At 34.3% G+C, this 72,089-nt stretch overlaps 1 protein-coding gene across 1 annotated transcript; it reads right to left on the bottom strand.

The window, feature by feature from the left end:
* Window positions 1-27,878: 27,878 nt before the first annotated feature.
* On the bottom strand, window positions 27,879-55,974 carry LOC114163448 (ATP-dependent DNA helicase pif1-like). The gene is made up of 6 exons (XM_028047758.1): window positions 55,890-55,974; window positions 38,537-38,620; window positions 37,657-37,805; window positions 37,282-37,549; window positions 37,088-37,184; window positions 27,879-28,983 (listed from the first exon to the last, which is right to left on the bottom strand). The coding sequence occupies exons 1-6, from the start codon at window positions 55,972-55,974 to the stop codon at window positions 27,879-27,881; spliced, it is 1,788 nt and encodes a 595-aa protein (XP_027903559.1).
* Window positions 55,975-72,089: the final 16,115 nt, after the last annotated feature.

Raw genomic sequence — 72,089 nt, 5'->3', positions numbered from 1 at the left:
AGATCAACCTCCTCGTCCCCTTCCTTGACCACGGTCACACCAATTCTACAACCTGGTCTGATCTGTTTTGTCTTCAATATCACCTCAGTCACATCCACCTCGTTCGTGGTCACCTCATCCTCTACCTCTAGGACTTTGACCCTAAGTGTTCAGAGTTCCATCTAAATCAAGTTGCACTTGTAGCTATAGTGCATGGTCAAGTGGTTCCTTCTTCTTCCTTCTCCTTTGTTTTTGGGCCTCATGTGGCTTGACAAGTTCTTCCATTAAGATAATTGAAAGGTCCTTCGACTCCTCAATGGCGAATATGATGCTCTCAAATTCATCTGTCAATGACCAAAAGATTTTCTCCATAACCCGACTTGCTAGCATTGGCTCTCCATTCCTGTCGAGTTGGTTGGCCACCTACTCTACTCGAGTTATGTACTCGGTTACTTGCTCTCTGTCCTCCATCTTAAGGCATTCAAACTCTCATTTGAGGGTTTGTAGCCAGACTTGTTTGATGTGGTCGCTCCCTTTGTATGCAACCTCTAGAATCTCACATGCTTCTTCTTAAGATGCAAATTTGCAATCTTCTCAAAGCTTGACTCATCCACCGCATTGTACAAGAAGTACAAGGTCGATTTATCTTTCACTCACATCTTTCTCAATGCGGCAATTTGTACCACCATCCGGTCTTCGTTTTCCATGGGTTCTTGGTACCCGCTCTCCACTATATCCCATAGGTCTTGGTATCCTTGAAGGGTTTTCGTTTGTAAACACCAATTATCATAATTGATTTCTTTGAAAATTGTGGCGCGTTCATACCATTAACAACTTTTGCAATTATTCCCATTTTTTCAAAGCACTCAAGCTCACACTGCTTTCCTCACACTATTTCACTCGCTCTCTTTTTCTCTCTCTCAATACTTAGAGCATAAGAGTTGTGGTACCACTTTTTTGAATAAAGGAAAAAACTTACCGATACTAGAAGAATAAAAAATGGGATGCACACCACACAAAATGAGAGGTAATTCACTGCATTAATTTTATTGAAATGTGATAGGCTATTTAAAAGTTGTGTACAATGCACCATACTAACATTCATCTATCTTAACCTGGTATAATCACTAGTGCAGTAAGGGATTTTGGCCTCGGTTGTTTTTTATATTCTGCCTCGATTCCAGAACCGAGGCATATTGAGGCGAGGCAAAAAAGGGTGGGTTTTGGCCTCGAGTGTTAACCGAAGCCACAAAGGTACTTTTCTGCCTCAATTCTCTGAGGACCCGAAACCATAGGAGTATTTCGCACGCGCCACCATTAGCATTGTTGTGCTCGTCCTCACCACCGAGATCGTTGGCAAATGTTGTCGCAGCCAGATCTTCACCAGCATTGACCGAGCAACCCACCGTGACGCTTAAACCCATGGTGTGCTACCACTACACGATTTGGATGCGACAACGACAAACCACCATGAACCAGTAGAGCCAAGAGATCCAACACCTCCACTGTCATTCGAAGCAAAAGTGCAAGCCACCGTGGTGGGCAACCCTACCACTATGACGCAGACAACACCACAACTCTCACAAACCCAATCGAATCGGGAGTTGAGCCCGAATTCCGCCATCACCACCGTAGACAAAGGAAGAGGGTTTAACCCAATATTTTGGCAATATACCCAATATTTTAGCAACTTGATAACTATCCACTATTTCAGCAAAACAAACTACTAGATCTATTATTTAAAAAATACTACAACTTTGTTAAAAAAAATAAAAAAAAAACACACTACGCACGAGATCAACAAAACCACAACCTTACTAGTCACTCCACAAACTACATAAACGTAACAATAAAAAAGTAAAAGGGTTTGTGACCCTTCCTTCACAAACCACTGACCTAGTGTGGAGACAGAGGAAAAAAATGCATGCACAACTGCATGAAACATTATATAACCCAATGTATAAATAGACCGTGGTAGTCCGCAAATATGAGAGAGAAAGTTCCATAACAAATTATAGTATAAAGAACTTACATTTCGAAAACCCGCAAACAAGTATCAAAGACCGAAACAATACTCATTCATAAACCTATGCATCACACAACAGAAAAATAAAGAAATTATGTTGCTGGAAAAGGAAGAAGGAACAACAACCTTTCACAGCTTCACAACATACATGCATGACCTCTTCCAAAACGCAAACAATGATCACACATAAGCAAGCAAAAGAAAGCACAAAGGTTTAGATTCCCATACCTCGTGTAGAAGTTCCTCCAAGGTTTCTGTTTCTCCCGCAATTTCTCCCTGTAGGCTCACCTTCGCAATTCTTCGCAAATTAATTGAATGAGTATAGAAATTTTGATTCTAGTGTCCTTTTTATGTTTGCTGGAAAACATATTAAATAGGTTAGGCGCACATGTGCAGAGTAGTGCTGAAATAAGTGCAAACCCACTTGATATCATTTGAACCTCGTCAACCTACATTCCTTTTTTAATTTTTTTTAAACTTTGTTTTCTCAATAGATTACCATTGAGCCAGAACCAAAAATTCTTTGCCCGCGGAATCTACTTGCACTCATCCCTAGACTACGATTACGGGGACAAGGCAAATGGGATGTAACAAAACTCAAAGCGATAAAGAATGAAATTGGGTGCTTAAAGCCTTTAACACTGAACATGGTTCCATTGATTATGCACTTGGAAGCTTCATTTGGTTAAGTATAAATGTACCTTTTAATTATGGAAGACATGTGAATCAACTCTGGAAGAAATCTACAAATCAATGGATTAATAAGTGCAAACCCACTTCATGCCATTTGCACCTTATAAACATACATTCATTTCTCAATGTTTTTTAATACTTGCACATGGTTCTTTAATTATGTACATCGAAGGTTCATTTTCTGAATTTTGAATTATACAATCTAAAATACAATTTTGAAGACCGAGTTAATTCTCTAAATTGTATAAATAATACCATTTTCAAGTTTTAAATTCCACGATATGAATACATGTGACACATTATGTCTGGTGCTTGATGAACAAGGTATGGTCACTTTTACTACAATTTCTTCTGGGTTAATTTAAATATTAAGATGATATTCACATCAAGACAATTTTCAATACCTAATTTAGGTTGATTATAAGCTATCATTTCTTCGAGGCCTATTTGTTATCAATATCAGAGTAAACAATATTCTAACAACGTACGAGTCTACAAGCTCCTCCTCCAAAGCATAACCATCTTTCACTACCTTTGTTCATGTTCCATCTCATTTTGTGCAATGCTTCAATTTCACATAATTTGACATAATCTACAACGGATAGGGTACGAGGATTCCCCGCTAAAATGGGGATAGGTTCAGGTGATACCTACGGGTACGGGTTTATTTGTCATCTCTAGTGAAGAAAAAATTGTTATTCTTCTTTTGGATAAGAAAAATTAATTATTTGGTGGTGGGTTAAAATTATAATTTTATTCCACGGTGGAATTTTGGGATAACTAACCTTCGTCTTTTGACCGTGTGATTTGGTTGTTAGATCAATGGGTGTAAGTGGATTTTTGGAATGATAATTACTATTTGAGGATGAGAACGATTTGATAACATGCTCTTGGATATAACTATGGTGGCTTTTGTTTTGTTTTTTTTTTGGAGTGCATGCATTTTGAGGTAAGTTGGTTGAAATTACTTTATTTAGTTTAGTGGATTGAATTTATCGTTTTAGGAAAAAAAAAGGTGAAAAGATAATATGAGATATAATTATGGACTTACCTTTGGTGTGGTGGAAATTCTGTTGTCGTTTGGTTTTTGTTTTATGCTATGGGTTCATAGGAATTTTCGGTGCATGATGATGTTAAGGGTTTATGATGCAAGAGCAAAATTAATGCTTTTACCTTGAAGAATGATATTGGGCTTTGTGTTGTCATGGTGGGTTTAATATTGATCAAATGGGTGAATTTTAGGAAGTGATTAGGATTGAGTGAGTGCATAATTATTTGACAACAGGTGTATAATTTGTTGTATAATGTAATTGGCTAGTCACATGAATGAATTGTGTGCAGGGATATGTAATGTCTTTTAATTGTGCAGTGAACAAGTAAGAAATGGAATTTTTGTAGCGAGTTAAGTGTAGTTTTGTTATGGAAAAGGTTCCAGGTGTTAGGTTCAAGTTTGTATGCTTTAGAGTTCTTAACATCTATTTGTTGTTTTTCGTATTTCTAGAATTATCGGGTCATTGGGGGAAAGGGTTGGTCGCTGAACGAGTGGCATGATAGATGGGTGATATAAATTTGTGAGACGAAGTGGTCTTTGGGTAACTGGTGGTCGTTGGGCGGCTGGTGTGTTGTGTGTTGATACCCAATTTGGGTGTTTTGAGCATCAGGTTGCCTTTTTTGCATGTTTTGCTCTTTTCGACTATGGTTGCAGGTGCTAGGTCATGATACATGTATGATATGATTTGCTAAGTCTTTTTATGATGCATTCACATGATGATTTGATGTATGGTTGATCATATGATGATGTTATATGCATGTGTGTGTGTGTGTAATGACAGTGTATGTATTCTCTCATAACATCAAACCTAGGTTGGTTCTTTTACCCAGAAGGCTTTTGTGAGTCGACTAAAAGGGTTTCTTTCGGCCATAAGGCTTTAGCATGAGCTTAGCAAGAGTTGATCTTACCTAATGCTTTAGTGAACAGGTAGAGTTATTGGTTGTAAGTCTTACGGAAAGCATGAGAAAGGCCTTTTCCAAGAGGTTTTCATGCGCAAGAAAGGTAAATGGTTGGTTATGAGAGAATGTCATACCGTGTGATATTACTTGGTGGTAAAATGAATTAGTTGACTTATGAACTAAGTGAGTTGTATGTTGGCATTATATTGTTATGTGATAAGTGTCAATTATTAGTTAAATTGTATATCATGTAGACACTTATGTTGCACTAAATCAATGTAAAAATCATTGCAATTGCCCTAATTTTTCATAATTACAGAATGAGGTAGTGAGAAAATATAAAAAGTGGAATTTAATACATTTTGTGTTGTTTTGTAGGTAAAATGAAGTAAATTATAAAGTTGGTGTTGAACCCCAAAAGATGAACCAAGAAAGTTAAATTTTAAGCCTATGACTAAGCAACAAAATTTGGCACTTAAGCCACATTTTAAGAAAAAATCACTACAAAGAAACATGAAGCTCCAGATTTGAAGCTGAGCACGAATAAGAAACCTCCATGGCAAGGAAACCTCCATGGCAAGGAAACCTCCATGGCAAGGAAACCTCCATTGTTGAACTTGCAAAAAAATGAACGCCCAAGCTTGGGAAGAAACCCATTTTGGAAGGAATCCTCCATGGCTAAACTTCAAGATTTAGAAGCTAGAGCAGCACTTGAAATCTTAGAAATACAGGGCATGACCCCTGGTATATTCATGTTGACTTTGTATACTATCCTAGAGAGAGAAACTCTTAGATTAATGTAGTTCTTACATTATATTAGTATATAACTATTGAAGGAAGGATGCTAGTCCAAGTTCATCTTGTATTCATCATCATGAGCACCAAATTCCTCTATAGTTGGTGTAACATCTCGTCAGGATATTATGGATTTTAATAAAACAAAGGAATATAAAATTTTAAATATATCGCATTTATGAATAAATCCTCATTTCCCAAAACACGGGAAATTTCAAACTTTATTATTTTACTAAAGCATTCATAATCCATAATTACAAAACTGAAAGTCTAGTCAAAATAGGCCATGAGCCTTTACAACATATTTCAAATCAAAAATAGAAAACATAAACATAAAAATTCCAGGATATCCCCACTCCGCGGCTAAGCCTCACCAGCACCACCTGCATCAACAACATCTGCTCACGTGTACCGCCTACACGATCATCGCCAAACACAAGAAGATAGGGTGAGCTTAACAATTAAAACATATAAAATTCGTATACACATATACAACAGATATATATAAACAACACAATCATCCCAGAGAGTTTCCCTTCTTTTAATTCTCATCACCTAGCCATAACCAGTCAAACCCCCAACCTGACCTTTAACACCTCTGGCTCACCAGCAGATGCTGTAACATCCCTGGCTACCCCTCCTCGGGTCCTAGAGGCTGTCAAGTTACTACAGCCCAATGCACCCCAACCCATCACCCTTCTTCGTCCATTCATACTGGGTGGGTTGTTGCCAGTGGGAATCGAACCCCCAACCTGACCTTTAACACCTTTGGCTCACCAGCAGATGCTACCAGTTGTGTTGCAGCACAACTGGTACCATCTGCTGGTGAGTCAAAGGTGTTAAAGCTCAGGTCTGGGGTTCGATCCTCCCTGGGAACAACCCACCTGCTAGTTGGTGCTAGAGGTGATGGGTTGGGGTGTATTGGGCTACGGACCTAACACAACCGGTTTGAGGGTGGCAGGTGGGATGCCTGGTAAGCCCAAGAGGATTCGAGGGTGTTACAGAGGGCAATCCATCTGGACCCATCCGTACTGGCCACAACCAGCACACTCACACTGGCAACACTCACCAACCAGAGCTCAACTCAAGGGTTCCTCGTGTTCATCCTCCATCTCGAGCCAAACTCGAGGGATGCCATTCCGAGCTCAACTCGAGGAATGCTACGTGCTTAACCCTATCTTGAGCTCAACTCAAGGGATACGTTCCGAGCTCAACTCAAGGAACCCAGCAATCTTACCTTTGAAGCATCACCAAAAGTCTCGTAGATCACGCCTACAAAGTCCAACGACTAGGACTTACAACAGCCAAATCGCCTAGCAGGGGATACGTACCGCTAGGCGCTACCAGCTTCCAGACCGCCAAGCACCAAGTGCCTCAAAACCATCAATAATTGAAGACACCGCCTGGCGGGACAGTTCACACCGCTAGACACATCCACTCTCAAACCTCACTGAATCCACCGCAACCACCTAGCGGATCCACCTTCACCGCCAGGCGGAGTTCATACCAGACCCCACTAACGCTGTTGTTATCGCCTAGCGGTCTAACACCACCGCCAGGCGCTATATCAGTACAGGCACAGTTCTGATCTCTTTGCAACCCTACACAGATTAAACTACTCACCCAAGCATCACGACTTACGCTATCTTCTCCAGTTTATGGAATTGCCTTTTCAGTGGCTAACTTACTATCCAATTCCCTACTTTATTCAAAATTTAACCTTAGTCAACACTACCACACCACAATGCACTCCCAATGCTTATTCCGTAACTTAATTTTAGTCATTACAGCCATTACCAACTCATTCCCTTTTCTAGTGTTAGCTTTGAGTTAAACTCCCAATCACAATAGTAGGTCAAGTCTCTAAACCTCTTGCACCTAACTTACCCAAGTCTAGAATTCCTACTATGCCATAATTGATATAAGCAAGACCTATAATAGCTAATATCATTACATCCTAAGGTAATCCCAACCTCTTAAATTCGTGCCCAAGAACTCCCTCATCAAATTTCCCCAGATATCACAGAATCCAATCAACTAATCCCAACTAAAATGGTAACAGAACCCAACCCAGCGCTTGTCATCATAACCATGCAGCAGCACTGCCACTGCGTTGGCGCCTGGCGGCAAGCCACGTGCCGCTAGGCGGTATATATACTTCTGGCAATTTTCCAAAATTTTTGCACCTGCAAACTCCACCCTTTTCCAGTTTTTCATTCCAGATTAATCTCCCTTACCTCTCGCACAAACTCACTTATAATCATAATATTTCTCAATCTACACACACATCAATTAATAATATTACAAAGCATTTCATTCGCTAGCAATACTCGCGACATCAAAACCCCAATTGTTCAACCCTAAAACACTTCGTCACTGTTCCATTTGATTATGACATTGATTACGAGGTTATACCAACAATTTGACATCAATATTATCCCTGAATAACTCCAGTTAACCTGTCCTCTGATCAGAAGTAACCCAGAACCCATAAAACACTAAAAACGAATCGTTTCGCTCGTGTCGCCTGGCGGTTTAGTCAAATACTGCCAGGCCCATCATCCAGAAACTCAGAAATGGTAAAACCCCCATGCTTTAGGGATGTACCGCCAGGCGGTTCCTTCCTTAGGAACCCAGAATCTCCAAACCAAGATGAGTCGCCTGGCGATTTCTGGAAATATTCCAAAAACGTCACAATTCAAGCATAAACAGACTATAATCATACATTCCATACTACATATCATGCAATTATTCACTCACATAATCAATAACGAGTAAAACTCCCCTAACCTGGATTCCTTAGCTTAAATTTGTAACTTGAAAGTTCTCCCTTGATTCCAATGACCTTCTTTGACTCTCCTCTATGCAGTCCAATGATCCACCCCACCTTACAACTCTCAAATTTCGTTCTCTCCTCTGCTAGCACAATGACAAACTACCAAAACCCTCTCTTCTACCACTAATTGGCCTTTTAAATTGGGTCTTAATTGTGGTTTAATGGAATAAAACGAAAATGATTTAAAACTAGTGTTTATTGTCATTCATGAGTGCATTATGGACTGTTTTTCAGCCACTCCCAGGCTTCCCATTCATCTAGGTTCTTTCAACTCTTCACATTCACACCAAAATTCAAAATGGCAAAATTAAAGTTCAATTTGGGTTTTCTAAGACTTGAACCCATAACCATGCAATGCCAAACCAATGCCAAACCATCATGCCAAATTCCTATTTCATGCTAACTAATATAATTCAAATATCATATTATTCCACAGCATGACTAACATATATTTAAAAATAATAAAAAATAATAACACAAAATTGGCATACATAGGACTCAAACCCAAGTCCTCTCACACAATCAAAGTACTCTCAACCACATGAGCTAGCACTTTTTCACGTCATACCAATCAAAATTTAATGTCATAAAGGCTTCTACTACCCATATTTATTAATTATTTATTTATTTAATTAATTAAATTTCCGCGGGTCTTACAGTTGGGATTAAATGTAACCTTTAAACTCTCTCTGTATTGCACTTGATTATATATATATTGTGTTATTGTTTTACGTGTTGGTTACTTGGTTTGCACTACTAAAAATTATAACATTACATGGAATTTTTCTTACAAATTTGTTAAGAAAATTTGCAAGACTTTTTCCTGCTATTTTTTCTAAGAATCTTAATTGGCAGGTAATTCCTTCATGGGTAATTATTTCCTACAAAATTATAAAATTCGTAAGTATTTCCGACAAAATTTGTTGTGAAATGTGTTTTATACAAAATATTGTGCAAAACAATTGGCAGCAATTTCCTAGAATTTTTTTTTCATGACAAAATTTATATGTTGTAGTAGTGTTGTATTTCACTTCGTGGTGATTTGGCCAATCATTGCACCTCATCAGCACTACAACTGACATAGTATACTTGTGGGAAAAGTTGGACCCTCATTAGGCCATCAACACATGTTGGCCTTTATTTACGGTAGAGCTACTCTCTTCACTCCCAATTTATGGTTTTGTTCTATAGGAACTTTAGTGGTCTTTAATCAATCATACATGTTTCTTTGAGAAGATAAAAAATGATACTTTCTTTGGGAGATAAAGATGTCTTTCTTCGAGTAAGCTATTTCTATCCCAAGTAAGTACTTCAATTTTTGTAGATCCTTCATTTTAAATTGGGTGGCAAGCTTTTGTTTCTCGTGTTCATCATGTACTGCAACAATCATATCATCAACATAGACCAAAAGTAGTATAAGTTGACCTTCTAGGAATGCTTGATAAATAGTGTATGGTCACCATGACTTTGTTGATAGCTTATGGAAATCATAACCTGAGTGAGTATACCAAACCAAGCACGAGGTGACTGCTTGAGCCTATACAAAGCTTTCTTCACCTTGCACACTTTATTGCCTCCTTCAATAGACCTAAAACCTGGAGGAATTTCATGTATACTTCTTGCTCTAAATGTCCATGCAGGAAATAATTTTTCACATCAAATTGTTGCAATTCCCAACCAAAATAAGCTACCAATGAGATAATGATTCTAACTGTATTCATCTTTGTCATTAAAGCAAATATTTCCTTATAATCAAGACCATAAGTTTGAGTATATTCTTTGGCAACTAACCTTCCTTTGTAATGATCTAATGTGCCATCAAATTTATACTTTAGATTATAAACCCATCTGTATCCTACTAGATTTTTATCTAATGGCCTGTCAATAATAGTAGAGAAAAAACTCTGATGCTATATAGAAAGGTGTTTAGTGGTCACAAAATGAGAAACAAGATACTTGGTACAAGACCTAGTTCCTTTTCTCAAGGCAATGGCCAGGTTATGAAGGTCAGGTTCACAATTACTATTGAAAGAATTTTCCAAAGGTTTAAAGGTACTAGTAGAAGTATTTACATTTAGCTCAGACGATTGAAGCTGTTATTGGATCAAGTAGGATGTTTTTGTCACCTTTGGTATTGTACATGGGAAAACTCTCTAGACGACTAGATTTTGTAGTTGACCCTAACTTAGGATTATTAGGAGCAATTGATATGATCCCAAGAAGGCTTATAACTTGGGCCATTGGCTAGGCCTATTTAGTTTACCCTTGTTATTAAATAAATACATATTTTTGAATGTTTTATTTTCAACCTAATAATTGGGCTTTATTTTACAGCCCATTTATTCATAATTCAGCAACTGTTGTGTGGAATGTTTTGAGCCCAACACGCATGGATTAGGTTGCCTTCATACAAGCCACGTTCTTCAAGCACTTCCTAAGTGAATCCTCTTTACGCGTGCAAAGTACAACCCAACAATGCACCTAAATGCCTCCTTTCCTTTCTCCACGCATTCAATAGTTTCCAACGTTTTCTTAATTGAGCCGAGAAGCCCAAAGTCTTCTCCTAATGTTGCAACGTTGTACTAGGGATTCCAGAAGCCAATGTTCAGTCCTTACTTCACGTGTAGCCAACCTAGTTTCTCCCAAAGCCAAAGGCCTGCTAGGGTTTACTATCTCCTTCACATGTCTCACCCAGCGGCTAAGGTTCACAATTGTTTCACTGTTAGGGTTCTGCTTTGTTTCCCATCTTTGCCACTAGGATCCTAGACGACATCCTCTTCCATTTCTTTTTATCGGTTGCCCTTCATCTATAAAGGGCGCACGCCATTTGTTTGTAAAGCATCTTTGATTAATAGAGAGAGGTTTATACCCCATTTTAGAGCTCACCTTCCTAGTAGAGGTTCTACCTCCTAGGGTTTCTGAAACCATTGAGAAACAAGAGTTCCCAACTGGAACGAGAGAGATTCGAGTTCTTTAGAGTCTTCCGCTACGTTACGATGGTGTTTTGCGTAGATTGATTAGTGGAACACCGATTAGAGTGGATGTCTGGCGAGATCCGCGACGGAGCGTCTCCATCAACAACTTTAGAGATATCCATACCACATGTTTTTGGAAAAGTATTTGGAGTACCAAGAGCATTAGAATGAGATGGTTCCTCTATGAAAGGTATGAAAGATGACTCAAAGATTCAAAAGACTCAACTTCAAAAGAACTCCCCCTCTAAGCTGATGTCGAGTGTAAAAAGATTTAGTTTCATCAAAAGTAACATTCATAGAGGTAACAAACTTTCAACTTGGAGATGGTAACAATGATATCCCTTTTTATTAGATGCATAACCAATGAATATGCATTTAACATCTCTAGGGTCTAACTTCCCACAAAATTGACTATGAATATGGATAAACACAACACATCAAAATAACTGACTATGAAGACAAAAAAGAAAAGGACCAATTGGATAGAAGAAAGACATGGATTCAGTAGGACTCATGAGATAAAGAACTCTCAATTACAATGAATAATAATTATCTCTCACGCAAGATAGTTCAATTAAACTTATAGGGTAAACATCACAATGTGAAGGATATTACAATGGTTTTTACTCAACCAAATATCACTACAAAATATTAATTTGACTTTATGTTCTCAGAGTATTCTGACCATGAATTCTTCTATAGATTTGAAAATTCTTCTATTGTGGCTATCATCTGGGTAGTCTTTGATCTATAGAGTTTTTTCCTTACTCTTGATTGGTTGATAATCATATGACAATTTTTCCAATATTTAATCAGAGATGATTTCATATATTATTCTTTTATCAGGTGTAACACCTGGGAAAAAATAAATAAATAAATAAATAAATATTTATTTAATAAATGTGAGTGGGGGAATCTCTAAATTAATTAATACAGCAAATTATGACAAGGAATAATATTAGCTCAAGTGATTAGGAGTAGAGATGGCAAATAAACCCGTCCCCGTGGGTATTGCTTGAACCCGTCCCCGTTTTGACGGGGAATCCCCGCATTGACTGGGTATGGGGAATCCCTGACTTTTTCAATTGGGTATAGGGATGGTTATGGGGATGTACATATCCCCGCCATAATACTCGTCCCCATCATATCTCAGTCATCATTGAAATTATTAAAATATTCACAATTAATTAAGTAACTCGATATATATATATATATATATATATATATATATATACACATTTTTTTTTCAATTTTTTATTTTTTCTAATTATTTGGTTTGTCATGAAACTCATTCGTATCTCCAATATATTTTTCATCTTATCATAACATTTATGTAATTATGTTAAAATAATGTATGTCAATTTAAAAAAAATTATGTCATATTTGAATATTTCTATTATTTTTTAATATATTTATTTATTGTATATTTTCCTTTCACATGAGTATGTTTAATACTCTCAATTTAAGTGTTTAATAACATAAACATTTTACTAGGTAATATAAAAAAATTCTTTACTTATTTTTATTAATTTTTGTTTCATTTGAAGAATTCTTTTATTTTGCTAAAACAATTATTTCTCAACCATTGAGTATATATGTTGATATTTGAAAAGTGTTCTTAGATGTCTAAGGTATTTTTCATCTTATCATACCCTTAATTATACATTCATTTTCCTTTGTGTGATTTCTTTCAATAGTTTCCAAGACATACATTTGTTAATTTTTTAATATTTTTATTTGTTGTTTATTTTCATCATGTAGAATACTACACCAGTACAGTAAGGGCTTTCTGCCCTCGTTGTTTTCCACATTTTGCCTCGGGTCTGGAACCGAGGCATATTGGGGCGAGGTCAAAAGGTACACCTTTTGGCCTCGGTCATCACCCGGTGCCATATACATAGCTTTCTGCCTCGGGTCAGTTAGGACCGAGGCCATAGCTGATATGCATACTCATCATCTCCATCATCCACTGCAGTCACACGAACACACATCTGCACCCAGTGACTCACTTCATTCCTGAAAATTTTTTCAGGATCCACTTTGGTCTTAATGTTCACCAACCTCTCCAAAGTGGTAGGTCTTCTACCAATCCCTCAGTGCGAGCCTCCGGCGGCGGAGTTTGACTTTCCTTCCCCTTGACCACATCCTTCTTCTTGGTCCCGTCCTTCACCTGCGTCTGACGACACGCAGCAAGAGCTCCCCCACCGCCGCCTCCCGCTGCTAAAGTTGGATGAGCGGCAGATTTAGCCTTCTTCTTGTCGGATCTGAAAGGAGAATTGGAGGAGAAAGAGCGAGGACTGTTGGATGACGCATCGGGACTAGAGGAATCAGATTTTTTGGAAGAGAAGAACCTTCCCTTGAAGACCATGTTTGAATGAACCAAACGAACCCTAGCACCAGGTTTTGGTCTCACCGGAGAATACCAATGAGGTTATTGTTGTTGTGCCGGATGATGTTTTGGAGGGTGGCAATAAGGGGAAGAGTGAGGAGAGTGTTCATTTTGAACAGGGTGAGGGGTTAGTGTTGTCGCAGAGAGAGATGAAGGAGATGCAGCGGCGCGAGGAAGAAGTAGAGGGTTTGTGTTTTTTTTGCCCTAATTAAACTATATGGCCTCGGTTCAATTAATAACCGAGGCATATAGCCCTATTTGGTCCCAGTTTAGTGCCACCCGAGGCCAAAGACGTAACAGCTAGTGGCATTTTTGAAATTTCTAACCACCTTTTTGGCTTCGGGTCCGTTCAACCGAAGCATATAAGGACCTTTTGGCACCGGTTTTTTTTGAACCGAAGCCTATAACTCCTTTTGGCTTTGGCCTTTTCTTGAACCGAGGCATAAAAGTTGTCTGGAATTGCAAAAATGCCACCGCGTCGTTATATGCTTCGGTTCCTTACCAACCAAGACCTATAAGGCGAGGTAAAAATGCAATTTTGTACTAGTGCTATTTCAGTACATTTTATCTAATTATTTTTTTATTTTCTAACTCATTATATCAATCATACTGTAATTTTTCACTATAATTGTATAAATAACTTTTATTTACTACAATATCAAAATTTAATGTAATTGCCATGAATATTTTTTTATCATCATCCAACATATATTGGAGATCAAAAGATACAATATTCATGTTAAATTTTTTTATTATATTTATTATTTGTTATTTGCGTCATTTTGATTAAATGATTTATTATCATTTTTATTAGTGTATAAAAAAGAGATTCATTAGAATTTAAAAAAATTGAAGTAAACAAACATTTAAAATATATTTTAATTTGAATATTTGTTTTCCTTTAAATTTTTTTAAAAATATTTTTGAATTTTATCAACTAGGTTTTGTTCCTGCAGAGGGACAAATAAGATAAGTTAGGCACGAGCGTCACCTTACTATGTAGTCCGCTATCTCCTTAGTTAGCCTCTTCCCATTCGATACATGCCGGCTTGAACCCAGGAGGGGTTACCTGCAGAAGAATCTCCGAAGCTCAAGTAAGTCAAAGCTCTCAAGAGTCAAATCAGCAATTAATGAATGCGTACCTTTAAATGATGGGGTCCACGTGTATTTATAGACATTAATGACGTTCGACCATTTCATGGGCTGGGCCTTGACTTGGGCTCTAGCTTGGGCCCCAGCTTGGGCCATGAGTGGGCCTGGTCCTAAAGCAGTTTCCAGAGGTGTATTGAAATGGGTTAGCCTTCTAGGCAAGTAGTCGGTTTTGGCCGGCTACCTGTCTAGATGGCTAGTGCTGGTTGTGTCCGGATGCTGGATGGTATGTGGTTTTAACGTGTGTACTTATTTACTTGATTGGGCTTGGCTAGGTACAGTACAGGTTTCATTAATGTTTGCACTTTGCAAATTTAATAAATGTTTTAGTTCTCGTAAAATTTTATTTGGTATTTCAATCTAAAATATAAACAATTATAATTTATTTCAAAGTATTTGATATCGAAGAAACAACCATCCTCCTAATATTTAATATTTGATAATATTATGTTTTCTTTACCGTAATATTTTATTATTTTATAACAATTAATTAAAATTTATATTGAAGAAGTAAGGAAACAGGTACGGGTATGGGTACGAGAATATACCCGTTACCCGGTGGGGATGGGGATGAGATAAAACTTTGATACCCATTGGGTTTGGGTATGGGGATGGGGATGCATTTTTTATACGGGGATGGGTATGGGATAGTGGAACCCGTCCCCGCCCCGCCCCGTTGTCATCCCTAATTAGGAGTACTTGGTTGTGTTTGGAGGACTTGAGTTCGAGTCTAGAATTGAATTTTGAAGTGGAATTTAATTGGATATAAACATTTGAATTGAATTAAGAGTAGGTGATAGAGAGGGTTGGAATATATTTTATGCACAACAATAACAGTTTCTTAAGCAAGCAAGTATAATGGTCCAAAACAAGAGGAGAAATATTGTGCTTTTTTATTGGAAGTTACGTGCAACATTGGATAAAAGAACAAGGGAGTAGCAATCAAAAATTGAAAGAGTTGAATTACAAACTCAGGTAAGGGGAGCTTATTGTGTTTTCTTTAAAATGATTTTCTTTTATTACTAATGTATGTCAGTAGCAGATTGTAATTATGAGATTGGTGTTTTGTTTTTTTTATGCTTTGATAAGTTTAGGAATTTAGTGGTTTCATGTTCATGTACTGTGTATGGGTAAGATGTTATTTCGGATTGTAAGATTTTACTTTTAATTGTCAACTGCAAAGATGAAGTATCTTTGTTTAATAGTTTCATGCTAGTGGCACTACAATACATACCATACGAGAATGGTGTGTATAGAAAAATTAGGGGCTTGGTTTATATTAGATTATTGGTTTATATTAGATTATTATATATGGCTGGATATTATTTTACAAGCATGCAAACTATAATGTATAATATGGTGTGAAAGTGGAAAGTTTGTAAAATATTACATTATATAATATATATAGTATATATTTGAATGACATATGAATCATACGGTGTTTTCTTAATACAAATACTTTTTAAAGCACATGGCAACTTTGGGGTTTGGGGTTTGGGGTTTTGATATTTTATAGCGAGAAGATTTGTATCAAATAAAATATATATTACATATTATGTATCTTACATATGTGTTATGGACGACAATTGAGTTTTTTTATGTTATAGCATTTTATAATAATAATAATAATAATAATAATAATAATAATATATTAATTAAATAGTTTTTTTTTAAGTTAAAGTTAATATGGTGGTACTTAAACGAAATGAAATATATATGTATAATTTTTATAAGAATATAATGTTTTTAGTGAAGTGATTATGTAATTGCATGTTTTACATGGAATAATCTATATATCTTATATTTTTGTGGTTAAAGTGCAAGTTGTCCTTTTTAATTAATATAAAGGTATTGACGGTTGAAGGTATATATTATGTAAACTTGTATACATATTAACATTATGAGATGTATTATTTTTTAAATTCTTTACGTATAGGTATGAAAGTTAAGCCTTTTACTCGTATCAAAAATATCAGCAGGATGTGGACATATGGACCATTACATAAGAGAGTAGTATAATATATAAATATTATTAGTTATTTAATAAGAAAACAAAATTGTGGTGGTTTTGATATTATATGCATATAAAAGCTAAAAGGTTTTGATTTCATATTATTGTTATGAAAATTATTTTACGGCTATACGGAAATATTTGATACACTATGGTGTTGTGATATTAGGTGGGATGAAAAGTTATTATTATTTTTTTATTATTATTGTTGTGTAGCAGTGGCAATACATATATATATATATATATATATATATATATATATATATATATATTTATTTATTTATTTATACGTGATTTAAGCTTTCGGGGGGTTTTGCATTTATTTATTGTGAATCGTTTTGGGTGTAAGTAACTATGACATTTTTATTTAATTGAATAATATATTGGTTCATTAGTAGTTTATCTTTTATAAAATTACTCTCGGCTGCTGTTTAATAATTCCTATAAGCATGGCTTATCTCTGGTCCAATTTAAATGTTGGATGGTTTCCATTTGGAAAGGTATGTGTACTTATATGTGGTTCATGAATATGAGATGTGAGGATGCAATTTTTTAGGCCTATTAAATTGACAAAATATTTAATTTGGTATTTTGAATATGTGCTTATGATAATTGGTGTGAAAAATGGGTTCTGCGTTGCCTAAACTAGTAAAATTCACTTTACTGGTGTAGTGCCTAGCGATGTGGATTGAACTGTCCAGTGATAGCTACAAAAAAGAAGTCATAAACCAGAGGGTCTTGGAACGTGTGGCACCTGGTGGTGAGTTTGGACCACCAGACGATCTACATCACATTTTCACCTGGCGGCGCTTAGGCAGCGCCAAGTGATAGCGTAGGGAAAATGTGTTGTTTTGTTGCATGTTCCATGTTTGAAATGTCGAACCTAGGTCAAGTTATGCTTGAAAGTATCACGAGCGGGAAGGTTTGTCATTGGTGATGAAATGCGTGATTAATATGAACAGGGAGGTTCATATTAATGATACTCTCGTGTGAGAATACGAGTGTGGAGGTTCGTATGTTTCGTGCTCACACTTGAGAGTTGCTACAAGCGGGGAGGTTCGTAGCTAGATGGATCATGCGTGTTGGACTACGGGCGGGGAGATCTTAGGGTTGGATTACAAGCGGGGAGGTTCGTAGAGTTGGACCACGAGCGGGCAGGTTCGTGGAAGCATATGGAATCCCTAAGACCCAGGTTAAGTGTGTACTGATCTTGTATAGGTCAAGTTAATGAGATTGAGAGTTTTTACACAACTTGTGGTGATTGACTTTGAGTATGAAACTTATTGAGGTCGTTCATGAGTTATGGCTTAGAATGGATGGTAAACATGTGGCGATCCTGGTTAGTGGCCTGGTGATAATGGAAATCTGGTGTGAGCATACGAGTTGTGGCTCATATTGGTTGACTCCACTTGATTGTCAATCACGGGTAGTGGCATTTGATGTTGGGAATCTTGTGTTGAGAATACGAAATGTGGATCGTATTGGGGAGGTCCACTTGGCGTTACGGATGGTAGTTCGTAACATGATATTTCCGCACATGTGATCTACGAGTGGTGGCTTGTAGAGGTGGAACCACTAGTGGTGGCTTGTGACAACAAGTGTTATCTTAAGGTCATTGTCAAAGTGTGTAGAAGTTGGATGAACATGGTGGAAGGCCATTATATCTAGTGCATAATGAAAGGTTCTCAGAAGAGGGTTTGAGATAAATTATTATGCATTGGGTGAGGGTTTTATATTGTTTATGCATGTTTAGTTATTTTGAGCTCACCCTTTCTGTGTGTGCTTGGTGATGATCGTGTAACTTGTTACACGGGAGCATATGATGTTTCAGGTGGAGCTGGAGATGCATAGAGCCAGAGTGAGGGCTAACGTGGGGATTATTTTAATTAAGCATGGTTTTCTTGTATTTCCTTTACAAAGGATGTTTACACTTAGGAACTTGTAATATTTTAGTTTTAAATTTAGAATTTTGGAGCTACGCAATTTAATAAAGTTTTAAATTTTCAACGTTTTTGGGAAAGAGATTTTATTAATTGTCGATTTATTATTATTTATTACTCTATTTTATTTAAACTAGTAATATCTGGCTAGGATGTTACATTAAGTATTCAATAAATCTTAATATTCTTCAGATATATCTTCAATTAGATCATCAATCATAATATCTTTACTTTACGTTGAGCCTTTGAATACTTGCTCCGCAATCTTCATAATTTGATATTCTCTTGATTGATTTGATCTTTAATTTCAACGTTCATACTTATTTGATCAAATTAGACTTGATCTTTGAATCACGTGGTGTAAGACTTGGGAAAATTAAATAAAAGAATAAATATTTAATTATCAATAATTGTGGATTGGGGGTACATCTAAAAGAATTGGTTTGTTAAGTCATAATAAGGAGCAATGGTAACTTATATGGTTGAGTGTGTTTGGTGGTGTGGAGAGGTCTTGGGTTAGAATTTTGTGTATGTCATTAGTGTGATATTTTAATTATTGTATGTGTGTGTGTGTGTGTCTCTCTCTCTCTCTCTCTCTCTCTCTCTCTCTATATATATATATATATATATATATATATATATATATATATATATATATATATGCATGAAATGTCATGAAACATGTAATGGCTTGTTAGTTGTGCAAATGCTTGGGAATCGGGTGCATCTCCAATTTATTCAATTATTTTTAGGGCTGAAAAAAAATGTGAAAGGAAGGAGTTAGTGAGGGAAAAGTGGAGGGTTTTCGTACAACTGTTAAGGTGAGTTGTGAGAGAGCCAAAAACCTAACCTAAGAAGAGTATAGAGGGCTAGTAAGAGTTTTTGTTGGTAAAGGCAATGGTAGATCAAGTTTTGTGCAAGGAGGAACTCTGAGAGTTCATTTGGAGCATGTATTCCAAGTAAGGGGAGCTGTATTACATGCTTTACTTTCAAATTATCTATTTTCTATGTGTGCCTGAGCTTGGGGTGCCCCTTTCCATTCAAATTCTAGGTTGGATTCATGTTTCTGGGTATTTGCCTAAAAGTCGTCCGATAGTGTTCATAGCCCGCTAGGCAATGCAAAGCAGAAATGCTTATTTTCTGGGTTTTACACAAAAACCGCTAGGCGGTGTTCATGGGCCGCCAAGCGGCATGCAGGATGCTGGATGTTTTCTGCTCTTTGTTGGGTATTGTGGCAACGTTGATCTTTTGAATATGTTTTCTTTCGCCCTTGTTGAGTGATCTTGGATATAAATGTTGAAAGGCTACTATGTGGTGATATTTTGTGTGAATCATTGCATGAACGAGTATGAGGGTTATCATTGAGCTTGAGGGTGAGTTGAAAACATGATGTCCAAATTAAAATTATTGGGATGATGTGTTTGTTTGAGTTTAATTGAACTTGTATGAAACTGGAAGCATGTTTGATTTTTTTTTTCGTGCATTGGATGAATGGGTTATACTTTTGGGTGGTTTCAGAATTTTCTTACAGGTGAAGGAATCTGGATTCTGCCATGAATCCTAATGCACCGCCTAACAACAAGTATGCACTGCCAAGCAACAGCCAGTGCGTAGCAACACTTTGTGTTTTGGCCATGGTGGTTGCGAGATGGGTTCTGCTTGAGGTTACTTATTTTGATGCATGTGGCATTGATGTATAATGGACAATTTGGTATTGTTATGAGTCTAATGTATGAAGGTATGATCATGTGACAATGCTAAATTTGATTTGGTATAAGGTATAGGAATAAATGAAATGTTGTAGGTGTTGTTTGAGGTAAGTTCGATGTGGCATGAGTAGGAGACATGGTTTGGGTTTGTTTTGAGTTCTCCATGAACATGAGTGCTTCTTTGTTAAATTCAAGTGTTGACACAATCTTAATTGGTGAATGCATATATATATATGATTGTATATATATATATATATATATATATATATATATATATGTATATGTATATGTATATATATATATATATGTATATGTATATGTATCTATATATATATATATGTATATATAAATATACATATACATATATATATATATATATATATATATATATATATATATATATATAATTGATGTATGTGATGTGTGGTGGTGCAATTGAGTGATATTGAGTTATATGAATGTGTACTGAGGTATTCTAGATGTATGCGTTGTATGTTTTGGTGCTTGGACACTGGTGTAACACTTGGCGATGTTGTTGGACCACCAGGCAATAGGTGAAACAGGGAGGCCTTGGGAGGTGTGGCACTAGGTGGCGTTATTGAACCACTTAGCAATCTGTAACGCGACATCGACCAAAGACACTTAGGCTTCACTAGGTGATGGTCCACGGGCAGGTTACAAGTTTTGTATATTTCGCATGCGTAGATGTGATGGCCTAATGATCTATTCTCGATGAGAACTTGGGTCTAGGATATGCTTGAATGTATTACGAGCGGGGAGGTTTGTAATTGAGTTTGGACGTGTGATTAATATAGACGAGGAGGTTCGTATTGGTGGTACTCTTATGTGAGAAATACAAGTAGGGAGGTTCATAGGTTTTGTGCTCACACTTGATGGTTTTACAAGCGGGAAGGCTTGTAATTTATGTGTTCACGTGTGTTGGACTACGAGCGGACAAGTTTGTAGAAGAGTATGATATCCTTAAGGCCACGGTTGAATAAGATCACATCATGTTTGGATGTGCTAGTCGCATATAGGTTATGAGACTATGGTTGCATATTTACCCTGTGATAAGGTCTCTAAGTATGTGAGTCTTGCCAAGTGAAGTTATTTCTTTTGGGTGAGGTGTTCATGTTATTTATTATGTTTTATTTTGTTTAAGCTTACCATTTCTGTTTGTGTTTCCGCGATGATTGTGTGACCTGTCATACGAGAGCAAATGTGGTTTCAGGTGATGAGGGTGAGGCATAGAGACAGAGTTTGGGCTAGCTTAGGATTTTACTAAAGAACCATGTTTTGGAATATTTTATTATTTTACTTTAAGTTGGTTTTGGATTTCAAACTTGTATTAAGGTATTTGAGATTTATTGGTTTTTTACTTTAAACGAATCGATAAAGTTTTGAATTTTCTCGCATTTGGGAATGGTATCAAATGAATGTTTTTTAATTATGTTTATTGTACCAAGTAATATCCACCTAGGTTACACTTGATGATTTGTTAACTCTTTTTTGCAAACTAATGATCTAATCATGACTCATGTAATTGTCATAAAAGTCATGTAATGATTATTTTGACTTTACTTGTCTAATCGAAGTACTCGTCTACTATTGTAAGTGCATATTTTTTTTAAGTAATTTATGTCATGCTATAAATAAGGGTGTCAAAACGGGCTAGCTCCACCTATTTTGGCATGCCAAAAACTGGTCAGGTCGAACTAGACCACCACAACAAAATGGGTTGAATTCTATAACACGTCTCGTCTTAGGGCAGGCTAGTGAGCCAAGTTGGCTCGTCACTTTTTTAAATTTTTTTTAATTTTCTTTTAACTTTTTTAAATTTTTTGTTTATAATTATATATATATATATATATATTTGTTTATATAATATAAAAAAATATTTATTTTAAATTATTTTTAATCTTTAAATATAAACAAATTAAAAAAAAATAAAGATAGGTTTGCGGGGCAAGGGGGACCAGCCCGCCACTTTGGCGGGTTAGGCGGGGTAAGCCACGACAAGTTGGTGGATTAGAAATTTTAACCCAGACTGCCTTTTGTCATTTTGTAGTTCCAACTCTGAATTTTATACTGTCATGCATTGTATTTAGTCATACCGCATTGTCCATTCATCCTTTGCAATGTATATTTGTTCATATCTATACATCTTAATGTGAATTTTTGTTCTCAGGTGGATTGTGCATAACAGTTTTCAAAAATTTGCACTTTAAATTTGGTAAGAACAACCCATGCATTGCCTCATTCTACTTGGATTAGTTAACTGCCCTTTTAACCTTTTTCATTAGTAGTTGCATTGTTTTAGACATTTACATTGCATGTATGTAATATTCTACCATATTTTAGTTTAGGTTCCTAATCATACTTTTTTGTTTCGTCTTCATTTTCCATGATTCTTAGTCTATTCATACTAGGCATTTTAGAATTATATAAGCATTCATTTAGATAATTAAACACTTTCATGTTCATTTCATATGCATTTCTCCCATTGCATTTGTTTAATTTTCTTTAACAAGGATTAAGCATACAATTTAAAACTTAACATGTATCGTTTCCCTAGATTGATCGCGAGACAATTCCCTACTATATTAGGGGGTAAAAACTTGGATTTTGTTGGCCTTAATGCGACTAAAAAGGCTGTCAACAATGGACACTCATTTTCACATGAATGGCGATCCCATAGAATGAAGTTCAATGGGTAATATCGAAATAATTGTAGACTAAAATACACCAACTGACTTAAATAAAGATTATGTATCATTCCTTTGTCGAGATGTACTACAAAAGTGGCAATAATTAGGTTGAGGTATATGCATTATTATGTTTATTTTTGAAGTATTTCTTAATAAACTCAATGACAATTATTGTAGGGGTGTTAGTCATAAACCACCCTTTGATGGTTTGCTAGTGAGTGTGATGGTGAGGCTGCCATTGTGAGACATGGGTAAGTCTCTGAGTGACACTCATGAAACAAGATACATGCACAAGACCATTACGTGCCACCGCTGATTAAAACCTAAAATAAGCATCGATATTGTATGTGTTATTTACTAAAATGCGTTTAGAAAGGTTGTAGCATTCTTTGCATTTTCTTAATTGGAAGTTTATAAGCACTAGGTGTAAGACTTAAACCGAGAAGGTTCCTTATGTTGAAATATAATATTTTGTTTTAAAAGATAATATATTTTTTTATTTTATTCTTTAAATTATGTAGGGGATTGTTGGAAATGTTTAATTTAAAAAATAAATAAATAAATTCTCCTATTTTTACTCATATTTTTATGGACTATTAATTTTATAGGTAAATATTATTTTTGGGTGAACAATTTTTAATGGAGTTAAATATGTTTTTGGTATCTTAACTTTCAGTGAAAATTGGAATTAATTCCTCTTTGAAACTTTGGATCAATTTAGTCACCATCTTTGGAAATGCATGAATTTAGTCATTTTAACCAAATTTTGTTAAGTTTATTTGATGTTTCAAATGTGTTTCTCAGCTAATATTTAAGTGAAAATGTGTCAAATGGTATAAACAATTCAAATGCTATCATGAAACACATTTGAAACATGAAATCGACTTAACAAAATTTGATTAAAAGAACTAAATTCATACCTTTCTAAAGTTAAGGGAATAAATTGGGGCAAACTTTGAAAGATGGACTAATTCAATTTTTCATTAAAAGTTAAAGGACTAAAAACATATTTAACCCATTTTAATTTCTTTGCATAGTCATGTGATATGAAAGTGTGTTGAACTAGATGTTATATTTTATACAATTTTATTATATAAAATTATTATTCTCTATTTTATTTTTATTGTGGATTAACATTAATCAATAAATTATATTTTTTGTTAGTATCAATTATATTGTACAATTGCTATTAGTTTATGAATAATACATTAATCAATAAATTATATTTATTTTTGATTAACATTAATCAATAAATTATATTTTTTGTTAGTATCAATTATATTGCACAATTGTTATTAGTTTATGGATAATACATATTGAATTTTCTGATGTACGATCCATGATGAGTTAGATTGTTTAATGAACAGTTTGTGATAGACTTGAATATTCAATTACTTGTTGAGAGGTCTCTCATCTCTACCGATAAGGATAAAATTGATACCCATTAGTTAATTTTAATAGATTATGTATAAAACATATTTGGGAAATACGTTCTTTATTTTGAGCATTCAAACATTTGGCATACCTTACAAAAAAGAGAGTCATATGGTCTTACACACACTTTCTTTTAAAAAGATTGATCCTTCATTGATTTAAAGGTGTTCTCCATGTATCAATCTTTCATCTACTTTTCCAATAACCAGATATGCTTCCATATCCTATTATTTTAAATACTAAAAACTATTCTTAATATTAGTGAGAATAATTTATTGAATGATAAAATTTAATCTGTTCTCTCTAAACGGTCTGTTTCAATTATAATCGAACACTAGAATCATACAATACATCTAAAAGTCCATCTTTTATGATGCACTTACCTTGGTGACATTCCAATTACATCGGGTTTTGGCCCGAACCAATAATTCATGGTGAGATGCCCCACCTTGCCATAGTGTTGACAAGGCATAAAGGGTCCTTTGCAATAAAACATTTAATGCAATTTTGTTGGGTCTCACATTGCTAGGTCCCGCAAAATATTTATTAACTATTTTCTTTTTTACATTTACTATAAACGAAAGAAATATTATATTATCCAGAATTTAATGTCAAGATAATATTTTTTTATAATTGTATAAATTTTAAAATAGAATATTAAATAAAATAAGTGTGTTTTAATGATTTAAAATGGAAACAAGTATGAAAATGAAGATAAGATAAATTATGTACAAAGTTATTATCATTTTTGTACCCAAGTTAAAAGGTTAAATTTTGTTGTATTTATACCCCTGTTTGATAAATCTGAATATTTCTCTTTAATATTGGGACTGGATTCAAATAATACATATAAGATAAGTTTATTTATCATCTCCAATTTTATCACTAATTGATAAAATTTACAAATAATATTTATAGATATAAATAATAGCAAATCAAATCAAAACAATTATAAAATAATTGATTATAAATAAGTAACTGAATTTATATTCATCTAATAATAATCCTTCAATTCTCTTTATAGTTTTATTGCTAGAGAATTTATTTTTTCCATAATCTTCCACTGATTGACCCAACTCATCCCCACATAATCTTATCCAAATATCCGAATGCATACAATAGTCATCATTTTTCAAATTATCAAATGATATTAAAATAACAATTATCATTTAATAACCATCAATTATTAATTTAATTTTTTTTTTAGGATTTAATTGGCAACTTCCAACACTGATATGTCTAGTCAGACAAATGTGTTCAATTCTACAACACGTCTTCATATATGTATTCCCTTATTAATGACCAAATCTACCTCCAACTTACCTATTCAAAAATACAACATTAGTTAACTTACAATATAAGAACAACTTAAAACTCAATTTAAAAGCTAAAAACTGCATAAAAGAACAAATCTTATGAACTAAAATGTGAAGAATAGAACTTTTACGTATGCATTACATTGGATACATATTTAGATTCTATTTAAGTTTAACTTAGAAAATTGATTATTTAAGTTTAACTTAGAAAGTTGATTTGTAAGGTGATAACTGTTTTACTTAAATATTAATTTAGTTTTATTTTCATCAATGGATTTTTAACTGTAAGCCCCATTTTCAGCTTATAAGTGTTGGGCCTGGCATTTTCGTAGGCCTAAGGCCAACCCATTAGGGGACCCCTAATACTCTGTCCAATCCCTCACACTCTCACTTTACTCTTTTTCAGAATCAGACCCCTCTCTCTCTCACTCTTTGCTGGAACTTGAGAGCTCTGCTAGCGCATAGTGAACCTCCCACTTCGAGCTAGCTAAGTTCGTTCTGCTTCCAAGTAAGTTAAACCTAAGGGTTTCCTAATCTTTTCCTCTCTTACACTATTTGTGTACGTGGGTGTGATTAGGGTTTAACCTTATACCCTCGTTTTGTCCTTGGTATTCCTGTTTTAGCTCACCACTTTAGTTCTTGGAGCTATGGTGCCCTTTAGTTGCGGACCTATTGCATTTGCTAGCGTCTAAAACGGTAAGGAAAGCTAGGGTTTTGAGTTTTAAATTATTTTTGGCCTGTTTTCGAATCTACTTGGTGTTTGTATGGGTTGAGTGTTGTTGTGAATGCTTGAGAATCGTTGGAATGTTGTTTGATCTCGCTGGTTTGGTTGTTGCATGTGTGAACAATGGTGAGAACTGTCATTCTCGCCCAAGCGAGCTCGTCTCGCCTAGGCGAGAGTAGCAGAAGCTCGCCCTGGTTCTGCTTGAGCATCTCGCTCAAGCGGAGGGTACTTGTTTTGAGTGATGCATCATCTCGCTCAGGCGAGAGCGACTCGCCCAAGCGAGTCCTTGAGGAAACCTAGTGTTCTTTGCTCGCGTCCTCGTCCAGGAGAGGGACTTTAGTTTTGGGCGAAGAGCGGTCTCACCCAAACGAGAAGGGCTCGCTTATGCGAGAACTCGTAGAGTGCTCACTGTGCCATTGTTTCAAGTCTCGCTCAAGAGAAAATGCATAGCTTAGGCGAGACAGTTGTTGTTGCCTAGGCAAAGGTTTTTAGCCTAAGCGAGAACAATGCGAATTGCATTTTGATTTCCCTTTTTTGTTATGGCTGGGTATTGTTATGAACATGCATGTGTTATTTGATTTGTATGAACTGAAAGTGGCATGCTTGGATTAAATTTATGGCATGGAATTGTTGGATGGTGGTATTGTGACATGAGAAATGGATGTATGAGATAAAAGTGGTGGTTATAGTATGAGAAGCATGAATTTGGTGTGAGATAGGCGTAATTTCATGAGTCTTGTGGGGAGATCTCATGGTGGTGTGTAATGTATATAACTAGTCCTTCTACCCGTGCAACGCACGGGTTTTTTTTATATGTAATAATTGTGGTCATAGCAATGGGTTTTTGGAGATTTAATAATCTATATGATGATAATCTAATGTTTTAAAAAGATGTTGACGTTTATCAATGGAATAGATCAATTTAGAATGTAATTAAAGTTGTATGTCTCGTTAAGATATGATTTCATTGAATATTGTCGTCAAGCACCAACAACAAAAATATGACTAATACACTACTTTGTTAATATAAGAATTAAAAAAGAATAAATTACATACCTAGAATGTATCCTTTGGTATTGAAGTTCATAACTTCCTTTTGTACACAATGACTTCTTTATTCAACTTTTTCAGTACAATGATTTTCCTACATGGCAGAAAATAACATAAATCAATTGATATATATTTATAACAGTTTTGAAATGAAAAATAAAATTCTAAATGACATACCTATAATTGATTTCTTTTCAAAGAGTTTCAAAAATTTCTTTGTACACAACGTTTTTAGTTGTGTTTGTTACCTTTCCATCTTCATCCAATATAAGTATTTTCAATCCTCTTTTGGTTTTGACTCTAGAAATAGCAACATATAGTTGGCCATGTGTGAATACAAGTTGTGGAAGATAAAGGCCAACTCTAGAAAGCGTTTGTCCTTGACTTTTGTTAATCGTCATTGCAAAGCATAAAGATATCGGAAATTGTCTTCTTTGAAATTTGAAAGGCAACCCTGAATCAGATGGCACTAAATCCATTCTTGGTATAAAAATGCTGTCACCAATGTTTTTTCCAGTAATTACAGTTGCACATATTACATTCTTGCCTAAATGTTTGACTTGCAATCTTGTGCCATTGCATAAACCTTTTGCTTGATCAATGTTTCTCAAGAGCATAATTGGAACACCTGTTTTCAACTTCAGTTTATGATTTGGTATCCCTGAACATTTGATATCATTTAAAAATTCAGATGTAAACCATTCAGATTGCACTTCATCTTGTTCATCAGATTGGCAAGGTGTATCTGAACTTAAATAAGTCACCTCATCACCACCAATTAAGGACAACATGAAATCATTTACTTGCTCTACAGAATCATTTGTTGGGCACAAAATTGCTCCATCATCAAAATAATTAGGATTCAACATGTTAACCACAAATTCAGGATAGACAAATTCAACCAATGACAATAAAGGTAAATCTGTGTTTGTAATTAGGATCTGTTCGGGAATTTCAACAATGCACTCACCATTCTCATTTAGATCCATTTTTGCGTCTCCAATCTTCAAAATCCAATCAGCAAATTCTTGAATATCATTGGCTGTTTCAGTATTTGATGTAGTACTTAATCTCATGTTCTTGGATAACTTTAGCACTTTACAACAATTCCATAACTCTGAATAGTTGAGTGATGATTTTATGATATCAAACTTAGATCCTTTTTTGATAACTGGTAGAATTTGTCTAAAGTCACCTCCTAACACAACTGCTTTGCCACCAAATGGTTTGTCTTTATTGGCATCATCAACATTTCGCATAATATCTCTTAGTGTTCTATCAAATGCCTCAAAACACATTCTATTCATCATTGGTGCTTCATCCCAGATAATCAAACTGGTAGCCATAAGAAGTTTTGCCCTAAGACTACCTTGTGCTATGTTGCAAGTTGATTCTTCATTAATTAACAGTTGGATGCAAAAGGTAGAGTGTGCTGTTTTTCCACCAGGAAGTAATAAAGAAGCAATTCCACTTGATGCTACGTTCAAAACAATCATGCCTTTGCTTCTTAGACCAGCCGACAATGTCTTCCACATAAATGTCTTACCTGTACCACCATAGCCATATAAGAAAAAGAATCCTCCCTTCTTTGAAAGAACTGCTGTCATGATATGCTGATATACATCAATTTGTTCATCATTGAGTGCTTTAAACAAACTGTCATGTTCTCTCGCCATGTCTTGTTTATTATATTGCAGCTCATCAACAATAAATCTATTATTGAATGTATGTACATCTGAAAGATCAAGTTGAGGTAATGAAGGATAATCTTTCAAACTTCTACCATTTGACATTAGCATTTCCTCTATTTCCAGAAGACATAGTTTTTGTAATTCAGCAGTCTCAATTTGAAGACCTGCAAATACAGATATATAATAATCATATACATATATATATATAATATAATAATAAACAACTAAACTTGAGAAGATCTGTAAATAAGTAAAGAACAAAAAATACAGATTATGAATCTGTAAATTAATATTGTCTATAGTTTGAGAAGACATGCAATAAGTAAATAAAACAATTAAAATATATATGTATACGAAATTAAAAGAAAAAATATGAAGTACCTGGTAAGTTCATCTCCTTCCTTTTTTGGTACAAAATTCCATCACATAAGATACTCCAAGTAGAATTCCAAACTATATCTGGTTTAGAAATTGTATTCATGGACAACAAAGTAACAAATAATCTTCTAAGTTGATACCCACAAGCAAATTCACTTGCTTCTTTGATTGCATCAATATATTCTTTGTCATCAGCCAACAATCCCAAAACATAGCAAGCTTCTTGGTATGTTTCATAATACTTTCCATCAATTGTCTTAATGCTTTCATAATCAATACAACCTTTTTGAATGGTCAGTAATATCCTCAAATAATAAAGTTCTCCAGACCCAGGAGGAATATAAGTAAGTCTACCAATGTTGTAGCCTTTCTTCCTTGGTTTCCATTCTTTTTCTTTGGCAAACCACACAAATTTACTTGGAAATTCTGAATAAGTCAATTGTTTTCCTTCCTCATAGACTTTGTTAGCCTCAAACCAAGCTAGAAACATTGTGTTAGCATTTTCGTATCTGTTGAAGACCACATTAATATCATCATCATCTTTAAACAAAGCTGATTGTTGGCCAGGAAGATGAAAGGTCAATCTCTGAACAGGAGGCCATCTGTGATGGATGTCAAAAGCAAATATTCTCCAAGCAGCTTCACATGGTGATAGATACCTACAGTCGTAATACCTTTTGATCTCATCAATAATGGTTGATTTTTCAGACTGTGCAGAGTTGTTGCTAATTTTAAGAGTAGCTCTGTCCGGACCTTTGTTCACATATTTGAACAAATATTTGATTGAATTGGTCTTGTTGCAATACTCTGTATTGACGTGTGCTTGATACCTCATTAGAAGTGGTGGATTGTAGGGAACAACACTTCTATTGTCCAGCTTAATTCCATTCTTCTCAACAAATCTACCATTATCAAGTCTTCTATAGCATGGATATCCGTCTTCATCAATTGAAGTCGAAGATGTGAATTTTTTTGGATAAAATTTAGAACATCTTCCTTCCTTCATGCAAGGTGAATTACGTCTTGCAGGTCCGCATGGTCCATGAATCATGTAACTTGAGACAACTTTTTCCAATTTGGGGTACAGATCAGAATTTGGCAATTCAGCTGATATTACTTTATCAATATCAGTTGAATTCTTCAACTTGCTTTCTCCATCCAACCATAAAAGTATATGCGCATGAGGTAGACCTCTTTTTTGGAATTCTACTGTGTACATTCCTGCATATATAAATAAAAAGTAAATATAGTTGTTAGAATTAAATTTAAGAGAAAATTATATAATGTATAAAACTTCATATATAACATACCTGCAGTGCTTTTTCCAAAGAAGTCATTTTTCTTAAAATCTGTCATCATTTCATCCAGCTTCATTTTGAACACTCTACATACAATATCAGGTCTATCCGAAGCTGATAAGCCTTTTGCTAAGACAAATTCTTTTATTTCACTCCAATTGACATTGCATGTTATAGTAATGAACAAATCAGGATATCCAAATTTTTTACAAATTGCCATAGCATCTTGACAATTGTTGAACATGTATCTGGTACCACCAGTGAAAGAAGCAGGCAAGACAATACGTCTTCCAATTAAAGAAGGATCTGTCTCTCCTCTATTAACAGCTTCTTGTAATCCATTAAGAATATCACAGCGAATTAACTTCTGATTCGCTCTGATGAATGACAACCTTTGCGCTTCAACCATTGTATAGCAATCCACCAGAAACTGTTGGAACAATCTGCATGCATTCACAATATTTCCTGCTTCTACAGCTCTTTGTTGTATTCTAAAGGCAATAAATTCTCGCAAAGAAATTCTAATTCTTACCCTGGATTTTGTTTTTGAATGACATTCTCTTATTGGTATATCCTCTTGATAACCATCTTCTCCATATGGAAACATGAGAGGATATTGCAGTGGAATGAAAGCGGTGTGAGTTTCGTGCAGTCTGGTTAATTCACCAGAACATTTTTTGACCACTATATCTCTGCCTACATCCATATTGCCAAAATCACCAACTATAAGTGCAGCTATTTCATCACATGAAGGTGTATTGTAGACTCTAGGGTCTTTGTTTCTGCCTCTAAATAGTCTTAGCGTGAAATCTGATTCCATATGTTCCAGTGACAAATCTCTTACTCTTCTAAAAGTTTTCGCAAGAACATTGTGATTGTCAATCATTTGAATCAAATCAGCAACCAATGATTCATCTATAACAGATTCCTTTGTGTTTGAACTAAAAAATAATAAAGAGAAAGCATGTCAACACATATATTTAAATATTTTATATAATGAAATTATTAATATATTGACTGACCTGAAATGCTTGACTCTGTTAGTCATTTCATTTTCGGTATCATATATGTAGAGCTGTGCAAACTTTGGCTTTGATCCATGCTCTGGCAATAAACTGCCAATACGGTGATAGTTCTGTCCATTCAGAATAAATTGTGGAGGAGCAGAACCATTGTTCATTGAATTATCAATCTTACCACCAATTGAAGTAAATGCAAACATGCTATTGTATACTCTTATGTTTTGTAAAAATGATTTGCTTCTCTGATCTTCACCATTTAACATGAATGTTGAGGATTTTTTGCATTCAACCTCTGTTGTAGCAGCAGTTTCCTTCTCAGCCTTGCATTTTTACAATCGTTATGCTCCATTACAGTATAGAAATGTTATGGAATAGTTTCAAAGGTTACAATGGAAGAAGCAAAAATAAAGGTAAGTTGACTCAATGGATGAAAAAGTGTTTACTGTTTTATTCCTATATTGGTGAATGTTTTTGTTAAACTTTTTGGTGTAGCTTGTACCTCTAATCACAATTGTGGAAACAGAAATATATGTAATTATAGTACGAAGCAGTTTTTTGAGAAGAGAAAAAGATAAAAATAGAAGACAAACATAAAAAACAGAAAGAGCATGCAGTACTGAGTGTTACTATATCAGAAACATTCATATATATAGCACTTATTTCAGAGTTGATTTATTCTTGCAACTAAGAAAACATTTCCTTTTTATGTAGGTACAATCAGACGTTTTTTTGAGTCAGTACTATATATAGTAAAACAAAGAGAACTTTTTCAAAGGAATTATGTACAATCTTAACATCATTATGTATAAAAATGATAACATACAGTCAGTGTACGCACATACTAAAGCAACATACATCCATACATATGATTATAGACATGATAACTTTTCATTATTCCTCCAACTATATATGTTTCAATTTCATCATATATATCTCATTTGAATTATAGAACAAAATAATTTTATTTCTGAATATGATACCATAACAGAGAAGCTTCAAAGAGATTTCATTGATAAGAAGGTAGAACTATACATATGCATTGCTGCAAATAAAAGAACTTCTAGGTTGAAAACTACATAAGTGGCAGAAATAAAAAAATAACTATTTATTAAAACTGTAAATTAAAAATTACAATATGTTAGCACTTTGACATTCTGATTGCTTTTCATGTGGTCCACCTCAAACACCAAGTCAATAGTTTGATGAAATCCATGAGCAGTACAAAATTCCTTCCAGCCACTTCCAATTTTGCTAGACTTCTTAGGATGATTTCTCAACAACAGTTTGCACTTCACTGTTTTACGCGGTCCATAAAGATAAATGTATTTAAAACTTCCTTGACGAAGATAATTGCCAAAATCAGCTGGCAAATCCTAAAAAAGACATAAAGTATTAATGAAATTAGTATATGGATTAAATTTTAAAAATAATTTCGAAATAGGAATGAAAATATGATACAAACATCCATTTAGTAAAAAATTTGAAATTTATCTCACCAGATGGCTAGCATTGCATTGATTTGGATTCAGAAATATTTTGAAATGCAACTTCGGTCCATTGAAAAGGGGTTGATCTGCCTGAATTCTATTAAGAAAACGTGCAATAGACAAAGGTTTGCATTTACTGGGAAAAATAGTGATGTGGAAGCAAGAATCACCAACATATCCAAAATAAATAGTGTGAAAATCGTGAAGATCATATATGTGCCTTAAGTCAGTCCATCCTCCAATTAGCATTGGTTTTTGTAAATTCTTGTTATAAGCAACCACATGTCTATTGCCTTCTTCATCTCTTAAAGTCCATTGACGCTGAAGATCGTCATCATAAAGAATGGCGAATGCACGATCAACAAAACCAACAACCTCGAAAGACAGAATTTGTTTAAGAAAAAATTGGATTAGTTAACGTTAAAAACAGGATATTGTAAAAGAGAAGAAGAAATCCTTCTATGCAATAGAAGGAGTAGAAGAAATCTTGTAAAAGAAGATATGTCTGAAAAGTTTGACAATGAACTTACCTCGTCCTGAAGGTGAATAATAGAGAACTGGTACCTACTCATTCTATTAATAACATCATCTTCATTGAAGTTGTTTTCCATTTGGTTTGACTTTGAGAGAGATAGTACAAAAAAAGTTTGAAGAATGTATAATATCCTTGAACTGATCTTGCCGTCTAATGTTCATGGTAGAATGGAGATGAATATTTATTTATAGAAGACCAATGACAGATGAAAAGACGGGACGATTCCAAATAGATTCTTCAACAGTAATGTAATTATTACTGCATTGGAAAACTGGAAGAAGATAATAACAGAATAAAACTTTAAAAATATATAACGTTATTAAAAATATATTAAATTATTCTATTACGCTACAAATATAATAATATAATATATGTAATATAAACCAATAACAAAATTCCAAAAATAAACTTCTGTAATGTATAATATTATACGTATAAATTAAATATTTCATTCCTACTTGTTGTATAAAAAAATGTCAAATATATCATAGAAGGTTTAAAACTTACTAATTAACAGAAGATAAGCCAAAAAAAAGTATTCAATAAAAAATGTATATGGCATCCAATTCTGTTGTCAAAACTTAAAATCTGTCAACAGATAATTCCTTTGCCATATTTATATTATTTATGAAAAGTAAATATTATCAAAAATAAACATTAGAAATAATTTTATGAGAAAAAATATAGATATGTTATTTATGAGTAGCACAAGTTTAAAGAAGAATTCTTTTACACAAAAAAGAGGTTATTTACGACTTCCATTAAATGATGCTACAAAATGAAATCAATTTCAGCAAGTTTTGATGTAGCTGGTAGTAATCTTTGTTGACAAAAATTGAAAAATGTCAACAATATCTTGTGCACCAGCATATAAAATATTTTAAATTCTAAATAATTAAACTCAAAACCGAATAATATTGTTATCATGAAATTGAACATAGAAGTTGAGGTTCAGATGAAATTAAAGATCAAATTTAACATAGAAGTGGATGTTCAGAGGAATTTAAAGACAACAAATAACGTAGACATATTACATCCCCAAAATGAAAGTCATAAAAATAATAGTCTTGGAATAGAATAACTAAAAGTGGATCTCAAATCGCTGATTTTTCCTTCTTAATATTTCTTTTTAAAAGCTTCAATGGAACATTGTCTTCTTCGATGGATTCAAGTGATGCAGTCTTCTTTCCAGATTCTCTCTTATGTGAACTGCTAGCATCATCGTTGGTTGGATTATCTTGGATTAGTTCAGGTGATTGGGATCCAGACTCAATTGTTTCTTTGGTAAATCGGACTAATAAATCCTACAGTATTAAAAGTAAATTTATTAAAACAAAATCGACATACCAAAATGAACACATTATTAAAATTATTAAAGAAATCATTGATTTGAAAAACATGAATATAAGTTGTATACCTCTGAAATATTAACGGTGGACTCATTCACTATACGCAATTTTTCCCTGTTAAACTCACCATTGCCAGCATAAACATCCTTCAAATAGGTAGAAATAATGAGATGATAGAAAAGAAAAAGATGACTGCATTATAAAGAGATTATAATGTAATAAATATTATCTTAAATTACATCTTACCACAGATTTCAACGAAGAATCATTGAATTTGTCAATGATATCATCATCAACACATATTTTCTTCACTCTGAAAGACTGTTCAAGTTTGAAATTCTGATCGTTACTACTTTCAACTTTAAAAAGCAGACTTCTATCAACTAACTCATCAAACTGCTTAGGCAAATTTCCAGAAGAATTCATCTACAAAAAAAAAATAATTAAACCTTGTGTAATTAAATATATAAGTGGACATATTGAAGAGTATACCTTATCATGAGCGTCTAACATATCAGCACAAGTTTTTTTGAAAAGGGTAGTTGCATCCCTATCAAAGAGGACAAATGTGGTTGAATCGGAAGAGTCCATAACTCGGATCTTAATCCTATATCTGAAAATTGATAAATAAATTTCATCAACTTGATAAATAAATTTTACCATGTTGTTTGAAATTGACATTAATATTAAAAAACAATTCGTTAACCTTGGAAAGACTTTTATAACATGCTTGTTACACTTTTCACAAAAGAACATCTTGGAATCTGGATAAACAGCTTTGTTGCACACACAAGCAGTATACCACCAGTCATCGTCAACCAAGATATGCTTAATTGTTCCAAACAATATGAAAGTGGTGACCTTTCAATATAAAAAACATTAATGAATGTATTATTGTGAATAAGAAAAATTGCACAATGATACAAAAATATATTCTAACCTCTTTACAATCTTTTAGACCTTGAATGTTGGTTCTAGGTGTAAGTGTTAAAAAGTCCTCTTCGACAGTATTTTTTGAAGTCTGAGAAAGTTGCGTTAATCCTTGAGAGGGAGATTCATTGTTCTCAAACATTCTGTGCAAAAGGAAATATAGTTATACTCATAAAAATTAAATATATCATTGAATATATGTATATCTGAAATATCAAGTTCACGCAATCAAGGATAATTTGCATTACAAAGTAAAGAAAATATAGTGTATGTCATATCTGAAATATCAGATACACTATATTTTTAAATATAAATTTCGAATAAAAATTACCTTGATTTAAGTTCAGATGCTTCCTTGAAGTTAACATTGTACTTAATACGGGTGCAGAACTTACAATTTTGAACTTGAACCTTATCTATATTTAAAAATATAGTCTATGTGAGAGTAACATGGAATAAGTAGTACAAAGTACTTTGTAAAAGTAATAAGAAAATTTTACCTTGAAAAGTTTTGACTTTCGCAAATTCTATACTTACAGCAGTATTTTGTACTTCTCCACTCGAAAGAAATACATTCAGTTCATCGACATAAATACCAAACAAAGTACACTCTATTCGAAACCTAAAAATTAAAGTGCAATATAATGTGAGGTAGTTATTTCGAAAGAAATATAAAAAGGAATTTAATATAGTATAGTATAGATATACAATACCCATCGGCTTCTATTGCTATGACATTTAATTTTGTTGTCTTTCCATCAACTTGCAATTCTCTTTCAGTCCCCACTCCGACCAGTAATCCCAAAATATCTAAAATGCATTGTATATGTGTTAAATCAGATAATTTAACAAAAAATGTTTATTAAGAAATAAATTAATAGTTACGGAACTAAAAAGATTTACTTACCAACCAAATAATCAGTATCAAATGCAGAGGTTGTCAATAAAGACAAAGGTGTGTATTGTGGTTTAATATCAGGAACCAAATTAACATTAACCAAAGAAACTTTTGTACCAAACTGGAAATTTATCTTATAAGGGTGGTGTGTTGTTCTATATATTCCAGAATTCGGAGCAACACTGAAGTTTTGTATTGCATAAACATGGCCTTCAGAAATGTCATTTTGAAATTTGTAAATTAGAGTACGTCTAATTGAAGCATGTATTTTAGAACCCTGAAACACATAAAAAGAACATTTACCATACCACTATTTAATTCATACAAATTTCTAAAGGAAAGTAGGTGTAATGGAAGAATTTAAAGAATAACAATAATAATAACCTCTTTGTCTTGAATAACGAACTCCATGGAAAAAGGACACCTCTGTTTAGTGAAATCAGGAACAAACCATGAACGAATGACCCTAGCGATAATATTCCAATTTTCCTTCTGGGGGCTTACTTCGCTTATGCTCTGGCTTTGGTTTGGAACTTCACAGAGAGACATGTTGAACTCAGAAGAACAATATTGAAAAGTGAAAAGTAAAAAAGACCGGATTAGATTGGAGACATATTTATACTTACATACATAAATAAGGAACTAATAAGACAAAATTGTTATGCATACAACTAAAGTAAAGAAATACCAAAAAAAGGTTGAAATAATACCTTACTTATCAGATTGTATTTTTTATTAGTCAAAGGAGAGTAAAATAAGTTAAACGATTAATCAAGACGTGGATATGGAAATTTTTGAAATGGTAGAAGAAAGCAAAAAGTAGAATATATTCAAATAAGGACTCTTGAAACATGGTGTACGAACGTTTTGACAGAAGTCATGGGAATATATATTGGTCAACCCTGCAAATAACCTCTATTGATGTCAGAAGGAATAAAGTATTGATATTCATTTATTGAAAGGTTTCATAGTAAAGGAAAATTCAGAGAAAAGCATTCTGATGAAAATAAAGCATGAAGCACATTACTTGAAAGTGAATAAAAAAAGGGTTGCCGTGATGGAGTAAGCAAAAAACAATTAAGCAAAAAACTGCATATACATGCATACATGCTGGTTTCTTATGCATTCACGAAAGAGGAAATGTAGAGAAAAGTGATACCAAACGATAATGTCTTAGACGAAATTTCAGAACTGCAAATGTCATATCATTTCGTCTGTAAAGCAAGACTACTATATTTGTACATAAAACAAATGAAGTACATACCTGTGATGACTGGAAACGTTAATGGCTTGTAAGAATACGTTAATGTATGTGAAACGTCTTCTGGATGAAGAAACTGTGTTGGATCTGTACAAAAAGGCAAATAAAAGTATGGTGCAGAAGCGAAACAATCTTCTAAGAGAAGGAACTTTGTTTGAATCTTCTAGGAGAAGGCACTCGTTTGGATTATTTAAGTTAATAAAGTGAAAAAATAAAAAAAAATCTAAATCAATAGTACAATTAAATATTTTATGAAATGACGGATGCTTACAGCAGAAGAAATGTCGTGGAAGGTGGAAGATAAAGAAACATAATGAACAGTGCAATATGTCATATGAATAGACATTCAAATGAAATAGTAAAAAAGTATTATAATGGATGTGTATGAAAAATGTTCTGGAAAGTTATATATTTAGATATATATAAAAATAAAATTAAAAAGCAGAGACATGATATGATTTGTGTCTAACAGTAATTAAATGCCACAGATTTACGTATATGGAAAAAGATATGGAGCAGGTATGAGTAAATAACTTTGGAGTTCTTCAAAATAAACCGACTAAAACATATACATATATGTAATATAATAATAAACAACTAAACTTCATACAAAACATACAGATTAGAAATCTGTTAAGAAATATTGTTTATAGATTGATCATAGCGGATGATAATAATCATTTATATTAAGAAGAACATTGACATCATTGCTTGCTTGTTGACCGTCAACCTCAAAAAGAATTAAATCTTTTTGCTCGAGTCCATGCACTTCACGAAAACGTTTCCATCCACTTCCTATCTTGACTGATCTAGGTCTAATCAACAACTTGCATTCAACTCGTGCCTTTGGACCGTAAAGAACAATGTGTGAGAACTGAGTGTTGGCAAAATATTGTCGTAAGTCTGAATTTAAGCCCTGGAAAAAAAAAATTTAAAATAATATGGACAAAAATTACTTTTGTAGGTGTCAAGGTTAAAGAGAATAAATGATGGACAAAGAAGATAAAAAAAATCACCAGAAAGCTTGCTTTGCAGTTGTACTTAGAAAGTCGGAACTCAAAATGAATTAACTTGGTCCTTATGAGAGGAGCATTTGTTCTAACATGACTTAGGAATTTATGGACAGTTGATTCTGAACAATGATCGTAAAAGTGTATTTCAAAAAAAGAATTCCCGATATGCCTTAAATAACATAGTTTCAGTGGTTTAATTTGATAAAACTTTCTTATATCAACCCAGCCATCAGTAATTCGCGGACCATAGGTATTCATGTTGAAGGTAACATGGTGAGCATGGCCTTTTTTATCACAAATAGTCCAACGTGGACCCAGTTCAATGCCTAATTGAATGACAAACAAACGATTGACGAACGCAAAATCCTTCATAAGAAAACCAACATAAAAACAGAATTAGTAAAGGATTTCGGAGAACAGTGATGGTAAATTTTTTATAATAAGCAAGTTCGCAAAAACCTGGTCTTCCATGAAAATAGTAAAGAATCCACCCTTCCTTTTTGAGCCAAGTATGGATTGTTCACCAAGGATGCATTGCTTAGTTGTCATCTGTAAAATTGGAAAAATAAGTTTGTTTTGGGAAATATAAATTAACCGGACTCTAACAGTGTTGAACAAATTGTTGAACATGATGAAAATAACAGCTTCTAAGAACGTGTGTTTTAAAAAATGACAGAAAGATAATGAACAGAACCTAATATCAAAAAGGGTGCTTAAAAAAATCAGAGAAAGATGAAGAAAAAATATTATAAATACCACTGCTTATAGAAAGGTCTTTTTAGAAAAATGAAAGGAAGATGAAGATCAAAATCGATTATAAAAAAGGCTGCTTATAAAAACACGCATACAATATGGCGAGAAAGATGAACAGAAAATAATATAAAAACCACTGCTTATAGACACGTCTGGTTAGAAAAATGAAACGAAGATGAAGATGAAAACCGAATATAAAAAATGCTGTTTGTAGAAACATGCATAGAATATGGCGAGAAATAAATATGGTGAGAAGATATAGGAGATGAAGAGAAGTAGAGTTGATAAAAGGGTTAAACAGTCATACCTTTTTGTAATGAATAAGAACTTCTTGAAGTGGAAGAGGAAGGCTTGTTATCGCAGTGTAATGGTGTTAATGTCAAGCAGAGAAGATAAGTTAATTACTTTCATCCTGCAAAAAAAATTAATGAAACAAATATATACCAGACAGTGGAAGAGTCTGGAGAATGAGATAAGTATGACACGGCATCAGACACTGCAATCATCATTCTCGTGAGAGGTGAAAAAAATAATGAGAAAAACATTTCAAATTTCTAAACGTCTCTTGGAAAAAGAAATGGTCATTAATTGAATCGGCTCAATGATTTGAAATAATGAAAGAGTGTTGCAGATGATCGAGGAGTTCAATCATCATTACCTCGAGCAGTGGAGTAATTAATGCGGGGAAACCTGATAGACTGCGTGATTTGAAATTAATAAAAAGGAATATTTATTGAAATATTAAATAAAATGATTTTGACTAATTTAAAATATAAATATTGAGATGTTGCTCAGCAAATATATAATGATTCAAATTTAATGTCTTTTAATGACGTGTATGATTAAAATTATAAATGAAAAACACATTAATTTATATTTTTTTTAAAGTAATGATTTAAATGTAATAGTTTAATTTTATAAGAATATATTAGTCATTAATGACTTTGATAAAAATGTACAAAACTCGTAAACATAAGAAAAAATAATAAATATCATACAGACTAAATGTATAAAAGCAAACACATAGACTAATATATGTTATAAGTGCATACAAAATATAATTGACCTAAAAATCTTCTTATATATATATATATATATATATATATATATATATATATATATATATATATAAAAGAAGATTAACAAAAAGACTATACAACATGTTATAACTTAAAACCAGATTAATGGATAAAACACTTTGATATGGTTGGTTGTTGTGTGTCCTTGAACTTCAAAAAAAACCTGACGATGATCATCTGCAGAAAGTTGATGAAGATTACAAAAACTTTTCCAGCCAGTTCCAATCTTAACACAATTACGTCTTATGATCAGTTTACATTCGACTTGTCCACGTGGTCCGTGTAGAACAATAGATCTAAGACCACTGTTTTTAAAATAAGTGGCCATTTCTTTTTTCAAATACTGCAACAAAAAGGAGAAAATATCTTACTTATTCAGAATCCATGTAAATAAATAATCAAAGAAAAAGAAAACTAACCAAGTCGCTGGATCGACAGTAATATGTTGATAGTTGAACTTCAAAATGCTTTAAGTATGAAGTATGTAGAGGACGACGAATAGAAAGATGGTTGAAGAAGTTGGCTTTCAATGTTGAGTCGCAAACACGTTTAGAGACGTGTAGTTGGAAGGACGAATTTCCAAAATATTTGAAGACAACCAATTTGTCAGACTCATCTGCATAAAAAGAGATTAAATCATTCCAGCCTTGGGTGATCATTGGAGTGTGAATATTCATGTTGTACGTAACAGTATGAACATTCCTTTCGTAATCAACAATGGTCCACTGTGAACCAAGGTCCTTTAAATTACGTATTATGAAGAGATGGTCGACGTACCCAAAATCCTTCAAAATAAGGAAGGTTAGAATAAAGAAATACAAACCAAAAATAAAAAGGAATAAGAATGAATAAAGAAAAAACCTGGTGTTTCAAAAACATAGTCACGAAACCACCAAGCATTTTGCCAGAAAGTATGGCTTGTTGTGTGCGCACGGATTCCATTGTTTCAGTAAATAATGGGTATGAAGAATAATTGGAAGAGAAGATAATGGGTCACACAAAAGAAATATGTTTTGTCAGTATGTAGACGCCAATATATAGAAAGAGAAAACGAAAGGTCATTACTGTTGCAAATATATAGAAAGAGAAAAGGAAAAGTCATTCCTCTTGGTAGGGTCCGTACTTACACGTGAAGCGTGCATCAGAATTTATTGAATTATTTGTGAATTTAAAAGTGAAATAAAAGGACGACTTAAAAGAGAATACGGTTGGATTATTTAAGTTAATAACGTGAAAAAATAAAAAGAAATATATATCAATAGTACAATTAAATATTTTATGAAATGACGGATGCTTAAAGCAGAAGAAATGTCGTGGAAGGTGGAAGATAAAGAAACATAATGAAGCGTGCATCACAATTTATTCAATTAATTGTGAATATAAAAATGAAAAAAAAGGACGACTTAAAAGAGAATAGGGTTGAAATAATAAAAATAATTTAAAATAAAAAAAAATTACAATTACAAATTTAAAATTTGTGAACTGTTATTTTGAATACACAGAGAATACAAAGAGTTTTTAAAAATTATAAGAAGAAGTCGAAATAAATTAAAAATAATAACAAATTACAACATGAAAAAAGCTGACATCTATGTCTGGCGTTCAAAACAAAAATGATGAACATAAGAAACGTTATTTTGCGGTTTAAAAAACATGTTTGTGTTTTAATCTTCATTTCAAGAATTAAAAAAAATGAAACTTAACATGAAGCAATATCGAGATAAGAAGAACAGAAGAATATGATCTGCAGAAAGATCAGAAAAATAGATAAAGAATCGCCATACTCGATTTTTTGGTAGTTAAAAAAGATGTATGTGGTTGTACTCTTCATTTCAACCTTGTATATACCTGGAAAAGAAGATGAACAAAACAAACCATGAGATCTTTGCAAAAAACATAGGGAACCATAACAGTTGGGTTGAGAAACCAAAATAAATAAAAGGTTTCGACAAAAACAAATAAATGTGAAGAGAAGCGAGTCTTGATGTTGAACGTGTTTGTAGTGTTCATGTTGAACACAAAACCATTCAAGGAAGATGATGAAGAGAAGAAGAACAGATGAAATGTAAGAAAGATATAAATAGCCTCGCCAGACTCGAGTTTTTGCTGCTTTAAACAGAAGATTGTGCTTGTACTCTTCATTTGAAGGATTTAAACACTGAAAAATAAGATGAAGCAAAGAACCAATAGATATTTGAAAGAAACATAAAGAAAAATACCATTTAGGTTCAGAAACAAAAAAGTTAAGAGATGAACAACAGAAATTGACAGATGAACGGTAAATCTCAGATGTCTGTGGTTGTACTCTTGATTTCAACCATTTATATAACTGAAAAATAAGATGAACAAAAAAAACATTAGATCTTTGTAAAAAAAATGAAGAAAAATACCAGTTAGGTTGACAAACAAAAAAAAAAAGATATCCACAACAAAAATGGACAGATGAACGGGAAATCTCAGATGCATGTCTTTTTAACCTTGAGTTGAAGCCTGAAAACAAAACAAACATGATGAACAGAAGAAGATGAAACGATGAAATGTAAGAAAAATAGAAGAAACATCTCCATAATCTTATTTTTGGTGGAAAAAAAAGATGTCTGTGGTTGTACTCTTCATTTCAACCATTTATATACCTGAAAAATAAGATAAACAAAAAAAACCATTAGATCTTTGTAAACAAATTCAAGAAAAATAACAGTTAGGTTGAAAAAACCAAAAAAAAAGATATCCACAACAAAAATGGACAGATGAACGGGAAATCTCAGATGCATGTCTTTTTAACCTTGAGTTGAAGCCTGAAAAAAAACAAACATGATGAACAGAGAAGATGAAACGATGAAATGTAAGAAAAATAGAAAAAACATCTCCATAATCGGTTTTTGGGTGGTTAAAAAAGATGTCTGTGGTTGTACTCTTGATTTCAACCATTTATATACCTGAAAAATAAGATGAACAAAAGAAACCATCAGATCTTTGCAAAAAAAATCAAGAAAAATACCAGTTAGCTTGACAAACCCAAAAAATTAAACATCAAGAACAAAAATGGATAGATCAACGGGAAATCTGAGATGCATGTCTTTATAAGCGATAGTTGAAGCCTGTAAACAAACCAAACATGATCAACATAAGAAGATGAACAGATGAAATGTAAGAAAAATAAAAAGGAAGCATCTCCAGAATGGTTTTTTTGCTGGGTCGGTCAGAGAGAATGAGAAGATAGAGAAAGAAGAAAGAAGCCGCTGCCAGAGAGAATGAGAAAGATAGAGAAAGAAGAGAGAAGGCGGTCGCAGAGAAAATGAGGAAGAGAGAGAAAGCATTGGTGACATGAGAAGCTGAGAAGACTCGGAAGAGAGAGAAAGAAAATATAAACTTCAGATTTTCAGTGCTTTTAGAATTTTTTTTTTAAAAAGTGAAAACGCTGAGAGAGTGACACGTAAGCTATTATACCTTTTGTAGATAAAAATTTGAATTATGAAGAAGATCAGATATATTATTCAATGTAAAAACTTGCCTTTTGTTAGTTCACAATTGTATATAGTATTAGATTAAGATAAGGATTCAAGCAAGGATCACAAAGAGCAAACTGATCCAAGTGGTGAGAGTAGCGGGAGGCCCTAGTCTTTGGTAGGATAATGGCCTTAGATGCTTGAAGGATAACCTTGTGTGTGGTAGGGTGAAACCCATTGGCAATGACTCTATAGAGTAGTAGAGGCCACCACAAGTGAAAGCGTCCAGTAAATCCGATCTTATTATATGTATCTGGATAATTGAGTCATAGTGTCCTGTTTGTCTGCTATAACATGATCTTGGTGCCTACTGTGTTGCTTGCTTATAATCTGTTTTCTAATGCCTGAATAATATGACGTTAAAAATTATTTTTGTTTCACTAGCTTACCCTTTCATTTGTGTATGTTTCTTGTCTTGTTTTCTCCTTTGCGATGATCACCTTATTGGTGGGAGCAAATGAGGGAAATTCGGATGATAGATCAGGTGGTGGTGACGCAGCAGTTTAGTCAGGATTTAGTTGGTTGTCACTCTTATGAGCAGTATTAAGGCCCTGGTGCCTATGTAATTCATTGCTCTAGGAGCATTGCTTTTGTAAAACTGTTAAACCTCTTTAAGATTTTGTGTTAGTTATGGCATTGGGGTGCGCCTAAGTTTCCTTTCAAAGTACTTTCATGGATAACTGTAATAGTGGATCCTTATTTGTATTTTGGTTCATTTGATTGCTCCTTAAATGTTATAATTATGTGATATTTTTTATTTAGTAGATTTAATCTATTTAAATGGGATGTCACACTAACACCATTCATATTAAGACATTGATATTTTCGTGCTTGACTCTAAAAATACTACATCAAAACCAAAAGTCAATCTAATCCAAAGCCTTTTAGAATATACTATAATAAATTATTGAAAAATATTTTAAAAAATAAATAGATTCATCACCCACCTTCATTAAGAAAATATTGAGCAACTTAATAGTAATATATTGTGACTACATTTTGACATGGATCATTACTTTGATTATTTTAATGCAACTACTATTTAAATGCAAACCATCGTTATATAAGCTAATATCGGTAGAGATTGAGATAAGATAATATATTATAATTCACACCAATACATTAATAAATTAACTTATTACTTAAAAATTTATTTTAACTTTAATACATACAAGAATTTGAATAAGTCTTTTGATGGTCAAGGATGAAGAGGGATGTTGTTATTACCACATGCTCAGTGTGTTATAAGGAAAATGTTCAGCCTCAAAGGCTTGGGTTAATTGCTATAATTAAATGTCTTTGTTTGCAAGTAGAATAACATTGCATGGATTTTGTTATTCTCTTGCCAAGGATAGTTCGATGGCATGACATTGTGTGGGTAGTGGATAGGTTGACAAAGAGTACACACCTATTACCCTTAAATCAAAAGCTACATATGGCTAAGTTGGCCAGTTGTACACAAGGGGGATAATGAAGTTGCATGGGATGCCAACTAGCATAATATATGATAGAGATATGAGGTTTACCTTAGATTTTGAGAAACCTTAGGAGGCAATGAGGAGTAGTTTGAGGATGAGTTTAGCTTATCACCCTCAGCCTGATGGTTAGTAAAAGAAAACCATCCATAATCAAGAGAATCTACTGAGAGCTTTTGTGCTAGACCATCTTGGGAGTTGGGAAGTGTTACCTCCACCAACAATAATACTTCTTTGCTACAAAAAAACTATAGATAAGGTGAAGAAGATTCACAGGAGGATAAAGTTGTCTTAGTGCAAACATATTTCTTATACAAAGAAGAGAAGGAGACCCTTGGAATTTGAGATGAGTGATCATGTGTTCGTAAAAGTCACACCTATTGCTGAAGTAGGAAGGATTCTATGACCCAAAAAGCTTTCTCCTAAGTTCATTGAACAACATCAGATTCTTAGAAAGATTGGTCTAGTAGCTTATGACTTGCTTTACCATTACATATGTCCAATTTGTACAATGTTTCACATGTGTCCTAGCTGAGGTGGTATAGACCAGAACTTAGTCATGTGGTGGAGGTGGGTAATGCTCAAGTAAAAAAAGATCTGTCTGTGGAGGCTAGGATATGAAGATAGTGGATCACTAGACGAGACAGCTAAAAGTAGCGAGATATCCCAAGTGAAGGTGCTTTAGGATGAGAAGTCTAGAGATTCAACCTAGGAGTTGAAGACGGAGATGAGAATAGGTTATCTTGAGCTTTTCCAAGGTACTTGCATTTTCAAGGATGAAAATTCCTATTTGTTAAGGAGAATGTAAGACCTTTGGAATAGCTAAAAGTAAAGTAAACGAGATCAGACTAGACGAGGTGATTGACTATGCTAGTTAGACGAGTTGAGTGTCATTAGACGACTCTAAGGAAGATGAGTGTATCATTAGACGACCCTTTGAGTTATATGAGTGTTTGTTAGACAAATAGGGTGTTAGGTTCCTAAGAGCTTTATATGTTATGGGCATAGACACGAAGAAGTTAGAGAAAAAGTATGGAGAGAGAATATGACCTAACACTTTGATATGGTGTTATCTTTTTAAGGATAAAAGTTGACCCAAGCAGTAATATGGTACTGTTTTGCCTTTTGTCGGGGAATAGGTGCAGAGCGTGCCAAAAGGTACTATGTTGTCTCCTTGGAAAGGCAATGTTAGACTATATTAGGTCATTAGAAGCTTGCTAGCAAGCTTTATTTTCTCTTACATTCTCTTATCTCGTTCTTATTGAGTTCCTACTTTTCTCTCTAAGTCTCTTCTTTACTAGTGTTGGTGGTGCTCACTGAGTCGAAACATGAAAGTGTGGTGTTGGTTTTCAAATCTTTGTTTAAGGAAGGTTTTGTGTTTGGGGGAGTTGTGTTGAGCTCTTAGTTGTGTTGTGTGTTTGTGAGAAGTTGAATTGGGAGGTAAAGGAAGCTAACAATGGTTATATATGTATCCTAACAATGGTTATATGGGTATTTGTGCTAATTTGTTTGGTGAAAATGATCATCATGTTATGTGTCATGATGTATACCATACAATATTTTCAATTTAAATCTCATGTGTGATCGTTGCACAACAAAATCATTATTAACCTCATTTATTTCTATATTACCTGTTGCACCATTGTTCACCTTCTTGGATGAATCAATTTAGTTCGAATAAAACCAAAACATAATATATGGTTAATACAATTAAAATTTCACTTTATATGTGTTATGAGTTGTGTAACGCCCCATTTAATTTTAATAAACGAAATTAAATTAAGCATCACACTAAATAATATCTTAGCGCAGTCTTGGAGTTTAAACACCACTCCTTACAACCCAAGGCACACCATGATGCCCAAAAAGAAACAAGTTATAAAGTTTAATAGGATCATATAGAAATCTAAAAGATAGACTAGTACATGGGCCATAGCCATAAAGAAAAGCCCAATAAGAACGTGAAGTCCAGCCCAAGTAGACTATGCAGCGAAATCATCTCTTCCCTGTTGACCACGAGTACCTCTCGCATTTGTTCTCATACATAAATTGATGATCATCGCAAGAGTAGAAGAACAACATAGAGAGCAATCAAACAGGCAAAGGGTAAGCTAGAGCCAAAAAGATTTTATCATGCAATCAGATATACTTTGACAATCCAATATACATATATCATCCAAGCATGTTATGACCTTCCAATCAATACACTAAGACTTGACTCGACTCATGTGGATACATATAATCTGGTCGGATTCAGCGGATGCTTGCACTTGTGGTGGATTACCCTGCTTGCACTTCCAGCTATCACACAATCACCTATAACAAGGTTACCTAAGCCAACAACCTTCACTCCGGTCATGGCATACACCCTGCCTGTCGCCTGAGGCCTGTTGCCTCTGTCCCCTCGCTGATGCTGGTGAGGAGTTTGAACTGGAGGGCGTGACACTATCGTAGCAAGGTTGGGGCAGTCCTTCCCAAAGTGGCCTTCCTTGCCACAGTTGTTGCATCTATTGTAGCCTTCTATGCGTGGGCAGGCACTCCTCAGATAAAGGCCTCCGCAAATATAACACTGCACCTGACCCTATTGAGGAGAAAAGTTCCTAGACCCCTGAGGCTGATTTGGAGGTCTATCGTATGGTCTCCTCCGCTCCTCATGTCTGGGCTTAGACCCAGATGGTCCATCTATACTCTATGGCTGATGAATGCGTATTTTTGCCCTCATTTAGTGTTTAATTCTGGGTATTTAATTGAATTTGTGTGTTTAAAGATTGATTTAATTGGGATTTCCTATAATTGGGTTTATTGAGCATGAGATACAAAAACATGTTAAAAATAGCTTTTTAGTTGCATAAATGTTCTTTGGATATTTTGAGGTGTGTTAGTGCAGCTGCAACTAAGTTGAGCTCATGGAGGTGTGGAAATAAATTGATTAAAGCTTCATGACACCTTAAAGATAAATCTAAGAATAAGAAATTATCAAAAGCACAAAAATCCAAGCCAAGCATTGAATGAAGACGGCAAGAAAAGCTTGAAAAAGTTAAGAAGTTTGGCTAAACCAAGAAGAGAGGAAAGAAAAATTGGACCTTGCAGTTTTCTTTATCTTTATGATAGAAGATAATTTGGAAAAATATATCTTTAGATATTTTATTTGATATTTTTAAATAATTATCTTATTTAATTATATCATAAAATATTAAAAGATCATAACTACCAAATCTTTTTAAATATGACAAGATCTTCTGGAATCTTTTTAGATCCACAACAAACAAATATATCTTAAAGATATTGGATTATTTAGAAGATAATTTGAGGAGATTGCAAAGGGTTGATTTGGAAAATTAATACAAATATTAATTGGTGATAATTTATCATATATCTTTAAGTAATTAATTAATTTAATTATATTAGATATTGATATTATCAACCAACTATATTTGTCAAATACTCTATATCTCTCCAAATATTTTTAAATATTTATCTTTATCTTTATTTTAAAAGATATTTGAGAGATTTTAGCAATAGAAAAGCCTAGCCCAATTCCTATATAAAGAGACCAAGGGAGAAGCAGAAGAACAAGCTCGGGACTTCGGAGTTTTGGAACCCTTAGGGGGGCCTAATTTCGTTTCCTTTCTCTCTCTCCATTCTTCTATTTTTATTTTGTATTTCATGAATTGCTAAATTTCTTGGGTTGATTCCATTGTAATTTCATTATGGATTCTAAGGTTAGAATGAAATAATTTCTTTATTCTTTTTATTATTGTTGAGGTTTTTATTTATCTATGTCTTTTATCTTTGAATCATATAAAAAGTAATGATTTTAAATCTATATGCATGTTGATCATATGAGTTCAAGGGTTTTTAAATCTAATTGAGACTTTACTTTGATTTTATTTAGAAACTTTCATATGATTAAACGAGTTTTTACCAATAATTGAGACTTTACTTTGGTTAAAGGTATTTACTCTAACAAAAATTAATTGAGACTTTACTTTGATTAATTAAACTTTTTATTTGGTGAGGAGATAAAAGAATAGACATAATTAGGCATAGTAAATTTGATTGAGACTATACTTTGGTTGAATTTACTGTGGATAATCTAAAAGTTCTCACTTTTAATTGAGACTGTACTTTGGTTAAAAGTGAGAACGCCAACAAATTAATTGAGACTTTACATTGATTAATTTGTAAGACTATAACAATAATAAAATGAGCAACAATCTTTAGATAACCGATGATGAATCTATTTTGAAAAAGCAACGGAATCAATCTATTTTCTTTAATATTGTTTTTATTTCTTTTTATCTTTTAAATTTTATTTCTTTTTTTTATCTTAATCCTCCAATATTTTTATTATTTTATTTAACTAACTCTTTTGTATAGTTTTATAAGAACTAATTTGTTAATAATCAATTCCGTGTTCGTTGGGAGACGACTTTGGGATACTTTACCCTTACTATTTTGTTGACTACTTTCTTAACAATACTGAAGTTGTTATAGATAAGTAGTATTAATTTGATCGCGTCAACGACAGCATTATCAAATTTGGCACCGTTGCCGGGGAACATGGTTAGAATTTTTATCATTTTAGTTCTTATTTTTATTTTTATTCTTTTGATTTTATTTTTTATTTTTTATTTTTATTTTTTGTTTATAACATTTTCTTTTCTCAATTTTTGTTCTAAGATTTTTTTTTCTTTAGTTATTTTATTTTATTTTATTTAGTTATTTTTTTAAGCTAGTTTTTGTTTGAAGAATTTTGTTGGGAAATTTATGAAACTAGTTGGGAAAAACTTTGGCTAAGGAAAGATAAGGTACTTAAGTTGTCCATTGAGACACACCTCTCTTTCCTGGAAGTCTACTCAACAAGCTTCAACTTATTTCTTTTCAGAAAACCTCATTCAAAAATGCAAAATAATTTTTCATATGAAAATAATCAACAGTGTGATTTTCAAGTGAACTATGATTACTATCCACAGCAACCACGTGATTGTCAGCAACAAATTGTCACACCTACTTCTGCACCTAATATAAGTGGATTAACTTTACGACAATTTAATGATTTATATCCTAGATCATCTTTTTTGGGATATGAGCAACAACCATATTCTGAGTGTCCACCTCAGCAACCATATGTTCCAAATAGTTTTCAGCAACAATATGTACCACCACATCAAGATGAAGCAACCAATGGACCATCCTACAGGGAAGTTATGATACTAATGGGTGAAGTTATAGAGAAATTGGAGTCCATGGATGAAAGGTTGCGAGTTGATCAAAGATGCAGAAATATTGAGCAAGAGTGGTATGAAAATAAGCAAATATTGTCTGATATGTTGAAGGATGCAAGTAAGAACAACTTCATAGAATTACTTGTAACTGTTAATACCACCCCTTAACCCAATCAGAGATTTCCTGAAAATCCAGATTTTAACGAACTTCGTCATGAAATCAAAGATGTGCTTCTGAAGTTGGCCATCAGAGCTAAATAAATGTCTGAAGATTTGAGTCAGCTAATGAATGATGCAATGAGAAAGGTCACTTTGGAAGATATGATAAATATGATGATTGAAATGATGAAGATGAATCAGACAGATCAGAAAAAGATGATGAATGCCGCCACACAAAGCTTGCAGAGTCAGTCTGAAAAATCAATAGCGGAATCACATCACATTGATATATCTACTGATGGATATAATGATGCCCATAGTAATATGTCTACTGATGGACATATCAATTTTGCTAAAGATGTTGCTGATGAAGAAATTAAAGATTCTCTCATAAACATATCAACTGATGGATATGTTGATGATGCTCCATGTGAATATAAAGTTGTACCTGTTGATGATGTTATGAGTACAAATGATCATTTTCAAGAGCAAAGTTGTGAGAATAATACAATAGAGGAACCAAGTGTAGTTGAAGAGCCAACAGTATTCGAAGATGCAGCTGAAGCATCTACTATTGCAACTGACTTGGTTAATGATGAAGCAGCAAATTCAACTACTTCAAGTGCAGATTTTTGCTCACAAGGTGAGATTATGAGGATTACTGATGATCCTGTTAACAGTCTGAATGCACTTGATGATGCTCAAGTTGAGTTGAAGCCACACACTCCACACATCAAGTTTGTTGATGTGAATGATGCAAATAAGTTTTCAGTGGTTATCTTTGTTGACATGGCTGCAGAAAGAGAAGAAAGGTTGCTGCAACAAGAAAACAGGTTAGATTCAAATTCTTTTGAAAGCATTGTTGATAAAAAATTTAATTTGCATGCATGTTTGTTTTTTGTTTTTGTTTTTAATTTTAAAAGTATTAAAAAAATTTCAAAAATATGTGTTTTTGTTTTCTTTAATAAAATTGTACAAGCTGACTTGTACTTTATAAAGTTAAAGAAAATAAATTTTGACATATGGCCAGATTGAGCCAAAAGTCATAAATTTTTCGTCTTCTCCCCAATAAGTCCATCAAGGACATTTTATTTTATTTTATTTTATTTTATTATTTTATTTATTTTTGAAATAAGTGTGGGGGAGACAAACTGTAGGTAGGATTTTTTTTATTTTTATCTTTTATTTTTTTCTGTTTTTCAATTTTTTGTTTTTGTTTTCATTTAAAAAGAAAAAAAATTGTGATTTCTTTTTGAGAAAATTTTGAAAGTATTAACTTTTTACTAAGTGAAACTTTTAAACAATATGTCTCATAAGAAATCCACAAAAAATATTTCCCTGCTTTCAATAAAACATATTGACATTGGATTTTTAGGATTTGATTAACTAATGGGGATGATCATAATTCTTGAGATATAAAAGTCATGTTGATATGAGTGGATTGTTTCTATGATTTGTTAAATGAGTTGATTTGAGAATTTTTTGATTAAATCTTTTGTGAAAGAATTTGACCTTGTGAGTCTTGAGCCTTAATGCAAAGGATGGACCACCATGTGCCATTCCTATTTTTTCTTGAGTGACTTGCTTATGTTTGTTTATACTCAAATATTTAACTTGATTCTTTTGTTTTGCAACTTAGGTGAATATGCATGATTTGATATGACTGAGGCATTTCTTGTTTTTAGCTACTTGGCCAAATAAGCTCACCTTGATATTAATCCATTGATAACCCCTTTGAGCTTTAAACTTTTTTTTCTTGTTTTAAGCCCATTGCATAACCTTGAAAAGAAAAAGACCATATTCTACTTTAGGAAGAAAGAATGAGCTAATGGATTGTGTTCAGGAATGGTTGAGGAATAAAGTGTGTGGGTGAGTACCTCACCCACAAATTAATAAAAATGGCAAAAGGAAAAATTGTTGATGAAAAAGTGTTGAAATAATTGCTTTCTAAAAGAAAAAGAGAGAGCAACAAGCAATAAATGAAAAAGAGTTGTTTTTAAAATTATGCTCCATTATTCTTTCTATATTTTAATTTCAAAATCCCAAAAATCCTAAAATTTTTCCTACCTTTGCCTTGGCCCCATTATAACCTATGAAAAGTCCTCATGATCTTTGAATGCATATTTTTCTAAAAGTTTGTGAATATTAGAGTCTTGTTAAATATTATGAGAGTTTGCTTACATGAGTATTTTGAGTGAAAACACAAGCCAAAACACTTGAGAGAATTTTGGTGAGAAAATACACATTTAACGTGCTTTCTTTCATAATTGATTGTCTTGTGAATTCAAAAGATTAACTCATGTGTGAAAAATAGAACCTTTCCGTTTGTATATACATAATAATTTGATTTCTAGAAGATTGATTTGTCTTCAATGATGTTCATTCCTTTGATCCAGTGTTGATGTGAAATAAAATACCTCAGAACAAATTTTGAAATTACTCAATTTTGCCCAGGAGTGCAAAACGATAAGTGTGTGGGTATGATGAATGCGTATTTTTGCCCTCATTCAGTGTTTAATTCTGGGTATTTAATTGAATTTGTGTGTTTAAAGATTGATTTAATTGGGATTTCCTATAATTCGGTTTATTGAGCATGAGATACAAAAACATGTTAAAAATAGCTTTTTAGTTGCATAAATGTTCTTTGGATAGTTTGAGGTGTGTTAGTGCAGCTGCAGCTAAGTTGAGCTCATGGAGGTGTGGAAATAAATTGATTAAAGCTTCATGACACCTTAAAGATAAATCCAAAAATAAGAAATTATCAAAAGCACAAAAATCCAAGCCAAGCATTGAAAAGAAAAATTGGACCTTGTAGTTTTCTTTATCTTTATGATAGAAGATAATTTGGGAAAATATATCTTTAGATATTTTATTTGATATTTTTAAATAATTATCTTATTTAATTATATCATAAAATATTAAAAGATAATAACTACCAAATCTTTTTAAATATGACAAGATCTTTTGGAATCTTTTTAGATCCACAACAAACAAATATATCTTGAAGATATTGGATTATTTAATAGATAATTTGAGGAGATTGCAAAGGGTTGATTTGGAAAATTAATACAAATATTAATTGGTGATAATTTATCATATATCTTTAAGTAATTAATTAATTTAATTATATTAGATATTGATATTATCAACCAACTATATTTGTCAAATACTCTATATCTCTCCAAATATTTTTAAATATTTATCTTTATCTTTATTTTAAAAGATATTTGAGAGATTTTAGCAATAGAAAAGCCTAGCCCAATTCCTATATGCATGTTGATCATATGAGTTCAAGGGTTTTTAAATCTAATTGAGACTTTACTTTGATTTTATTTAGAAACTTTCATGTGATTAAACGAGTTTTTACCTATAATTGAGACTTTACTTTGGTTAAAGGTATTTACTCTAACGAAAATTAATTGAGACTTTACTTTGATTAATTAAGCTTTTTATTTGGTGAGGAGATAAAAGAATAGACATGATTAGGCATAGTAAATTTGATTGAGACTATACTTTGGTTGAATTTACTGTGGATAATCTAAAAGTTCTCACTTTTAATTGAGACTGTACTTTGGTTAAAAGTGAGAACGCCAACAAATTAATTGAGACTTTACATTGATTAATTTGTAAGACTATAACAATAATAAAATGAGCAACAATCTTTAGATAACCGATGATGAATCTATTTTGAAAAAGCAACGGAATCAATCTATTTTCTTTACTATTGTTTTTATTTCTTTTTATCTTTTAAATTTTATTTTATTTTTTTATCTTAATCCTCCAATATTTTTATTATTTTATTTAACTAATTCTTTTGTATAGTTTTATAAGAACTAATTTGTTAATAATCAATTCCGTGTTCGTTGGGAGACGACTTTGGGTTACTTTACACTTACTATTTTGTTGACTACTTTCTTAACAATACTGAAGTTGTTATAGATAAGTAGTATTAATTTGATCGCGTCAACGACAACATTATCAGGCCTCCACAAGTATAACACTGCACCTGACCCTATTGAGGAGAAAAGTTCCTAGACCCCTGAGGCTGATGGTGAGGTCTATCGTATGGTCTCCTCCGCTCCTCATGTCTGGGCTTAGACCCAAATGGTCTATCTATACTCTGTGGCTACTGTGGGCGCTAACCTTCCACCTCATTCTTCATCTTCTCCATTACTCGTGCTTTCTCCACCAGTGCAACAAAGTCCTTGATGGATAGAGGGGCTACCATCAAGCAGATGTCGTCACGGAGACCGTTCTCAAACTTACGACATCTTCACTCTTCATCGATTGGCAAGGTTTTGAAGCGGCTGAGATGCTTGAACTTCTCAGCATAGTCTGCCATAAATTTCCCTCCCTGGGTCAATTGGAGGAATTCCACCTCCTTGGCATATCTCACACTGTCAAGGATGTATGCAGAGAGGAACTTCCCCATGAAGGCCTCCCATGATGGACTTCATGCTAATCCACCAGTGTTTAGCTTCTCCGGTGAGCATATAGCCTGCAAAAGCCAACCTGTTATCTGCTGGACACATCTTCGCGTCGAAGATTCTCTCTAGGTCCTTCAACCACTGATCGGTTGCATCCGGGCTAGTCTTCCCGTTGAATTTCACTGGATGGTGTTTCAGGAAGTCTTCCAGACTCCACTCTTTGACTAGCGGTCGTGGCTCAATACCAAACACAGGGGCAACCACCCTGTTCTCCTCCATGTGCTGCCGGTAGGCATCCTCAACAGCTACCCTAGCAGCCTCCATCTACTGCACCACCAGTTGTTATTGCTCAAGCGACGCTGCCTGTCACTGCATGGATGCTTCGTGTTGCTGCATCATCACCGTGCTTTGATGCGTCATAGCAGCTACCATTGCCTCGATTGCTCTAGCGATATCTTGTACATCGCCTTGGGAGGATTGCGGAATCCTATGAGATGGTGCCATCGTTTAATGGCACACAGGAAATCACTTGGTTAGGTTTGATAAGATAAGATTTTAACTAAAAACACTCAGAGAGACACAGAGAAAGCTATGTGGACATCTAATTCCATAGACCTAAGGAATGACAACTCTAATACCATAAATGTAATGCTCCATTTAATTTTAACAAACAAAATTAAAGGAAGCATCACACTAAATAATATCTTAGCGCAATCTCAAATAGGATCATGTAGAAATCTAAAAGACAGACTAGTACATGGGCCATAACTTTAAAGAAAAGCCCAATAAGAACGTGAAGTCCAGCCCAAGTAGACTATGCAACAGAATCATCTCTCCCATGTTGACCACGAGTACCTCTCGCATTTGCTCCCATCAACAAATTGACGATCATCACAAGAGTAAAAGAACAACATACAGAGCAATTAAACAAGCAAAGGGTAAGCTAGAGCCAAAAAGATTTTATCATTCAATCAGATATACTTTCACAGTCCAATATACATATATCATCCAAGCATGTTATGACCTTCCAATCAATACACTAAGACTCGACTTGACTCATCTGGATACATAAAACCTGGTCGGATTCAGCGGATTCTTGCACTTGTGGTTGATTACCCTGCTCACTCCCGAGCTATGTGTTACAAGTGCTACAATGATTCAATCCCCCATACACAAGGTTATCCCTTAATGAGTTTCAGGTCTCCTGCTACTCTCACCACTAGAGTCAGTCTGCTCTAAGTGAGACTAACTGACTCCTTAGAGTTTCAGGATGCAACCTTACCTTGAATCCTTACCAAATTATATAGATGGGGCACCACCATGAACTCCCACTAACAGGGGTCATGGAATTATGTCCCGACCACTGAAGCACGACCCTGAAATCTCACCTAGAGATTTCAAGGAATTATGCACTGACCACAGACCAATCATAATCAAACAATAAAGTAATACATATCATACACATAACCTAATGCCAACCATCTTCAACCCATTCTCATTCGTTTCCAAACATTGAATCATACCAACTCATCTTTAGTATTTCATATCAATACCATGTCTCTTTGATTCAGCCCTTCTCATTTAAATTACATGCCAAGTCCATACCAAACCCCTCATTCACTATCAATGAATCACATCACTCATACATAACCATTCGTCTCATATTTTTAACATAACAATTACACCGAAGCAAGTGCCAATCATCCAAGATCAAAGAAACAACCAAGCACCACATTGCCCTCGCCCAACTCCTCGCTCAGGCTGAAGAGTCTCGCTCAGGCGAGAAACTCTTGCTCAAGCGTGAGACTCTCGCTCAGGCGAGCCCCCTTCGCCTAGGCGAGCCCCCCCTCCCATTTAATTCATAACCGCAATTAAAGGAAACGCCACACATAAGATAGTATAACAACGCAGTCTTGGGGTTCCCAACATCACCCCTACAAAACTAGGCACACCACGATGCCAACAAAAGCAGAATAACTGTTTAACTAAAAGTTTACAATCTAATAACCACGAATACAGGGGCCAAAAGAAGCATGACGGAAAGAAGTACAAGATACTGCCCAGATGGCTAGGTAGCGGAATCGCCATTCCATTGTTGACCACGAGAACCTCGCCCATCTGCTCCCATCAACCCAATTGATGATCATCGCAAGGAAGAACAGCCACATACAACACAACCATGCAACAAAACGGGTAAGCTAGAGCCAACACGTATTCATCATACAGTCAAATATATTTTCATCATCTCATATCCATATAACAACCAAACATGTTATGACTCTCCATTCAATACACTACGACTCAACTCGACTCATCCGGATACGTATAACTTGGTCGGATTCAGTGGACGCTTGCACTTGTGGTGGATACCTCTGCTCGACCCTAAGCTGCTCGATCTTGAGCTATGTAATACAAGTGTTATGATGAATCAAATTTCCCTCACCACAAGGTTAGCCCTTACTGGATTTCAGGCCTCCTGCTACTCTCACCACAAGAGTCAATCCGCTCTAGGTGAGACTAACTGGCTCCTCAGAGTGTCAGGATGCAACCTTACCTTGAATCCTTTTCTAGTTATACAGATGGGGCACCACCATAGACACCCACTAACAAGGGCCATGGAATTACGTCTCGACCACTGAAGCGCAACCCTGAAAGTCCCACCTAGAGACCCCAAGGAATTATGCACTGACACGGACCAACGTACATAAACAACCAATAATTTATACATATGTTGCACACAAGATTTCAATCCAACACCCATAACAAGATTCCATTTCTCATATGTTGAATCGCTACCAACTCGTTATTCCCAATCATGAGTAAAGTGTTTCTCCTCATAACGTAACCATGCCCCTGATTTACCAACCATCAAGATTTATTGTTACTCATACCAAACTTGTCACTCCAATTTCATGAATCATCTCATACAATTATCATGTTCCCGTCACGTCAAAACTCACAACTCACCACTCGCCCGCCACACCATTTATACAGGCAATCCAGTTCATAAATTTAAAGATAAAACTCATACAAGCATGTTGTTCACTTTTTAAAATCCAAGAAACATCAAGACCAATCCATTTCTCGCCCAGCATCTCGCTCAGGCAGAAAGGTCTCGCCCAGGCGAGGAAGACCCTCGCTCAGGCGAGCTCCCTTCGCCTAGGCGAGAGCTCGACTTCCAGCCTGGGAACCCTGCGCGCGTTCTCGCTTAGGCGAGACTCTCCTCGCTTAAGCGAGACGCTCGCTCGCCCAAAACGTACAGTGGGTTGCCTAGGCGACCCTTCGCGAAGAAAACACTTAGGCGAGCCCCTTTAACTCTCGCCTGGGCGAGACAGGTTCGCCTGGGCGAGTCTATCAGACTCCGCCACTATTCCTCTCTGCCATCAACACAGTTCCATTTCCAGAAAACAAATCAATTCACACCATACATTCACAGTCACATATAAGCACGAAAACCACGAAACGACATCCAAGCAAGCATTTTTATACCGAACAATAGGGTTCTAGCTTCCCTTACCTGGGAATAGCTAGCAAAATGACCCGACGCGCCCTTTATACCAAACACACGAGCACAACGACTAAATGAGCGAACGTAAGAGCTAAAAAGATGGCTGAACAGAAGCACAATATGGTCACTAGGAACCCTAGCTGGGAAAAGAACAGAATGAGCAAAAGAAACAAGTATGGGCTTGCCACAACACTTACATGGAGTAGGAAACAACCTCGAACTAGCTCGAAGACGGCAGAACCCTAACCCTAGCAGAGCGTCACGTGAGAGCAAGGGGATGACGGCTGGTTCTTTTCTGAAAGTGAATGAAATGTGAAATTAGGGCAACACTAAGGGTTCTTATATCATGGGCCAGCCTTTAGGCCCACTGTTGCAGGACAGCCCTTAGAATTAAGGACAGAGTTACGTAAACAGATTTTAATGGGCCTTACATATATATATATATATATATATATATATATATTATGTTTTTTTAAGTAAAATCTATTATTCATATTATATTTGCATAATTCTTTTATTATTATTTGTTATATAATGTTATAATATAATATATTTGATATTTTGAATTATTTATTTTATATATTGCATGTCTTACTTTTTTGTTTAGTATTTTATATATAAAAAATAACATTAAAACTAAAAATAATTCTGATTCAAATAATTTTAGAATAGATCGGATTAAATTGTTAAAATCAATTTAAACATTAAATAGAGTCACAACCAATATTTCATTAAGAAAATATCTAACAATTTAGTAATCTACTTCGACTAAATTTGGATGTTGAAATTATTTATATGCATGAAAATGTGACTTGGGAATAAAGAATAAATCTAATATGTTAAAAATTTTCAATATTTAAATTAAAGAGGATATGATGAACTCATTTATGAATGTAATATGTTAAGTTCTATTTAATAATTGGCTTAAGGTGGGAAGTGATATTGTATATACTACGATAACTAATCTACTGTTCAGATTGCCTCCAATCCAAGGACAACTCAACGGTTTGGAAAGCATAAAGGAAATTTAAAAAATAAAATATTTTATTTGAAATTTATTTTTTGAACTTTTTTTGATGCAAAATTATTTATTAAATTATTATAATTAATTCCATTTAACATTTTTTTTTCAGTAGATAATATGACTAATCCATTTAATCTTTTTTGAGACATTGTTGATTTTAAATAATTTTTCATTATCTTTAGATTTGTGAAACTCATTTCGACTAAAACAATTGACACTAAAATTGTTAACATAATTCTATAAGTTATATATACATTTGAAAAAAAGTTACTCTTTTTATATAATTAAGAATGTCAATTGGTTTATCATTTTCAAAACTTATAATTTTCCTTAAGATATTTAATTATGAAATTAAATCAAATCTATCAATATCCATCAAATTATCATGTTTTAAAGGTTTTTTAAGGTTTAAGCATTTTTGTTTCAAAAAATGAAGTATCTACACACCATAATACATAAGACATTTGCTCTTTTTTGTTCATAGCTCTTTTTTATTATGCAATTAAAGTCTCAATTCTTCTTTTCTTTTGAATTTTTGAATAGCTTGATTCAAATTTTCTAGTTGACATAATTCTATAAGTTATATTTTGATATGAAATAAAAAATGATAATATATAAAACACTACTAAAGATAAATATATAAAATGAATGAATTAAAACAATAAAACCTGGTTTCGGTTTTCAAGAAAATAAACTTGATAGTAGGTTTGCAGTATCTTGAAAGTCTCTTTTACGTTCTTAAGTCTTAACTTTTTCATAAACTGACAAAGTTGTTTATTTTAAGATTAATCATAATAAACATAATTAAATTTTTTTTTGCTCTTCTAAACTCGATAGTAAGTATTTTTTTTTCTCCTAAACTTGAATTATCTCTCTATAGAAAACTCAACTTTGAATTATGCTCCAATTAATTTATTATCCACCAAAATAATAAATCATAATCTAATTAATAATTTTATAAAAAAATTCAGTCTCGTCAATTTTACTACCAATAAAAATTAACATACACTAATAATAATTTAATTAAATTTTATTCCCAAACATAAACTTATAATTAATTTAATAGAGTTATATTAGTAATAAAATATTTTTTCAGGTCTTTTTTTATCTTAAATATAAATTTATAATTAATTTAATAGAGGTATATTAATTAGTACTAAAACAATTTTGAAGCCTTTTTTTTCTTAAACATAATCTTATAATTAATTTAATAGAGAAATATTTGTAGTAAATTTTTTTTTTGAAACTTTCTTATTCTTGAAACTTAGAACGAGTGCTTTAATCACTTTACCTTGAATGCTACAATCAAGTCTTCCTGAATGAACCAAACAAAGAAATCGATTGCCATGTACTTATCGAGAAAATCAATTCCGGATTAATCAACTTGCTCCCTATCTTCATTTGTAACTAGAGATGGCAAATAAACTTGTTCTCGTGGGTATTACCCGAGCCCGTCCCCATTTTGACGGGAAATCCCCGATTTTTTCAATTGGGTATGGGAATGGGGATGGGGATGTACTTATCCCTGCCATAATACTTGTCTCCTCCATATTTCCATATTCGTTAAAATTATTAAAAATATTCACAATTAATTAAGTAACACTATATATATATATATATATATATATATATATATATACACACTATATATTTCATCTTATAATAACATTTATGTAATTATGTTAAAATAATGTATGTCAATTAAAAAATTATTTATTTTTAATATTTCTATTATTTTTTATATCTTTATTTATTGTATATTTTCCTTTCACATGAGAATGTTTAATACTCTCAATTTAAGTATTTAATAGCACAAACCTTTCATTTATTAGGTAATATAATTTTTTTAACTTATTATTAATATTTGTTTAATTTGAAGAACTCTTTTGTTTTCCTAAAAATCTCAACCATTGAGTATATATGTTGATATTTGAAAATTTTTCTTAGATCTCTAAGATATTTTTCATCTTATCATACCCTTAATTATACATTTGTTTCCCTTTGTACGATTTCTTTCAATAGTCTCCAAATTGTTTATAAGACACACATTTGTTAATTTTTTAATATTTTTATTTTTTGTTTATTTTCATCATGTAGAATATTGTAACGTCCCATTTAATTATTAAGCGAAGTTAAAAGAAACGTCACATAGAGATAACATTGTAGCGTAGTCTTGGAGTCCATAACACGACCCCTACAAATCGGGCACACCACGATGCCAAAGGAAAACCAAATAAAAGTCTAACAAATGAGAGTAAGGTAGTAAAGCTTAAAACAATACATGGGCCATAACCCTAAAGAAAATCCAGGAAAAATGTAAAATCCAGCCCAAATGGCTAAGCTGCGGAATCTCCATTGTCGTGCTGACCGCGAGAACCTCGCCCATCTGCTCCCATCAATTAAATTGATGATCATCGCAAGAAAGAAGTACCACATACAAGACAACCATACGACAAACATGGTAAGTTAGAGTAAAATAGTTCATCAAGTGGATACATATCATTACACATTCCAAGGAATTCATATATCATCCAAACATGTTCTTACTTCTCAAACAATACACTAGACCCTGACTTGACTCATCCAGATACATAAAGTCTGGTCGGATTCAGCGGATGCTTGCACTTGTGGTGTATACCTCTGCTCACCCCCGAGCTATGTGTTACAATGTTACAATGAATCCATTTCCCTCACCATAAGGTTAGCCCTTAATGAATTTCGGGCCTCCTGCTACTCTCACCGCAGGAGACAGTCCACTCTAAGTGAGACTAACTGACTCCTTAGAGTGTCAGGATGCAACCTTACCTTGAATCCTTACTAGACTATACAGATGGGGCACCACCATGAACACACACCAACAGGGGTCATGGAATTACGTCCCAACCACTGAAGCGCGACCCCGAAAGTCTCACCTAGAGACCCCAAGGAATTACACACTGACACGAACTGAAAAATCATACATCACAATGAGAGAACATTAATCATGATTACAATTTCGTACTAACCCCTGAAAATGAATCCTCATTAGTATCACATGTTAAATCCATACCACTGGTCATTACCACCCCATGAGTCTAGGGCCTCGTCTCATATCAATATCATGCCTCTTCAATTCCAACCCACTCATCCATTTCACATGCCAAGATCCCTCAATCACATTTATACACTTTATAACACAGATCATGTTATGCCTTTCAATTCACAAACTTCATACCTCATACAAAACACATCATAACCAACAATCAAATTTCCAATTTAAAAGAGTCATCCAACCTGCAGCATATCTCGCTCAAGCCAAGAGCCATCGCTCAGGCGAGAGGGGTATTTTCGCTTAGGCGATAGACCCTCGCTTAGGCGAGATCGCGACTAATGCTGGGATTTCCTCGCAGGCTCGCTTAGGCGAGTCCTGGCTCGCCTGGGTGAGACAACCTCTCGCCCAACATTGGCATCCCTCGCCTGGGCTAGACCATAACAGCATTCCAGGCCTTCACTCCTCCTCGCTTAGGCGAGTGGCTCTCGCCTGAGCGAGACTGGCCTCGCTCAAAACCAGCACTAGTGCAGAATTCCCATTTTACCTCACCTTATATGCCTCGGTTGGCCAGGAACCAAAGCATATAATGGCGCGATGGCATTTTTGCAACTAGAGCCAAGTTTTAGGCCTCGGTTCTCCAAATACTCGAAGCCAAAGAGGGGTATAGGTCGCGGTTCGCTCAAAACCGATGCCTGTTGGTCTCTTGGCAAGCGTACCAAAAGTCAACTGTGGTATAATGATTTAAATTAGGAGTGTCGAACCCACGAGGAACGGATTCAGTGAAAATTAATAATTATCTCAATCAGCATATATATGCAGAAATTTTAATTCGATGGATTATCAGCAGTTAAACTAAATTGCATAAATAAAATACAGTAAAACAGAAAATTAGTTAAAAGATCAATAAAAGAAACTGGGATTGAATTTCATCTATCTCCCTTGTTTGTAATCTGGATGAATATAATATATAACATCTGAAAATACCAATACTGATGCACATTAAAAAATCATTTATATCGATCCCTCACGTATAAAATTCATAAGATTAGTTCCCTGAATATTGATTCCTCACATATTCAACAAACTATCCAGCATTACGGTCGAGTGTTAAAAGCAATTGATATATTGAGATCTATTCCTAGCATCACAGTATATCAAGTATCATTGTTCAAATCAAATTTTTAGAAATACTTTCCAGTCAGATCTAAAAATCAAAATCAAAACATCTATTGATCAGATAGAAGTAAGCATTAAGAGCAGAACAATAATACCAATTCTGAGTAAAACAGAAATGCTATATATAAATATCACCAGATTACATCCAAGTTCGAGTAGATTACATTCAATCCCAAAGGAGAAGATTAGCCACTCATGGTAGCTATCAAATCCTAAGAACTAAAGAAGAAGAAGAAATATGATCTGTGTTATGCTCCTGGTAGCAGCTCTGCAGCACGGATGCAGTCCTCTTCCAAAATCTCCAACTGATCTGCAGTTCTGATCCTCCAAAATATATATATAGCTCGAACTCTCGCTTGGGCTACTGAATCTCGCTTGGGCGAGATAGAGTACTTCAACATGAAGGAAGGGTCTCGCTTGGGCCACTCATTCTCGCTTAGGCGAGATAGAGTTCTTTAGGTTGAAGGAAGATCTCGCTTGGGCGACCACGTTCTTGCTTAGGCGAGAATTGAAAAATTGGGCATGGCTTCTTCACGAAATCTCGTTTGAGCGAGAAAGGCGGCAAGTGTCTCGCTTAGGCAAGAAGACTTTAACTTTTGGGCGAGCCTGTCCTAGCTTGAGCGAAACACCTTAGTTCTGAGCGACCTGTAGCAGATTTTCCTCCTTTTCTTCTCTATTTCTTGCTTTCTCCTTCACTCTTCTTGAGTTCTCTTTAATCTTTCCTGAAAAACACACAAAATAGGATCAAATGTTTTCTTTAATTCAAAACTTGGAAGCATGTGATTGAAACTTAGATTTAGGCAGAATCAATATGAAATGAACACTCATTAAAAGCAAAAGTGCCAGATTTTGTTATGAATCTTTACTGAATTTTGGCACTTATCAACTCCTCCCAACCTAGCATCTTGCTTGTCCTCAAGCAAAGTAACAAGATCAACAGTCATTCAAAACTAAAACTCTGAAATTGGTTATTGAGAAATCATTTTCACAGTTCCTTACCAGACAACTTTTGCATTCCAAACCACAGATTCAAAATTAGAAGCAGATGGTGAATCCAATTATCAAACAACAGTAGGATAAGAGTGCAGCCAATTTTTCAGGAAAACTAATTGTAAGAACAAGTGATTCTAACCAAGGAAATTCTCTCTTAAATCTCACAGGCATGTGTCTATCTCATTTTCCACTGGATTTCAACAAATCAAAATTGCTAGTCATTTTCAATTCAACCACAAACACACATTCAACATGGATCTTAAGGTCTTTTCAAGGTTGTAATGAGGCTAGGCTTTCAAGAATAATGGTTTTTCAAGATCACAAAAGCACAACTTAGAAAAAAGAGCATAGTTACTATTCAAACCCAATTCTACTCTCCATTCCTCACAATTCAGACCTCAATACACCAAGTTTCTTTTTCATTCATAATTCACTCTTATCTCTTTTTGTTCTTTCCTTTTCTTTCCTTTTTTTTGTGTAAATATATACATTCCTACACAATACTAAAGAGTGAATTATGATACTCAGCCCTTTTCTTCCTTAAGTGCAATTCTACCAACCAATTACCCTTACAGTTGAAAAATGCACTTATGCTCTCTATCCCTAAGTGTGCAAAGGGAAGTGATAATAATTCAAGTTAAGGTTAAGGTGCATAATTCAAACAATTAGGCTCAAATGGGCTATCAACAAAAGATGATTATTTACAGGTTGGCTATTTGGCACTGAGTTATAAATTCAACAAAATTGCCTTAATCATTTCCATGCTTCAAATGTGATGTTATCAAATGAAAACTCAAGCAATATTAATTTGTCAACAAACAGTGGAAACACTCAAGCTGTTTAAGGATTCACACACTCACTGGGTTTTCTGGTTTATTTCCTTGATATCTCACTTGTTGTTACAACTGATTATCTTGACTAACTATGCAGCACTAATATCCTAATCCTGTTTAATTATGAATTCAACCAAAATTTTCCTTTTTCACCTCTGTGTTCAGTTCACTCAATTGTTCTAGACTCGGGATACTTACTGAAATCAGATTTCTCTTTAACCAATTTCCTCAAGAAAGATTTTCAAAAAGATTCCCAAAAAATTTTAGTTGTCTCTAAGTATTATGCACAAAATACTAAGCCAAAAGGTAAAGTTAAATAGTTAATTAACTAGATAATATAGAATTCTAGCCAAAACAACTAAAGCAAAATAGTAGTAATTACATAAATACTGCAAAAAAATACTAAAAGAAAAAGAACAATGAAACCGTATTTATAGAGTTTTGAAGGGTGGAATGGTGTTGTGGATCAATCTCCTCCAAAATCAATCTCATCCTCAATGTCTGCTCCATCTGTGTCAGCAGCTCCTGATGGTCCCTCACCTGTAGCAGGTCCACTTCCCCCCGGGAAAATAGGACTGTCCTCAGGCCACTGTAGATAAGTGAAGAATTCTGGTGGAGTCATGCCTGGGTATGGTCCGCAGACATTCTGATAGAGGTACTCCTGAAGGTGGAGTTGTCCTCTATGAATGGAAGCATTTTGCTGGTGAGTGTGCTCCATCTGCAACCTCAGATATCTCATCTGCTCAAGCAATTCATTATTCATGTTGAGCTGAGGTTGCTGTGTGGGCCCTGTTTATTGTTCTTCCATTGCTGGTTGGTCTTCAGCTTGTTGGTCCAGCTGGGGCTCTTCTAGCTGCTCCAAGTCCTCTGGGTGGGTACAAAAGTGTTCAATGAATCTCTTGGTAATTGAAGGTCGTATCTTTTCAGTTAACTCTACCTCCACCCCTTGTTCTTGGCAAAGAGCTGTGATCAATGCTGGAAAACCTAAAGCACCTTTTGTCTTGTCATTCCTAGTGTTGACTTCGTATCTCACAAATTTATGGATTTCTTTAGAGATAATTGTGGCGACGTCAACAGTCAGATCCTCCCTCATTATGCAATAAAGGAGATGACATCTAGGGACTTTCAAGTCTGACACGTGGCCAATGGGCACTATGTTTGCAAGTAAGAATGTGGTCCAGACATGGGCTAAGGTTTTCATATCTCCTCTTAGAATTCTGAGAGGATTTCTAGTGGGTCCGACTTGATAAGATCGGTTGGCAGCGCATATAAGGAGTGCTACTTCATTTTCATCATAAGGTTCATGACTCATCCTTCTTGTTGTGAAGTCACAGCGTTGCCCTGGTTCTAGAGGTAGTGGATTACCAAGGAATTCACTGATGGCTGCTCGATCATAATTTACCCACCTCCCCCTAACTTTAGATCTTTTTTCACCAGGATTGTCCTCAGAATAAGCATTTGCATAGAATTCTCTAACAATTTCTGGGTCAAATTTGGGAAGCGGGTCAGCCAACTTCATCCAATTCCTCCTGATAAGGCCATTCAAAAATGGGTCATATTCGTCCGAAAGTAGGACCACTTTTCTTTCTTTGATAAAGACCCATTTCTTTAACTTCTCATACCGTTCTTCTCTTTCGAGGTCCCTAAAACAGTTGCTTATTGGCCTTTCAGGAGAAGAGCTACTTGCACGTCTTCTCCTCTTCCCTTTGCTGGGTTCAGTAGCAGGAAGTCTAGATGTTGTCTTTGTTCTAGCCATGGACCTGCAAGGATGAAAATTAACCCACCAAAAACATGCCAAGTCAGCTTTCACAACTTAAATGACCAACAAAGACAAAATTAAGTCAAACATTTTGTCAAACAGCTTGAATGCACTCTTAAAATATGAAATTTTTGAACCAATTCGTGCATAAACAACCCACATTACTCTGTTACAGCACCAATTTATATTAAAACTCACAACATAAACACAAAATATAGCAAACAGAATATGGGCACTATCCTAAGGTTTGGAGTGTACAAAACCGTGACTATGCTTGGTGGAAATGAAGAGAATGAGGAAGAACAACTTACCTTGAAGTGAAATTAGCAAAGGGAAGAAGAGATTTGTGAGTTAAATTGGAGAGAAGTGAGTGAATGGAGGCGCGCCTAAAGAGTAGAAAGGAGAGTTGTGGGCGAGAGTTGTGTGCGAGAGTTTAGGGAAAGAAAAGTGAACGAGTTCTGCCTCTATCCCTCTCTTAAGCACGATTTCTCGCTTAAGCGACAACATCTCGCTTAAGCGAGATGAGCGTCAGAGAAAAATTAAAAAAGTCTCGCGCAGGCGAGACTGTGTCGCCCAAAACACCCCTGGTACAGGGCATTCTCGCCCAGGCGAGCCACTACTCGCTTAAGCGAGTATATCAGCAAAATTGTTTAGCTCAAGTTCTGCATATCTCGCCCAGGTGAGACATGTTTAGCTTGGGCGAGATTTCGTGCAGTTTTGGAACACCCTGATTTTGCCACTTTTCAATTTTTGGTTCAACTTTCACACACTCAATTCATGATCCTTTGAGTTCAAATAACTCAGAAACACACACCAAACCATACTTCAATCAATTCTCTACCATTCCAAAAAGTTTCATATCATTAAACTTAAAATCAAGCTATCAAACTCAAATTTCACAATTTGGCCAAAACAAGGCAATTTTTAGCATTTGATGATCTCAATTCTGGCACCAAAGCTCATTCCCATGCTTAAAATACCAGTTTTGTTTGAAAACAACCAAAATTGCATGGTTTGCCTTATTGAGATGATTGGATGCTAAAATTCACCTTTTTACACACAAACATAGAGCTATAAACACAAACACATAATTACATACACAAACAAATTTAATAACAAAAGATGAAATTGAAGTGCAAGAACATAATTAAAACACTGGGTTGCCTCCCAAGAAGCGCTTGTTTAACGTCACGAGCCTAAAGCCTGTTTCATTAAGGTTCATCCAGTTGAATGATTGTGACGAGCCTATCAATCTCACCACCAAGATAGGGCTTCAACCTTTTCCCGTTTACAACCCAGCTCCTTTTGGATTCAGGATCTTCTAGCTCAATGGCTCCATAGGGTTTCACATCTTTGACAAGGAATGGTCCTGACCACTTTGATTTTAGCTTTCCAGGGAATAATCTCAACCTGGAGTTGAACAATAGTACTGATTGGCCAGGATAAAATTCTCTTCTGAGAATTTTCTTGTCATGATAAGCCTTCATCTTTTCCTTGTAGAGCTTAGAGGACTCATAGGCGCTGAGTCTCATTTCCTCCAATTCTTGCAGCTGTAGTTTTCTCTTTCTGCTGCTGCCTTTGGATCAAAATTCAAAAATTTCAAGGCCCAAAATGCCTTGTGTTCCAATTCAACCGGTAAGTGACATGACTTACCATATACCAGCTGGAATGGGGATAAACCTGTGGGAGACTTATAAGCAGTTCTGTAGGCCCAGAATGCGTCATCCAACTTCATTGACCAATCTTTTCTTGAAGATGCCACTGTCTTCTCTAGAATACGCTTGATTTCCCTGTTTGACACCTCCGCTTGTCCATTGGTCTGTGGATGATAAGGTGATGCAATTTTATGCCGCACTCCATAATGTTCCAAACATTTCTGAAGTTGAGCATTGCAAAAGTGTGAACCACCATCACTAATCAACACTCTTGGAGTACCAAACCTGCAAAAGATGTTCCGCTTGAGAAATTTGATTACAGTTTTGGCATCGGCCTTAGGAGCTGCTACTGCTTCAACCCACTTTCTCACATAATCAACTGCCACCAAAATGTATTCATTTGAGAAAGAAGATGGCAGTGGTCCCACAAAGTCGATTCCCCAACAATCAAAGGCCTCAACCTCTAAAATGATATTCAGTGGAATTTCATGTCTTTTTGATATTCCCCCTATTCTCTAACAGCTATTGCAGTGTTGCACATATTTGTGTGCATCTTTGAATAAGGTGGGCCAATAAAATCCAGATTGGAGGACTTTTGCAGCTGTCCTCTCTCCATTAAAATGCCCTCCATATGGGGAACTGTGACAGTGCCACAGAATGCTCTTTGCCTCATCATTGGATACACACCTTCTTAACAGTTGATCAGCTCCGATTTTGAACAAATGAGCCCACACATATTGGTGTGCATCTCTCAGGAATTTCCTCTTCTGGTGCCAATTAAAATCTTCAGGTATGACCCTTGCAGCTTTGAAATTGGCCATGTCAGCAAACCATGGCCTTTCTTGCACCATCATCAATTTTTCATCAGCAAACTCCTCCTGCACCTCTGATTGAGTGTTGGTCACCTCAATATTCACCAATCTAGACAAATGATCAGCTACAAAGTTTTCACCTCCCTTTTTGTCCTTGATTACCAAATCAAATTCCTGCAACAATAAGATCCACCTAATTAGTCTTGGTTTTGAATCAGATTTGGTTAACAAATATTTAATTGCAGCATGATCAGTATATACAGTGATAGATGAACCAATCAAATATGCTCTAAATTTTTCCAATGCCTAAACTATAGCTACCAATTCCTTTTCAGTTGTTGCATAATTAATTTGAGCTTCATTAAGGACTTTCTTAGCATAGTGCATAACATGGAAAACTTTGGATTTTCTCTGTCCTAAAATTGCTCCTATGGCATAGTCACTTGCATCACACATTAACTCAAAACCTAAATTCCAATTAGGAGCAATTATCACAGGGGCTGAAACCAATTTCTATTTTAACAATTCAAATGCATGCAAACATTCAACATCAAAATTAAAGGGTGTATCCTTGTTGAGCAGATTGCTGAGTGGTTTGGCAATTCTGGAGAAATCTTTGATGAATCGTCTATAGAACCCAGCATGGCCTAGAAAACTCCTGATACCCTTCACATTTTTGGGTGGTGGCAGCTTTTCAATGATCTCCACTTTAGCTTTCTCGACTTCGATACCTTTAGTAGAGATTTTATGGCCCAGCACCACACCTTCAGTTACCATAAAATGGAACTTTTCCTAGTTCAAGACCAGATTAGTATCAACACACTGCTTCAGTACGGTGTTTAAGTTTTCCAGGCATTGATCAAATGAAGCCCCAAATACAGAGAAGTCATCCATAAAGACTTCTATGCATTTTTCCACCAAGTCCGAGAAAATTGCAAGCATGCATCGTTGAAAAGTTGCTGGTGCGTTACACAATCCAAATGGCATTTTCCTGTAAGCAAACACACCAAAGGGACAAGTAAAAGCAGTTTTTTCTTGGTCTTCTGGATCCATTGCAATTTGATTATAACCAGAATATCCATCCAGAAAATAATAGAATGCTTGCTCTGCTAACCTTTCTAGCAT

The sequence above is a fragment of the Vigna unguiculata genome, chromosome 9, assembly GCF_004118075.2.
Source record: "Vigna unguiculata cultivar IT97K-499-35 chromosome 9, ASM411807v1, whole genome shotgun sequence".
Taxonomy (NCBI): Eukaryota; Viridiplantae; Streptophyta; class Magnoliopsida; order Fabales; family Fabaceae; genus Vigna; species Vigna unguiculata.
This window is presented reverse-complemented; position numbering and strand designations above follow the sequence as displayed.

Bases quoted from the DNA above. Each gene is read 5' to 3' on its own strand.
- LOC114163448 (XM_028047758.1), bottom strand. From the start codon at position 55,974: ATGGTAGCCCCTCTATCCATCAAGGACTTTGTTGCACTGGTGGAGAAA. The intron at 38,621-55,889 runs GTTAGCGCCCAC...CTTTTTGTACAG, and splicing joins GATGAAGAATGAGGTGGAAG to ATCCAACACAGTTTCTTCAT. The intron at 37,185-37,281 runs GTAAGTAAATCT...AATGCATTTTAG, and splicing joins TGATACTGATTATTTGGTTG to ATATTTTGGGATTACTGGTC.